The sequence below is a fragment of the Castanea sativa genome, chromosome 2 (genome assembly GCF_040712315.1).
Source record: "Castanea sativa cultivar Marrone di Chiusa Pesio chromosome 2, ASM4071231v1".
Lineage (NCBI taxonomy): Eukaryota > Viridiplantae > Streptophyta > Magnoliopsida > Fagales > Fagaceae > Castanea > Castanea sativa.
The window spans coordinates 2978412-3050500 of record NC_134014.1 but is presented as its reverse complement, the minus strand read 5'-3'; the positions used below and the strand labels follow the sequence as shown (position 1 = coordinate 3050500).

At 33.4% G+C, this 72089-nt stretch overlaps 2 protein-coding genes across 2 annotated transcripts; both read left to right on the top strand.

Annotated features, from left to right (window-relative positions):
- The first annotated feature begins 35619 nt into the window (after window positions 1–35619).
- Window positions 35620–48214, top strand: LOC142624312 (putative LRR receptor-like serine/threonine-protein kinase At3g47570). The gene is made up of 6 exons (XM_075797851.1): window positions 35620–35757; window positions 36907–36954; window positions 45975–46356; window positions 46650–47095; window positions 47647–47694; window positions 48118–48214. Exons 1-4 carry the CDS (start codon window positions 35620–35622, stop codon window positions 47093–47095), a joined length of 1014 nt encoding a protein of 337 aa, XP_075653966.1. The 3' UTR covers window positions 47647–47694; window positions 48118–48214.
- An 8023-nt stretch (window positions 48215–56237) lies between these two features.
- LOC142626156 (putative receptor-like protein kinase At3g47110) lies at window positions 56238–62859 on the top strand. Its single transcript, XM_075799943.1, has 4 exons — window positions 56238–58993; window positions 59303–59748; window positions 60563–60610; window positions 62680–62859. The coding sequence occupies exons 1-2, from the start codon at window positions 56290–56292 to the stop codon at window positions 59746–59748; spliced, it is 3150 nt and encodes a 1049-aa protein (XP_075656058.1). The 5' UTR covers window positions 56238–56289; the 3' UTR covers window positions 60563–60610; window positions 62680–62859.
- Window positions 62860–72089: the final 9230 nt, after the last annotated feature.

Genomic DNA, 72089 nt, shown 5'->3' with positions numbered 1-72089 from the left:
GCACCATTTTGCTTTTCCTGTATATGGATGATATGATCATGACTGGTGATAACCTTAGTGGCATTCAAGAACTCAAGGATTTTCTTAGTCAGCAGTTTGAGATGAAAAAGCTTGGACATCTTAGCTATTTCTTGGGTCTTGAAATCACTCATTCCACAGATGATCTTTATATTACTCAAGCCAAGTATGCTTCTGAACTTTTGTCTAAAGCTGGACTCACTAACAGCAAGACTGTTGACACTCCAGTTCAACTTAATACGCATCTAACTCCCTTGAGGGGGAAACCATTGTCTAATCCCTCTCTTTACAAACAATTGGTTGGCAACCTAATTTATCTCATTGTTACTCGTCCAAATATTTCCTATGTTGTTCATCAGGTGAGCCAGTATCTGTCTACTCCACGATTGACTCACTATGATGCTATCTGCGCATTCTTCGATACTTGAAGGGCACTCTCTTCCATGGCCTTTTCTACTTAGCTCAGTCTCCTCTTATTCTCCATACATTCTCTGATGCTGATTGGGTAGGAGATCCCACATGTCATAGGTCCACCACTGGTTATTGCTTTCTCCTTGGTTCTTCTTTGATTTCTTGGTGAAGCAAGAAACAAACTCTTGTGGTTCGCTCTAGTACTAAAACAGAATATCGTGCTCTTGCTGGTATCACATCTGAGCTCCTTTGGCTACAATAGCTTCTTAAGGACTTAAGTGTGTCCATATCCTTTACTACTCCTCTTTATTATTACAACCACAGTGCAATTCATATTGCTCACAATGATGTCTTCCATGAATGGACTAAATGCATCGAAATTGATTGTCATTTTATCCGCTATTGTCTTGTCCATGGTGCTCTCAAGCTATTCTCAGTCTCCTCCAAAGATCAATTTGTAGATATCTTCACCAAGTCACATCCTAAGAGATGCCTTCGTGCTTTGTTGACAACCTCAAGTTGGTCACACACCCACCTTGAGTTTGGGGGGGGCTATTAACGTGTATAGTATTGTGGGCTTTAGGCCCACCTAGATTACTTGTATAACACACATATTTGTATTACACTCTTACTTGTACTGCACAAATCTTCCTCCTATATAAAGGCATTCATGTATATTCTTTTACTATAAAATACAATACTATTGAATTCAGTATTTCTAACAAATATTATTTACACAAATTCTGTAAGAAGCCAATTACCACTTGCAACATGCCATTTGCATGATTTATAAATTCAATTGTTCTCCAAAATACAAGGTTTTGCTGTGAAAAGAACAAGAAATATAGAAAGTTAAAGTACATAATTTCCTCATTTGAGGGTTTTATCCCCTCTGTATCTATTTAAATAGAAAATCAAATCTAGGAAGTGACTTTTGTTGATTTAATTCTCTAAAATACAGGATTTCTAGGCTTCATAGCCATGCTGGTGTTGAATGACAGAGTGTTCACTAACTCTAGCCACATACTCCAAGATTTCAATCAAGATAATAAGAGCATCCACACCGGCTCATTTATTTTACACATCCATTTTTACACTAAAAACCTACTTTTTCTATTTTACACATACATTTTTACAAAACACCCACATCAGTTCATTTATTCTACCACCTCTTTTAATTAAATAATCAACTTTCTCAAAATTTTTATTATTTCTTTTAACTAACACTATACATACGCGCGCACGCTCTAATTCTTTCTCTCTACCCATTTTTTTTGAAATTGCTCTCTCTCTCTTTCTCTCTCTCTCTACTCATTTTCCAGATCACCCATTCTCCGATCCAAGCTCTGACCCACGATCCACACTCCGATCCACAGCTCCAAGCCACGAGCTCCGATCCACAGCTCCGATTCACGAGCTCCGATCTACCATCCACAGCTCCGATCCACAGCTCTGAGCCACGAGCTCCGATCCATTATCCACAGCTCCAATCCGAGCTCCAATCCACTATCCACAGCTCCAATCCACAGCTCCGATTCACGAGCTCCGATCCACCATCCATTTCTCTGGTCCACAGCTCTGAGCCACGAGCTCCGATCCATAATCCACAGCTCCAATCCGAGCTCCAATCCACTATCCACAGCTCCAATCCACAGCTCCGATTCACGAGCTCTGATCCACCATCCATTGCTCCGATCCACAGCTCCGAGCCACGAGCTCCGATCTGAGCTTCCATCCACGATCCACACTTTGATCCATAGCTTTGAGCCACGAGCTCCGATCCACCATCCACATCTCCGATCCTCGATCCACGAGCTCCGTGTTTTTGTATCTCTGTTTTTTTTTTTAGAAGTGTATCTGTATTGATTTCTGTGTGGATGTGTTTGTGTGTGGGTGTGTTTTTGTGCATATGAGGAAAAAGAAGAAGATGAGCAGTTAACTGGGATTGTTGAGCACGAAGAAGAGAGAGAAAAAAAGAGCGAACGGGAAATTATAAAAAAATGGGATAAACGAGCTATAGTAACCGTGTTTATTTACACGGTTATTGTAGCTCATGGACGGATTTCCACAGTTTAAAAATTTTTACATCCACTGATGTGGGTGTTTTTTTGCTCAAAATGTGTAAAATTGGTAATTTTTTTTGTTTTAGAAGTTTTTACATGAGCTGGTGTGAATGCTCTAAGGCAGTTTTCTTTTAAATATTCAAAACCATCTGTTTGCATCATAGCTAGGGAAAAAGAAAAATAGAATAAGTTGCAGCTAACATTAGCAAAAAAAAAATTCAAACACATTTTTTTAAAAAAATTCAGACAATAGAAACCCTGAGCTATTATTACAGTTTCATAGCATGCACTGTTGTGGTCACTAGTGTTAGAATTATAGTTAAATAATTAAATTCATCATTTTCTAAAAGTTAAAATTCTTGAAACAATAAGTAATTTATCTTGGTATTAAACCCAAACATCTTGAGTTCGATCCATGTTTCCACTCTTCCTCTCATTAAAATGTTAAAATTCACTCGTTTACATTTATCAAAAACCCTGAGCTATTATTACAGTTTCATAGCATGCACCATTGTGGTCACTAGTATTAAAATTAAAGTTAAATAATTAAATTCATCATTTTCTAACAATTAAAATTTTTGAAACAATAAGTAAGTTTTCTTGGTATCAAAGCTGAACATCTTGAGTTCAATCCATGTTTCCACTCTTCCTCTCATTAAAATGTTAAAATAAAAAATCTCATGTGTTGGAGCTTTTGTAACAACTAGTAATTTATCAACTAGAACACTTAATACTCTCTCCTGACTTGGTAACTTACGATTTTTTTAATTTTTGTATTTGAACCAACTCAATGAAATTTATGAAGCAGTTTACAAAAAACTCTCCCTTTTTAGTAATTGTTGTGATGGATAAGAATGTTTACTAATCTAGGTTCAAAGCCGTTTATATCAAAGATTCAAAATTCAATTAGACTTTTGACTTGATATTAAAGAATGATAATTATATAATAGATACCCTAATTTCAAATCACATCAATTTAAATAAATATAGACATAACACTCATGAGGTCTCATAAATAAATAAATAACAAAAGAAAAAACAATCATGAGGTATTATATTTGTTGGGAAATTTAGATCCCAGTTGATAGAATTAGCAAGTTTTAAACCCAAGTTGTTAATTAGATTTATTATGAATAAATCTTGTTAAAACAAAAAAATCAATGTCATGTCAATATCATGCACAGCGGAAAAGTAAATAAGACAAGATATGATGACCCAGAAAAACCAATGAAACAAACTAGTTTCACAGTAAAAAATCTAGAGGGGAAAATTTTCCTAAAAGCAATCCACTATAATAAAGAGAAGTTTCAAATCTAGTACAAAACCTTTGTCCCTAGACTCTATAATCCACGGAGATGAACTTACAGTAGAAACTTTCTACCACTTCAAAACCTCTAAACTCTTTAATATATGAACGCCACCCTTTTGCACGAATTCCAGTATGTGACTAACCAATGATGCACAGCTCCCAGTACGTGACTAATACACCAACTTGAAGAAGATTGTTGGCTATAAATTTATTCACTTCATCAACAATGAAAATCAAGAAGCACTTGGTTACAAAATCCTAAGGCGCAAAGACACAGTAGCTTTTTTTAGAGAGAATAAGGCACTCGATCACTTTTTACATGTGTTCTCCTTGTATTCTCATGTTTGACAGCCTTTAAAATAAGCCTTATATATGTCTAGGATTGTGAGAAAAGAAACCCTACCCATACATGTCAGCATGGGCTGAAAATCAGCTCTGAAAAATCTGATTTAATAATTCTCAATAGATACAGCTTCTGTTAAGAGCTATCGAGTTATCTGTCAAGCTTTAATGAACAACACTTCTTCACTTGATTCTTGGACAGATTTGCATGGTTTCAATACTTAGACTTGAACTCTTGTTCCTTGAAGTATTAAACACATCCTAGAATTACCCAATTACAAGTAAAGTGCGTTTTGTCAAAGGATTAGCCAATTCTAAATGACATATGTTCTTAACATTGAAAGCTCAAATTTGTGTTAAAACACAAGAGCTTGTTTAGACCCCAAATTAAAAAATTACGGCTCAATTAATTTTACTTTTATTTAAACTAAGTGCAAAAACAAGAGTAAATGTGCGCAATGAACCGTTACTACTCTAGTACATAAACATGGATAATAAACAATAAAAGTAAAACACAAGAGTAAGGGAAGAAAGATGCAAACACAAGAGTAAGGGAAGAAGGATGCAAACACAAGATAACATGCCGATGTGTTAACGAATAGGAAACCAAAGAACTCGACGAAAAACCTCTCCGCCGCCCTCCAAGCGGTAAATCGATCCATTAGAGAATAAAGTTGGAGTACAAGAATAACAAAAGACCCTCCAAGCCTAGTCTACCCAATGTACTTGAGCCCTCCAAGCTCTTGCTACCAACAGACTTCTCGGAGTCATTTCTCCTCTAGCTTTCCAGATCCTATAATACACCCGATTACATCCGCCAAGTCTCATCGGCTTCTTTTGGCAAATTTCCAAAACTTCCCAATCTCCAAAACACTATCTACACTTTTGAAATGTGTGGGTTGTGTTTGGGTACAAATCTCCTTTCAAGGTATGGTAATGGGAGAGGGAAGGAGAAGAGGCTAGGATGATTTCTCACTAAGGATTAGTAGCTCTCTTTCTAAAAAATGGGTGTGTGTGTTGTGAAAAACTTATCTAGGGTTTTTCTCTCTGTATGGCCTCCTTACACATTTATGGGTAATGAGGGTATATATAGTATAGGTGAAGGGTAAGAAAGTCACACTTAAAAATCCTCCAGGCAGAGAGTTTCGCGGGTATCTCGCGGGAAGGCCTTACCTACAAGACACTCGCAAAATCCTCTAGGTTGGCACGACTCTTCAAGTTCCAGCATGTGCTTCTCACGTGCCCTTTTCGCGGAATACTCTTCTCGTGAGCTACTCGTGAGCCAATCGCGAAAATGCACTGATTCTTCATTTCAAGCTTGATTCTTCACCAACTTAATACTAAACCAAATTCAATAAAATCTCACAAAATACAAGGAACAAAATAAAAGCAAATACAACACTTTTTATCATAGAATAAAGCCAACATAAAACATAGTTGTAAATCATAACTTTACAAACACGATCCACATATGTCCTAACAATCTCCCCATTTGGCAATCCGTGACAAAACCATAACAAACAAATGAAATATGAGAGAATTCATAAATCACTCAACTCATACTCACTTGTTGAATACAATAAAATCTACCCTAACACAAACTCTTGAACAAATTTGCAAGAAGAGAATTCATGGCATGATAGATTTTGACAACCTGTCTTTTTGAAACACTTTAAACAAAACTCATCAAGGCATCTTAGTGTGAAACAGAAATATAAGATTGCATACATAAAGAAACATGTATATAAAGAGAAAAAAAAACAACACATGGAGAAATAGGTGAAGAAGACATAAATCATATATATATATATATATATATATTTCTCAAAGATAAGTACAAAGTATGTCAATATGGTCACAAGACCAGTGTACAAGAAGCTAAAAGAAACTTCTAAAACAACAAGGAAGTAAACACTCCTCTTAACAAGATGAAACACATCTCCCCCTTACAAAGACATGTATTTCTCCCCGTAACATGTAAAATCTTAAAAAGAAACCACATTTTCTCTCCCTTTTGTCATAATTGACAAAGGGTACAATAAGCTATAAATCTTCACCCGAGAAACATAAAGATGATCAAAGATAATCAAGGGGGCACAAGGAATCCATATAAATGCATGAATGTAATGAAACAAGATGCTATGGATAACAAGATAATAGAAAGATGCAAAATATGTGAAAAACAATGCATGCAAAAGGGTCTTCGATAGATCGAGAAGCTGTCGAGGTGCTATTGAGCAAAAGCCAACATCGATGGATCGAGAATCTATCGAGGATTGCCAGACAAAAAGTTTCTCCATGGATCGAGAAGCTATTGAGAAGAACTCTAGATATCTCAATGGATTGAAATCGTGTTAAGATCTGTTGAGAAAAAGTAGTCTAAGGGTCTCGATAGATAGCTATCTAACGAGATCTGTCGAGAAGCGGTCGAATTTGATAAAAACAGTTTTTCAAAGAGGAGTAAAACACAAAAATGAATGCAATCAAGCAAGCTACTCAACCAAAGATCCAAGCAATATTTTAAGCTTCCAAAAACATCTCTCAACAAGAAAAATGCCAAGCATTTAGATTCAAAACACACACACACACACACATACACAAAAACTAAAAAAGTCTAACTAATTTTATATTTCAAAAATAAGTCAAGACAGTTTAGTGAGCATACATTAACATATGTATTCTTTGTGATGGCCAAATTACATTGTACTTGCACATCTATCAAAAGTAGCAAAGAGTTTTGCGTGTTGTGTGTGAAAAACACGCAAGATTGCATAATCTTCTATATGTTATGACAATTTGAGATATGAGAAAAACAATTTAACTCGCACACAACCATAACTGCTTGATGGGGACAATCATTCAAGGTACATCCTATAACTCCCACATCTCCTAGAAACATGCTTGCAATCATATATAAAGTATTTTTATTCTTTTTGCTTTTATTTTTCTTTACATATTTTTCTTTTGAGCATATCATGCTTGGGCATATATGAGAGAGAAGAAAATGCCCAATTATATTAAGCTTTTGACATTGCACTTTTGTTATGTCGGAACATACAGATGTCATTTCATGATTGACAGGTAACAGTGGTGAGATGATTATTTATGCCTTTCTCTTAGGATTTTTTAGTCCTTCCCGTCTAAAAGAGTAATATGAGTGTTAAGTATAAGAGAGTACTTAATTTTACTCATCACAAACATGAGCCACAAAGCCCACTTGCTTAGTTGAGCATAGAGATGCTCATCTAAGCTACAAAAGATAAAAAGTTTAGAAAAATTTGTTTTAATGGCCATCCAAGGTACACAAAATACACACTGTTTTTGTATTTTTCTAATTTTTTCCTTTTTTATTTTGAAAACAAAACAAAATAAAAACTAAATAACCAAACAAAAACAGACAAACAACATGAAAGCATGAAAGAAATATGCAGATGCATGAAAACATGATTCCAAAAGCAGATAAGAAATCAAGCAAAGAGAGTCCTACTTTAGATAGAAAGAATTAAAGTAGAGGACAAACAGAATAGACAATCAAGTCTTAGGCTCATTTCTCACCCACACAGCACGAGTCTTTGGCCATGATGATGAAAAGGCACATGTCCTAGTATGTCTAGTAAAGGACATAAAAGAATTAAAATTCTCTTGAAATTGAGTTAAAAAGCTCAAAGCTTTAATAACTCTCCAAACAAAGGTGTAGGTCCTTGAGAGGAATCCTGTAACCATTTGGACACTTGCTTTTGAGGATATCTCACTAAAAGGCAAGTTTTTTTGTCGCCTAGGACCTTTAGCGACCAAATCTACTAATTAGCAATGGAACTCATTTCGTCGCTGAAACCCCATCGCTAAAAGTCCTAGCGATGAAATATTTCGTCACTAAAAGTCTGATTTGTTAAAAAAAAAAAAATTTAACGACGAAAACGTTTGTGTACTTTTTAAACCCCTTAAAACAACCAGATTAACCTAGTTATTTAGCCAAGTTATTAACTTAGGTATTATGCAGGTCTAGATTAACACATATAAATCATATCATGTAAAGCAGCGGAAATATAAATAATACAATGATATGATGATCTAGGAAAATCAAACCGGTAAAAAACCTGTGGATGATTTAACCTAGCTATCCTCAAAGTAAAACTGAATCCACTATGAAAGAATTGAAGTTTACACAATAGCAACTTAGACCACTAACATCCTATCTATCTCGAGTAGGAAACTTACTACCACGACCACGTGACAGCTCCGAGTCCATGGACTACTTCTTTCTTGGATTCCCAGCAAGCACAAGCATTCCCGCTTGTATATCTTTAAGCTCTTAATGCAGCAACAGAATAATCATCAAGTTCTTGACATAGTCTTGATCCTTGATAACCCTAAGTATGTGTGAAGGCAAACACCTCTAGATCTCACAGAAGATTCACACACACAGCATTAACAACTACTACAAAACGTGGTTAGGGTTTTTCCTTTTATACCTAGGGCAAAACATAAAACCCTACATGTAAAACGGGCTTGGGTTGAGCTGGAAAATTCTATAGAAAAACAATCTGCATGACTTTTGATTGGTTGAGTCTAATTCTCGATCTATCGAGCCAGGCAAAATTACACAGTAAATTCTACAGCAACTTGATTCCAACTTTACATAAAAGGCACATACTTTGAGCAGTCTATATAAGACTAAAACATTTTGATCATGGTTTGTCAACATTACAAATTAGTGTTCTAATACATTTAAACCTAAAGGTCTTAGAACCTAACAGTTCGCTAAATGTCTTCCTCGCTAAAAATACTATTCAATGACGAAAATATTTCGTCACTAAAAACACTTTAGTTTATTAAATCATATTTAGTGACGAACAATTTTGTCAATAAATATATTTTTGGTTACATATAGTGATGAAAAAGTTCGTCACTAAAACTATTTTTAAGAAAATCAAGGCACATATAGCGACGAAATATTTCGTCACTAAAACAATTTTTTGTTGCTATATTTGTGACAGAAAAATTTGTTGCTAAAACTTATTTTCAGTTTTTATTTTTTCATGGCTTTGATAATAACCTGTAACCTGTCATTACATTATTAAAACCTCACATTTGAATAACACATCTATTTCAACAACACATTTATAAAAAAAATCCATACATTCCACAAGTAAAAAAATAAAAACAAGCATCCAATTCAAACTCCTTCTATACAATAATTGTTTGCTACACATACAATAACTCAAGATGTTTTATAACAATATAAAAAGTGTAGCATAATATAATTAGAACTAACAGAAAATATCCTCATATGTCTTCAAGTAATGCAAAAAGTAAATCCCCTAAAGCCACCAATAAGAAATCTGCACAAATATAAAAACATTACTACATTAAATCGTAAAGTAAAAGCATTAACTATGTTATAAGTAACATTTCTAACAATGCAGTAAAAGTAGCCACACCAATGAATTAAAATCACAACTCCTAATGTATAAGTTGTAGAAAGCAAATATAGATTTTCAAGTATAATATAATACAATTAGTTTCAAATAATGTATTAAAAAAAGTAGTCACACCATGTAGTGCAGGTCAATTGCTAAAATAAAGTACTAACCAATAAGTGTTTTAACTTAAAGATGAACCACCCCTATAGATAAGAGCGTCATCATAACCCTTGCTCCTCAAAAAGTTAAGAATATTCTTTTGGATATCTTCTTGCTTAGCTTGTGCCTTTTGGTCCCTAGCTCGCTCCTCTTGGTCCCTAGCTCGCTCCTCTTGGTCCCTAGCTCTTGCCTCTTTGAGCTCAATTATCTCATTTTATAGCTCTTGACTTTTGACTAAAATTACAAAGAGAATGCTACTTTAGTAAATGAGGATAACTCATGCATAATGTATTCTAACATCTAAGTCTATAAGCTACTTAGATAAAGTTCTATCACATTCATGAATGCACGAGTCTATATTAATACTTAAACAAATATACATTGCACACTCAAACACTCCCAATATGAATTTCAACTACCTTATAACACCATGCAAGCCACTCACTTGCTCCAACACAACAACCCACCACAAAACCAATCACAAAACCAATCACAAACATTACAAGTATAGAATGTTTACAAGTATTGAAATCAATTAAAGTACTATTCATCACATCTAATCAATAAGGTCCATTCACATTTGCAAGAAATTAAAAACACTTCCAATATAAATTTAAACCACCTTATAACACCATGCAAGTCATCTGCTTGCTCCAACACAACAACCCACCACAAAACCAATCACAAACATCACAAGAACAATGCTTACAAGTACTGAAATTGAATAAAGTAATATTCATTACATCTAATTATCAAGTTCTATTCACATTTGCAAGAAACTAAAAACACTCCCAATATGAATTTCAACCACCTTATAACACCATGCGAGTCACCCATTTGCTCCAACACAACAACCCACCACAAAACCAATTACAAACATCATAAGTATAGAGTGTTTACAAGTATTGAAATCAATTAAAGTACTATTCATCACATCTAATCAACAAAGTCCATTCACATTTGCAAGAAACTAAAAACACTCTCAATATGAATTTAAACCATCTTATAACACGATGCAAGCCACTCGCTTACTCCAACACAACAACCTACCACAAAACCAATCACAAATATCACAAGTACAATGCTTACAAGTATTGAAATCGAATAAAGTAATATTCATCACATCTAATTAACAAGTTCCATTCACATTTGCAAGAAACTCAAAACACTCCCAATATGAATTTCAACCACCTTATAACACCATGCAAGCCACCCACTTGCTCCAACACAACAAACCACCACAGAACCAATCACAAGTATCACAAGTAAAATACTTACAAGTATTGAAATCAAATAAAATAATATTCATCACATCTAATTAACAAGTTCCATTCACATTTGCAAGAAACTAAAAATACTCCTAGTATGAATTTCAATCACCTTATAACACCATGCAAGCCACCCGCTTGCTCCAACACAACAATCCACCACAAAACCAATCACAAACATCACAAGTATAGAGTTTTATAGGTATTTAAACAGATTTTACTTACTATGATCAAGGTAAGCGTAAAAGTCTGATTTGTTGGCTAAGCTTTGGTCTTTGACTTTCACAGATCTAAGCCTCTTTCTATTCCCCCACAGCAACCCAAACAATCACTAACATTGTCATCACATTCAACCAAAAACCATTAAATTTCTTCTACAATACATAAATAAAAAAACTCAGTCCAATTATGGCTTAATTAACACTTGGTTATGACTGCTAGAATTATTAAATATAGCATAAAGCTTCAGCCTTTTTGTTCTATCAAACACTCTAATTAGTATTTAATTTTGATTATATATATATATATATATATAGAGAGAGAGAGAGAGAGAGAGAGAGAGAGAGAGAGAGAGAGAGAGAGAGAGAGAAGTTTTGGCATTATTACACAAATGGTGTGTCCACTACACCTACCTAATGCACACTACTTAAACATATATGTTTGAAACTAATGCACACTACTTAATTCTTAAGACATATATGTTTGTTTTTTACCTGACAAAGTTGAAAGATTCACTCTTTAAACCTAACAATAAACAAATATTAAAAACAATTAAATAGTATCCATCACATATAAATCAACAATATTCACTCACAAATCAAAAAAAAAAAAAAAACACTCCTAATAATATGAATTTAAACCACCTTATAACTCCATAAAACCACCCGCTTGCTTCAACACAACAACTCACTACAAAAACAATAATCAACATCATGATATATAATGCTTACAAGTATTAAAAACAATTACATAGTATCCATCACATATACATCAACAATATTCATTCACAATTCCAAAATAAGACATTCTCTATATAAATTTAAACCACCTTATAACACCATACAAGCCACTCGCTTGCTCCAATACAACAACCCACCACAAAACCAATCATCATCACAAGTATAGTGTTTTTTAAGTATTTAAACAAATTTTACTTACTATGCTCAAGCCAAGCGTACACTTGTAAGGAAAAATCCAAAATTATCACAAATAATGAATATTTAACCTGCAAAAGAAAAGTTCAACTTATAAAGAGTTTATCAATACACTTACTAGCTATTATAGCATAATGCTCAACATCTCCAAAAAAAAAAAAAAATGCACACCCCTTTTCAACAAATAGATAACAAGTCAGTAGCTTCACTAAGAAGTTCCCATCAATGCAAATCAAATTCTGTTTCATAAATCAACCATAAAAACATATAATAATGTACACTACATGTTCAGGTAAGCCCTTCTTTCCAAACTACAAAATAAGTACTCACGCGCTAGTTCAAAATCTTCTTGGATAGTTTAACCTTTGTCTAAAATCTTTCTACAGTTAAACCCAAACTTGATATGGACTTTTTTACATCAATAATTCTCTTGATACAGTTTATTAAATGTACTATCTTACAACAATAATGTGCAGCACAATAATGTCTAATTTTGATTTATTCCTACTCTAGTCTTTTATTACTATATCAATATCTCTCCTAATCTAATACTAACCACAACCTTAATCCCAATTTTTTTTTTTCAAAATTTAAGACTTACAGTTCCATAGTGCCACCAGCGTTGGTGTGCTTAAGAGCTTCATTGTAAACACAATCCCAGCAATCAACCTCAGAATTGGGTTGCTCCCGATCGCCAGATCTGCCAACCACTCCTTCAAACTTGAGATCACTGACTCCTGATATATCAAAATTCATAAAAGATTTTTTCTTGCACTTTCAATGAGCATCAAAAAAATGTAACCAATAGAAAGGTAAAACAGTTCTTCTATAATTAGAAATTTTGTCACAACTTAATGAAGTGGTCAACTGTGAGCAGTGGACAATTACTTTTACATGAACTCACCACGTTTTTCTCCACTATTTACAAGTTACAACCAACAATTCAGAGTCATGAAAAAAGTTGTGTCTTTAAACTAAAAAGGTAAAAGCCTAAAGGGAATGGGGGTTGGAATGAATTAATGAACTTAAAATCTTATTATATTTGTCCTAAATTGTTCACAAATTTGCTTGCTAGTAAAACTGAATGAAACTTTGTTCTTCAAAAAGGAGTTTTACTAAAACCAAGACCAATCATAAAAAGAAAAATAATTTTATAAAATTCAATATACATTCCAAGATTATTTATTTAGTATAAGCCTCATTGTACTTCAATTTTCAATTTGGAATATTTATGGCAATTAAGATACCCGTACATTTTTATATATAAAAAAAATTGAATCAATTGATGCTTCTTGCGTACTTATCATAACATTCCAATCCATAAATAACAATAATAAATTGCCATAAATAATTAGTCAAATTTTTTTACTAATAAATTACACATGCACCCAATGGGTCCTGAACCCACAACCTTACCCTTCATCCAATAATTATGGAGAAGGAAGTGCCAATTGAGCTGTAGCTCATTGGCTTTATATGTTAATTAATATATGGAATATCACCAAAGAAACTTGTAGAAGTGATGGAGTATACATATAGCCCCAAGTTTTTTTTTTTTTTTATTTTTTTTTTTTATTTTATTTGATGTAAGATAGAATTTCTACTCTAGCCTAATCTAAGTGTATATGTGTGTGAAGCTTCCTTCTGAAGACTTGAACCCCAGCCCTTGCCCCCCACACCCCACAAACATTTATACTTGTGGAGTGACCATCGCACCAAGAGTGTGCAGTGGTTAGCCCCAAGTATTAAATATGAATATAATGGTGCAAAAAGTGAAGATGCCACATAACACTACTTGCATAGTCCATTTGGGTTTTCCTTAATAGCCTAGAGCTCTGATAAAAAAAAAAAAAATCTATTTAGAAAGAAAAAAATTCCTTCCAATGAGACTCTACAAAATAGCCTACCTGAAAATTGGGATTGGGGAGATGAAAAGGCTAAAATGTTTTCGTATGGGATAAACTTTTCGAATAGTGTTTCTATCATACCAAATAGTTTCTCAGAGGCAATCTTCCAAACATTGAGGAGAAAGAAAATCAACTTCTAACGTAAAATTGGTGCAAAAAGATGTCTTAGAACAAAAGTTTTTTTCTTAAACCAAACCAAGAAACAGAAACACAATGTCTGAGAGGTAGATTCAACAAGAATATGGTCTTTGAAATTAAATTGACAACTAGAACTAAGAAAGTTTGCTTCTTTTTGAAGGTATCAGCACAAACACCAAAATGCATGTTATATTGGAGCTGTTAAATCTTTAAAAATAATTAACAACTTGTTACATTGAATTGCTATTAGTTTCAATCCACCATAGCCAGTTGTTAATTGCTTAATAAATTACCATGTTAAATTACCAATTTTCTCAAAAATTTAAACTATGATGATATGTTAAATTTAATCATTTAACTACATACTTCTAACATTGCTTTTATTAGTTTTTATTCTCTCTCTCATCTCAGCCTCTCATTCTCTCTTTTGTGGGTGGATATTATATATTATTTTATTCGGTGATGTGCTAAAGTAAAATATGAGATGTTGGTTGTATCGTTAAATGTAGTGTTAAAATAGATAAAGTAGGTGTTTTTGGTACTAAAAGTTATATTTTTTAGCACCACCGATGTGAATGCTCTATAGTTTTAGCATCAACCACTAGGCTACTCCACACTATGATGATCATATTGAAAGATAATTTACTTATTCTCAAAAGGAATAGATATTTTAACATATAAAGTGTGTGTGCGTGTGCGTGTGCGTGTGTGTATATGTTTATATTAAATAAATTAATAGTTTTAACAACGGAGGATGGTGATGAATTCAAACTTTAAACATCTTTGTCGGAAACATAAAAAAAATACTAGTTATCATATATCAATAAATAAATAAAGTTCTATTTTTAATTTTAATTATAAATTAATATATTTGTAGTTTTTCATTGTATGCTTTTATTGTAATTAGTCTTCCCTCAAACTAAAATATATATATGTTTTTTGAAATTTAAATTTGTTTGTTTACAAAAGTACTTGAAGGAGACAATGCCTCAAATTTAATCGCTCAAATCAATATATTATACATACATACATACATACATACATACATGTATGTATATATATATGTGTGTGTGTGTGTGTGTGTGTGTGTGTAGTTGTTTGTTTATACAACTAGTCTCTTTCATGATTTAAAAATAATAAAACTCTTTCCAGGCAAATTATTCCTCAAGAAATAGGTTATAGCCTACCGCACTTTCACAGCACCTAATGTAACGACCACATCCCAACTATGTAGATATTGTCTGCTTTGGGGCCTATAAAAGGTCTTTACACATTTAAGGGAGGTCACTCCTTATAAGCACATCCCCATGTGCTTCCCTAGGCGATGTGGGATTCCATAGATTGCAAGGCCCCCTTTTGGGTCTCTACAATCCAACCTCCACATGCGTCCTCACATGTGGTACCCATACTTTCAACTAGAGCATGGCTCTGATGCCATCCCCCGACCCCCCTTACAAGCACAGGTGTGAGCCTACACTTTCGGCTAGGGCATGACTCTGATATTGCTCCCTTTGGGGCCCATACCCCTCACTGTTTTATTCTCCCCCAAAGCACACAACAATGGGGAAAAAGCCTCTACACATTTAAGGGAGGTCACTCCTTTTAAGCACAACCCCATGTGCTTCCCTATGTGATGTGGGATTTCATAAATTGCAAGACCCCCCTTTTGGGTCTCTACACCCAAATTTGACTTCCAATTCCTTTCTAAAAAATTAAGATTTCTAATTTGATTTTAAATTCCAATTTGTAAAGTTGTGATTTACAACTATGTTTTATGTTGGTTTTATTCCATGACAAAAAGTGTTGTATTTGCTTTAATTTGTTTCTTTGTATTTTTGTGGGATTTTATTGTATTGAGTTTAGCATTAAATTGGTGAAGAATCAAGCTTGAAATGGAGAATTAGTGCATCTTCGCGATTGGCTTGCGAGTAGCTCGCGAGAAGAGTATCCCGCGAAAAGGGCACGTGAGAAGCATATGTTGGAAGCTGAAGAGTCATGCTAGCCTGGAGGATTTCACGAATGTCTCGCGGGTAAGGCCTTCCCATGAGATACTCGCGAAACTCTCTGCCTAGAGGTTTTTTAAGTGTAACTTTCTTACCCTTCACCCATACTATATATACCCTCATTACCCATAAATGTGTAAGGAGGCTATACAAAGAGAAAAACCCTAGATAGGCTTTCTACAACACACACACCCATTGTTTAGAGAGAGAGCTACTAATCCTTAATGAGAAATCATCCTAGCCTCTTCTCCTTCCCTCTCCCATTGTCATACCTTAAGAGGAGATTTGTACCCAAACACAACCCACACCTTTTTAGAGTATAGAGAGTGTTTTGGAGATTGGGAAGTTTTGAGAATTTGCCAAAAGAAGCCGGTGAGGCTTGTCGGAAGCAATCGAGCGTATTGCGGAATTCGGAAAGCTAGACAAAACACGATTTTGAGAAGCCTTGTTGGAGTAGGAGCTTGGAGGGCTTAGGTACATTGGGTAGATTAGGCTTGGAAGGTCTCTTGCTATTCGTGTATCCCAACTTATTATCTAGTGAATCGATTTACTGCTTAGAGGGCGGCGGAGAGGTTTTTCGCCGAGTTTTTTGGTTTCCTTTTTGATAACACATTGGCGTGTTATCTTGTGTTTGCATCTCTTTTCCCCACTCTTTTAACTTTCATTTTACTGCTGGGTTTTGTTGAATATGGCTTAGAGTAGTTGTAGTGTTTGTTCGCTCGTATTTACTCTATTCTGTATTTAGTTTAAGTTAGAGTAAAATCAACCGAGCCGTAATTATTAATTTGGGGTCTAAATAGCTTTTGTGTTTTTAACATAAATCTGAGCTTTCACAATCCAACTTACTTGGTGTACCGTGTACTTGGGTCTTGAAGTTGACCACTACACACGATGCTTTCTTTGATGAACAGAAACTAAATTATTAGTTCCTGGGTAGTAAATTTCGAGTCCAAGAGGGGTTCTTTGAATCCACAAGGTGATAAAACTGGAATCCACCAGAGAAGAAAATTGACAAAAAGTTTTTGTTTATCGATAATAGTCTAATTTGCCTCTAATGGCTATAAAACATATAAATACTGAGGAAAATGTCTAAAACCCTATTTTGCACTAATTATGTGATTAGGTGACAAAATAATGAAATCTACCAAAAATGAAAAAATTGAGTTAAATACAGAATCATAAACTACTGACTTTAAAGGTCGTTCCAAAACAAGCAAAACCTTATTTTGACATTTAAGAAAAAATTTATTAAGGAAAAAAAATACTATAAATAGCAAAATTGCAGTTTTCAGGGCCTAAATGAAAGAGTTCTCCATTTTCAAGAAGTATCTTGTGGCAAAGTGACAATTATTGCTCAGAAGGTTGAAGCGACCTACCAAATTTCATGCGATTCCAACTTCGAGACCCATGATTTCTATTAGTGCTTTTTTGCCTTGCGCGATGATTTCAAGCGCGTGTGAAAGTCCAGAAAGGCCATAGTGGTCCATTCTCCATCATTTTGTCAGGCTCATAAACTATTTGGACAACAGCATCTGCATTCTATTTTCATTTGCTTCCACTTAAAATTTCCAATTAACTTATCAAACTCACAGTAAAGAACTTACAAGTGATCATTGAGGTTGTTTACAACGATCAACGAGCTTATTGGGCAGATTCGAGACAAACTCAATTCATGCATTAGTGTTAAATGTTAAAATCTTCAACATTACTCATTTTAACTGAACTAAATGAACTTTCAGTTCATTGTGAAATGACCACTTCGTTCTTATAAGCCAAAAGTCTTCTCTTCTGGGTCGTTCTTATTTGGGCTAGCTTCTGTGATGTTAACTCTTGTGATGAGTAATTTACATCTTGTAGTATAGAGCCTAGTACATTGTCTATATATGCCGTCCATGTTCTTCAAAGAAATATATTCGATACAGATCTTAAGAAAACTAAACAACTGATTTATTAGTCCAAGTAAAATTTCTATCCATGAAAGAAAATCCATGATATTATTTCATTATCAATACTTCAATAGGTGGGGCTAAATTTTGACTTCTAAAGTTCTAATTGACCTACCTTATATCATAATCAAATTAAAACTCTGGACAAAAAGTTAGATGAAATAGAGCCATTCCATTAATGTACTCTTTTGCAATAGGTACTACTTATTTTTATCAACACTAATTGAAAATTTTTGTGTTTCCACAGAAAGCAAACTTAGTTAATGGTCAATGACAATAATGATTTAAGAGACTTTTCCCAAGTTCGTGTGGTTTATAATACGGATACCCACAACCTTTCAAACTTATCTTATCATGTGGGCTGGAGAATAATTAAGAAATGAACTTGTCAAACTCATAACTGGCTGGACAACAGCATTTGGATTCTACTTCCACAGAAATTTCCAGCAATTTATCAAAAGTCACAGTACATGACACGTTTTAGCAGAATTGACAATCAGGTCATTGTGAAAATGGCCGTTTCTTATGCGCCAAAATGTTTTACAAATTTTCACTTTTTTTGGAACTTGATTAGACACTGATGATTCGATTTTTGCACTCAATATATCATTCTATTCTAACGAATTATGATTTCGTTTGAAATTAAACTTTTGTTCATCTAAAGAATTATGATATTGTTTGAAATTAAACTTTTGTTCATCTAACAGTCAAAATGAAGTTTATTATCCTTAAATTATTATTTTTTTACCTTTAAATTTTAACTTTAGGTTAAACCACGGTTGAAAAATAAAATAGGGCAGTACATTCTATATAAATTTATACGATTTTTGATTCTCAAAAAAAAAAAAAAAATTATACGATTTTTAAAATTTGGTACTTGTAAAATTCTAGCTTAGCTACATTCTAGATAAGATAATATAATATTTACACAAAATGCAAATGATATATTTTTTTTTTTTGATGAACAGAATGCAAATGATATGCTCCCATTTATACAACATCTTTCAGACACTATTTCTCCCCAGTCAAAATTGACAACCTAAAACCCTACAATCATAGATTAGCTAGTAAACCTCGACGGGAACTCTGTTCCTCTCTTGAAGCATTAAAGGATTCGTCTAGTTGCCGTTGGAGCCCCAAAGAACTATCAAAATTGATTATCTTAACCTTGAAATGAATGTAGGCAGAATTAAAAGTTTCACATTAATTACCTATTCTTGTGTCATTTTCTTTCCTTGCATGGATCATATTTCTTTTCCCTCTCACCCTCTCAACCAAATACTTCCCTCTGACCAACTCAAACACTATCCAATTTCAATCAAGCCTTCTCCTCCTCCTTTTCAGTCTTTCATTTTTCATAACTTTCAAATTCCGAGGCCATCATGGTTACTTTCATCGAAGGAAATGGACGCCCTGGAACCATCAAGAAGACCACCAAAGCCGTGAACCCTGGTGGAGGATCCATCAGGGCAAGCAGTCACGTCAACAGAATCAGCAGCACCAACATCATCAACTGCAGCACCACTAACATCATCAACAGCAGCACCAAGAGCATTAACAGAAACAGCAGCACCAACAGAAACAGCAGCAGCAGCATCAGAATCAGCAGCACCAGCATCGTCAACAGCAGCAGCATCTGAATCAGCAGCACCAACAGAAACAACAACAACATCGGCAGCCACCACCACCACTCAACCCCTACGGGCAACCGTGGGATCAAGGCCATAGGACACTCCAAGACTGTCGAGAAACACTCTCATCATCAAAGTAACAAAGTTTTTGTGACACATGTTGATCAGAAGAAGAAGACTCAGCATATCAAGAAGAAGTAAACAGAGCAGATCAAGAAGCTACAAAAGATGTAGAAATAAAACACTAAACTACAAGTAGTAGATTTGCACAAGCAACATGTCGTGTAGTGTTAGTGAGTAAATTTATGAAATTAGCTATGTGCCAAGTTGTGTGTGTATGTAAATTTATGCTTTTCCCTACTGTAAGGACTCAAATCGTTGGATTTCATTCTGTTTTATGCATTCCTCCACTCTGCGCAATTTGTTAGTGCATTTTGGAAAATTTTATAAGAAAGTATTTTATCATGTGTTATTAGTTATTATTAAAGTTAGAAATTCATCTTCAATTATATTACATGTTATTAAAAAAAGAAGAAACGAAAATAATTAAAATTAAGAATATGAAATAGGTAGAAGTAGTACACAGAACAATTTAAAGCCAGCAGCTCAACATTCATACATAGGATCTCCTATGAAACTTTTATAACCTGAAACGTTATGTGGAGTGTAGTAGGACTCATGTCTGATTTACAATTTAAAACACAAAATTTCCACACTCCAATAGATGTTATCAATTGAGTGAATGGGGATGACTTTAGGTGGGCAATCTTGTCAAGACTGGTGTTTTGGATGAAGCTAATTTTCTGGGTTTGGGGAAGGTTTCTTAATTCTGACAAAGTGCTATGTCAGAATTTTCTACAAAGTGAAGCTAAAGTGATCATTCCTTAAACGGTGAAAAATTTTCTTTTATGCCATCTCGATCTAAACCCCTTGATTTTAACTCAATAAAAAGAACATTAAGCTCTCAAGTTCCATGATGAGCTAATGTGATGTGGATTTTAACCTCAAAATCATCTATATTTATGATATTTATTGTTGGTATATTCCTATCGAGCCATATTAGAGGAGTATTTTGGTCTATCTGATCTATTCTAGTCAATTCGGACCAATTTGGTTCTTTTTGGTCCATTCAGTAAACTTCAATCCACTTTGATTCATCTGGTCCAATTTGGTCAACTTTAGTGATGCTTCAAGAGAAGAGGTATGTGTAAAAAGATGCACTACTTCATTGACCCGTATGTCACCTTCTTAGCGTAATGTTGATAGATTTTTTATATAATCACATTTTTCTTATGTTATTATAGTCTTGATTTTTTTTTCTAATATAAGTAATTGATTTAGTTATATTTACTTATTCTTTATGCAATGTAAGATGTATAGAGGATGAATCATTTGTAAGGAATACTAGGAAAAAAAATTCTAACCGCGTATTACATTATTTACAAGATATCTCACCTGATATAATAATTAAATGTAAAATACATTATGTTTCCTAGAAAAAAAAAAGCTTAAAAAATTTAAAATACTTTCAAATAACAAATATAGATAATTTAATTTAGAAAATCTAATATATTGTATTGACTATCCTTTGTTAGAAAATAATCACATCATTTTAAGAAGGATTTAAGATTAACACTTATAAGTTTCATCTACTATTTTTATTTTTCACTTAACAAAAAAAAAAAAAAGTCATCAAATTTTTTCGTGCATCACGCACTACAAGAAATCTGGGTTTAGGCGACGTTTGTAAAACGTCACTAAAAACCCAAAAAACGTCACTATAGACACAAATGGTCTATAGCGACGTTTTTTTTTGCGACGTTCAAAAACGTCGCAATAGAGCAGTCACTATAGGTTTATTGCGACGTTTCAAAAAACGTCGCCATATATTACTCTTTAGTGGCGTTCAAAAACTTTTAGTGACGTTTTCTAAAACGTCACTAAATAATATACCATTTTCGTATGTAATATAGGAAAATACATTTAGCGACGTTTCAAAAACGTCGCAAAAGCTGCTCATTATTTTAAAAAAAAAAATTAAAAATGCTATATTAACCTGCTTAAAATTCAACAATAACTAACACAAGCTTGTAATATATCAAATGTACCTACTAATCATCAATATTCCACAATAACACATTAACCATAGATATATATATATATATATATATATTTGTATAATACCAATACATGTATCACTTTAACTAAGTGGGTTGGTTGCCTAAGATTAATTGTAGCTATTAAATTAAGTTTCTTAGTTAGTTAAAAACCCATTAATATATATGTTTGGAACATAGTCTATTTTGCAATCCTATTGTTCATTCCTTGCCATTGCTAGAAAGTATAATATTGAAAAACAAATACTAACACTCTAAAGAAATACTTACAATGATTCAGCCCTTGATCCTCAAGTCCTTTTGCCCAAGAAGCCAAATCTGAATAAGAGAATTTTCTACCAATTTCCAACCAAAATAGAAAAAAGCAAAAATTAGTACAAAACTCCATGACCCATTAAAGAAAAACCAAATCAAAGCAAACCCATTAGCCAAAAAAAAAATACTTACACTCTAAAGAAACTTGAACAACAAAAACTTTAAACCAAAACTGAAAAATAGCAAAAATTAGCACAAAAGCTCCATGACCCATTAAAGAAATACTATATCAAAGCAAACCCATAAGCCAAGAACAAATACTTACACTCTAAAAAAACTTGAACAATAAAAAAGAGGGAAAAAAGTATGGTGGTGGCAGTAGGTCCTAGTGGAGGTTGATGATGGCCATGGTGGCAATGGGTGGAAGGGAAAAGATGTGTGGTGGTTTTAGAGAAAATGTATCACAAAGAAAAAACTAGGAACAAAGAACAAAGAAAAGAAAAGAAAAGAAGAGGACAATCAATAGTGAGCCTAAGAAAGAAAAGAGTGGGACACGGAGTGAGTTAATGGAAAGAAAGAAAAAAAAAAGTGTAGGCCAAAAAAAAATAAAGAGGGAAAAAAAGTGTGGGAACCTGAAATCCAAAAGTTTAGAAAATATAGCGACGTTTTCGAAACGTCGCTATAGAGTGTTTGAAAGTGTTTCCTTTAATGAATATCGCACTTTTTTTTTCCCACCAACAGGTGGAGACCATTTGCTGTAATCACTATAGCGACGTTTTAGAAACGTCGCTATAGAGTGTTTGAAAGTGTTTACTTTAGTCAATATAGCGCTTTCTTTTTTTTTCCCACCAACAGGTGGAGACCATTTGCTGTCATCACTATAGCGACGTTTCCGAAAACGTCGCTATAGAGTGTTTGAAAGTGTTCACTTTAGTCAATATAGCGCCCTTTTTTTTTTCCCCCACCAACAGGTGGAGACCATTTGCTGTAATCACTATAGCGACGTTTTAGAAACGTCGCTATAGAGTGTTTGAAAGTGTTTACTTTAGTCAATATAGCGCTTTTTTTTTTCCCACCAATAGGTGGAGACCATTTGCTGTCATCACTATAGCGACGTTTTCGAAAACGTCGCTATAGAGTCTTTCTTTTTTAGCCACATGCTCAGTACATTTTCTTTAATCACTATAGTGACGTTTTAATAAACGTCGCTATACACGAGATATGCGCTGCTAAAACTATACTTCTTGCGACGTTTTAAGAAACGTTGGTATTGTTTTGAGCTACAGCGACGTTTTTTAAAAAACGTCGCTAAAATCTCAATCTTTAGCGGCGTTCTTAGAAAACGTCACAGTATGCCACTTATAGTGGCAGATTTAAAAACGTCACTAAAAAAAACGCCGCCTAAACCCAGATTTCTTGTAGTGACGTAAGTCTGTGTCCAGTTGACAGAATTTCCAAAGCATGTAAAATGATCATTTTGCTCTTGGACATTAATTTGCTAAAAACTGGGAGGTGTCCACATGTGCCCCTCATTAGTGAACACTGGGTGAAAAAAAAAGCAACTTATTTCGTGAAGAGAGATTAATTAATCGCTCAAAATTGGTTATAGGATGGAAAGGAATTTAGAATCCTATTCATTTTTAAAATGAGAGGTTTCAATGGAATATAAAATATATGTGTTTGGCGAAATAATTAAATTATTAAAAGGACATGTTGTAAAATGGTGCAATGCCAAGTGGAAAATGAGTTTCACATGATTGCCAGGTTGAAAATAATTTACTTAGGGATTAAGGCCAAATGAATGACAAGTGACATTAATCAAGTGGAATTTACAAGCAATTACAAGGTAAGTTATCTCGAACAATTAGTGACTGGTTGCTTGGAGTTGTTAGACAATTAGACACAAACACATGCTAAGCAACCATGAGTAGAAAGGTATTGTTGCCTCAAAGCAATTGAGAGAGTTTACCGAGCTTTGTTAACAATGAGACAATTGGTAGTGTATAGACATCCAAGAAGTGGCACGTGGAAAAGGGAACTAGGCATAACCGTTAAGTTCTCAAGCATAAATAGGAGCTAATTCTACAAGAAAATGACACCACACGTAGCTAAGAACACACCAAAGAAGTTTTGAGATCATTTGTATTTAGATTCTTAGGAGATCAAGTAATTTTCTGACGAATCAAGTAGTCCTTAGGTTTGTAGAAGACTGTATTCTTGTAAGTTCATTTTCTTTGTACTCAATTAGGCTCGAACCTATTATATTCTAGCAATTTAATTTACTTTGAGATGACTTGCTCTAAATTAGTTTGTTTCGATATGATTTACTTGGATACCGTTTACTTCAAGATGATGCACCAATTCAGCTCACTTGGGCTTGATCACTTACTTTGTTTTTGTTCTTTCTTTATAAACAGGACTTTAAGCTTAAAAGTAGATGGACTCATGGAAGGTGATTTAGGAGGGGGTGGCCTATGGAGCAGAAAATGGTTGGAGGAGCCTGACATTGTGCTTTTACCCAAAGATAAAATGTTTGGATTCCTACTACCTACTACTACTATTTTTGTCATCATCCCAAAAATACAAATTTGAAAGCTGTAACATACAGACCTTAACATCCTTTTTAAAAAAAAAAAAAAAAAATTGACCAAGAAATTACCAAAATCGTATTTAATTTTTGTTATTAATCATTAATGTAATGTCTTACATATTTAAAGCATCAATGTAATTGTAAAACATTCCCCATTTAAACGGCAACTGAATGATATATTTGATGCAGAGTAAATGAGAGTTCAGATTGCCACCCCTTTCTCTAACCCAAATTTTTACCCATCTAATTCTCCATGCTCCATTCTCCATAGTCGTAATTCATCACCTTCTAAATGCTTTATAGATTGAGTTTTAACCTTGACTAAAAGGCAGATATTAGGTAATTTTGTCACTAGCCTAGTCATGGTGAGGGATATTCAGGAATCAGAATAAGTTCATGATAAATAATTCAAAGCCAAACCACACAAGTATTAAAATAACAGAGCACTTAACACTACATAATTTAGATAGTTTGTCCATTAAGCTTGCTATGGTTGAAAGTGGTACTACAATTCCCACTCACCCTCAGCTGCTTATTTCATGGTCTCGTCTCATTTTTATTCATACTACATAAATAAACTAGTGTACAAAGCTGCCTCACATTAAGCTTAACCTAGAAAGCTGTCTCACAAAGCTGCCTCACAAAGCTGCCTCACAAAGCTGCCTCACATAAACTAGTGTACAAAACTGCCTCACAAAGCTGCCTCACATTAAGCTCAATTAAAAGCCTACTTTATTATTTTATCACGTTATTTTACAATATCTCATTATGTTTTATTCTTCAATTCTATACATTAAAATAATATTTACAACACATTAAAATAATATATTAACTTCTCCCATAATCATCAACAACAACAACAACAACGGCCACCCACCACTACCGCAACAACACTGACAGCTACCACGAACACAAACCTACATCCACCAACACCACCTTAAAAAAAAAAAAAAAAAAATCCACAACAACCCAAAAAATAACTCCACCACCACCCACAATCAAATGAAACCCACAAATAAAAAAACAAAAAAACAAAACAAAACAAAACAAAAATAGGTCCAAACTTACAAGCGATCTCTACCAGTGAGGCCAAACTCCATGGCAACGGCCGATCTCAATGGCAACGGTTTAGGCGGAGAAAAAGAAGAAAGAGAGAGAGAATGACCAGAAAAAAAAAATGACAGAGAGGCGCAGAGAAAGTGATAGAGAAAAGAAAAAAGGAAAAAAAAAAAAAGAGAAAAAAAAAAAGAGAAAAAAAAAAGGAAAAAAGAGAAAAAAAAAAAAAAAAAAAAAAAGGAAAAAAGAGAGGATAAGCTTCTGGAGAAAGAAGAAGAAAAGTGGAAAAGAGAGTGACAGAGATGGAGTGGTGGAGAAAGAAAGAAGAAAAAGAAAAAGCAATAGAGAGGAGAGAAAGTCAAAAAGGATGAGAGGGAAATGAATAAAAAAACTATTTTTTTTAGCCTTTCAATCAGTACCGTTTCATCTTTGGAATGATATTGTTCACATGTAGTAAATATATTTGGCATTTAACACACCTGATAAAAATGCTCTTATAATGAGAAAGATTATCATTTACCATCCTGTGGTGGTAGAAGGTGACTCAAAACTATGCTTTGATGCCATGAACAGTGTGGAGGACTGCCATTGGAGCGTCTCAAGCATTATCTCTAATGTACAGAAAGGCTAGGAAAACTTTTTCCTCTTGCTTATTATTTACATGGGTATTTTTAATTTCTTCTTGCTTTAAAGAGGAAAATTATTGTGCTTGAGTATATATCACTACGTTAACATTATGGAGAGACACCATGGCCTTGCAAACGGTGGGTTTGATGATCTCCGATTTTTTACTAATTTGTAATAAGTCTTCGCTGACAAGAAAGATTCTGGGGTCATTTTGATTTTGTTCCTTAATATTTTAATCTATTCCCCTAAGTTAGGGTTTGTTATGATTGACAAGTCAAGTGACACTTATGCTTACCACATGTATTATTATTATTATTATTATTTTTTTTTTGATGAACCTTACCACATGTATTAGTTAATCCAATTATATAGTGTCATGTCTATTAGTTATGTCATATTACTTATATGATCTAAAAAATCTTTTAAAAATTAAAACTATTCTTTAAACAATTTTTTTTAATTTACAAAATTAAAAATATAAAATAAGATAAAATGATCCATAACATTTTCTTGAGCATTTTTCTTGGCATCCAAATGGATACCAATCCCAATTGATTACCCTGATTTGTACAAAAAATTTCTCCCAATTGATAACCCATATCCACAAAAATCCCCAATCCATCACCAATCAAAAACTTCGATAAAATCAATTTACACCATACTAGCAGTGCAATACCAAGAAAACCCTTACACAAACCTAGAAAATCCCTTCTAAAGCCCAATTTACAGAATACTAATCTAGCCTTTCCATCAATTCCCTTTGAAGTTGAAGGATGAGAGAGCAACCACTCTCTCTCTCTCTCTCTTTGAACGAACAAATTAATTATAGAGATGGATAAAACTATTATTTTTAAAATAAAATCAAAATTGATGAACCAAAATTTTTTTTTTTTAATTTTAATTCTTAAACTTAAGGTATGAAAATGAAAATAATTATAAACTATGAGTGTCAAAAGTGCAATTTTGTTTGTTTGTTATTTATTTTTGGGTAAATTGCAAAGTACACCCTTAATATTTGGGGTTGCTTGGAATTTATATCCTGAAGTTTGAAAAATTGAATTTTACACCCTGAAGTTTACTTCTGTTAGCAAAATCAGCCCCTCCGTGAGTGGATTGCTGACATATCCATTAAGTACCACATAAATTGATGAAGTGTACTAGTTGATTCAATTAAAATATGACATGTGGATATAATAAATCCATATCAGATAAATAACTTAAAATTTTGAAAATAAATAAAATAAAAACTTTTTAAAAATAATTAAATAAAAACTTTTTTTAAAATAAAATAATTAATTTCCTTAGCTACTATTGTGCTGGGTTTCTCAGGGGAATTATTCACTTTCTCAATATCTTCTTCCCTTCCATTAAACTTAAGCCTTTGCTAGTAGCTAGAGAAAATATTAGAAAATGTTCAATCAAATTTTATGAACATCAAGTACTTCTCACATCTTAACAATCAAACCAACAAAATATCAATAAACCACAAACTGATGTGTTCATCAAAGACAGAGGGAGAGAGTGAAGAGGAGATTAAGCCAGCGGCGAAGCAGATCGAGTGTTGGTGGCCAAGCTTCATGCAGCCAAACCTCAGCCGCTGCTAACGACCATCGCGAGCCACAGAAGGATGGCTCTGTCTCTCTCTCTCTCTCTCTCTCTCTTCTCGTAGGTTTCTCTCTCCTAACCCCAATTCTATCTCAAGCTCAGCCATGCCAGAACCTCAAGAGTACGACCACCATACACGGCAACACAAGTCAACGAGGTCTCCACCACTGATGGCCGCCGATCTCTTTCTCTCTTTTTTTTTTTGTTTTATCCTTTGGTTAATTTGGTGATTAGGTTATGAAAGCTTGAGAATCTCATTTGGGTTTGGGAAATGAGGGCTTGTAGATCCGTGGGTTTTGATATGTGCCCTGTTGAAATTGTTTGTGTTTTAGAATGGGTTTTTAATTTGAGTTGAATTTTTTTAGTGTTTGTTTGGATAGAAAATCTTGATTTCTTGAGAAAATTTTGAATACCCAAAATATTGTATTTTAAGTATTTTGGTTGTTGGTTTTGCTCATTAATTATTGTATTGGGTTTCTTGGGAAAATTTTCTGACTGGTTACCCACAAAATGCTGGGATTTTTTTTTTCTTGTTTGTTTATGGCTAGATTCATTTGGATTTTTTCATCGTGTTGTCATTTTTCAGTGTTTCTTTGGAAAGGGATTCTTGATTTAGTCATCAAATTATAAAATCACTGTCATTCTAGTGACCGAAAAATATCTTGTGGTGGAGTATTTCTAGCATTTTCTATTATTTTTGAACGTTGTTCATTTTCATCTGAAAGCACTAGATTTGATGCCAACTTGTGTCGAATGCGTTCCGACCAGCTCTCCTGCAAAAAGTAAACATTGTTGATGAATAAGAAGCTTAAGCAAATTATGCAAAAACTATAAAACGTACTTCCAATAAATATATTACCAACAAGAGTATATTCTGTTTGAAAATTTTTGTATACATGTGCTTGATAACATACATGCCGCAATCATACCTGAAATATTAAAATAGTTAAAACTTAAAAAACCTAAAGATTCACACAATAGTTATCTGTATGTGCAAATCTACAATTTAGTACGTACCCATTATTTTGTATGGGATTCAACGGTGGTGATTGCAATGGAAATTTGGTAATACTATTAGTATAGTTGTCTTTCTCCAAATAACTCAATAACTTATCAAGTCTTATTAACCCATTGTTTGTGTTTCTATATTTACAAAATTTACATTCCATGTACTTTGTCTTAGTCCAACTTAATTAAAAGCCTTTAGATTCTAGAGCGTCTCTCGAAATTTCTAACTTGGCATTAACTCCACTTCTAGTTTCATCCACTATAACTATATCATTTGCAAAAAACATACACCAACAACTTCCTCTTGGATCGATTTAGTGAGCTCATCCATCACTAGTGCAAAGAGATATAGACTTAATAGTGATCCTTGATGCAAACCTATAGTGATAGGATACTCACTTGTGATTTCTCCACTTGTTCTCGCATTCGTTACCAATATGTCATACATATTCTTGATCAACTTAATATACTTCAGAGGAACTCATTTCTTTTCCAAAACCCACCACATAACCTCTTTAGCGACCCTATTGTATGTTTCTCTAGATCAATGAAACTAATGAAAGAATGGTACTTTTCAACAACAAAAAAAAAGTCTGGTATTAAGTAAAGGTGCAAAATGAGAATAGATTATAAGTAGTATTCTCCTATTCGATTGGAGGTAAAGTCTAAAGAAAAGCGGGTAGATGAGAAAAACCTTGAGGCTATCAAGTTGCGGGCTCTGCTTCCCCAAAAAATTCCTCTTGGAAGAGGGTTCCAGGGGCCAGAACTGCTCACTCTGATGATGCTGTTATGAGATCTAAACCTGCCGTTGGAAAAAGGATACTGATGAAGGATGTGGAAGGTCCTTATAGCAGTTGTGACAAGGTCTAGAGGGCAGACTACTTAACAGGAGTTTTTAGATGTAACTTTGAAGCTGGGTGCAAAACTAAAGCCGAAGATAGCTAGGAAAGCAAAGGAAAATGTTGGTTATGTGGATCAGGAAGATTTAGCATGTGCTTCTCCAATTGGAGAGTGATATTTTCCTTTTCCTTGATACAAGCCAACGAAGCTTGTTATCTGGAAATTGGAATGGTGAGGTTTAAATGACCCTTTCAAACAAGAAGAGGTTAAGAATGTTAGAGGTTTAAATCCATAGGGACAACCTAGTATTTTTTAATAGAGACTAGAGTTAAGGGTGAAAATTCTATGAAAATTAAGGATTTTTTTATTCCCCAATTGGAGTTTCTTGAAAAACTATGAGAATCATGAGTTAGGCAGATATTGACTATGAAGGTGTAATGAAGCATATAACGTAAATCTGATTTAGAAATCTAACCAATTTCCTGTTGCAATACAATTTAAAAAGTGTACCACAAAGATCTTGGCTAACAGATTAAAGGCTTTTCATCATAATCTGATTAGTCCTACTCAAACTTCATTTATACCCAAAAGAAGCATCACTGAGAATGTGCATTTAGCTTAGGAATTGGTGAGGAACTACCACAGGGATCTTGGTTCACTGAGATGCACAAGAAAAGTGGATCCAATGAAGGCCCATAATAGTTTATTAGAGCTTTTTACTCGACACTTTGGCTGCTGTTGGTATTCCTCATAGATTCATTGGTTAGATTGAATCTTGTATTACTTAACCAAAGTTTTCAGTGGCAATAAATAGCCCCTTGGTGGATTGTTTTAAAGGTGGAAGGGGTCTTAGGCATGGTGATCCTTTTTTACCCAACCTGTTTGTTATAGCTATGGAGGTGTTCTTGAAAATGATGAGTAGGTTGGCAGGGACAAAGGACAGATTCAAGTATCATTCTAGGTGTGATAAGGTGGCACTCTCTCGTCAGATTCAAGTATCATTCTAGGTGTGATAAGGTGGCACTCTCTCGTCTTTGTTTTGCTGATGATTTGATGCGCTTTGCTATTGCAAAGGAAGGCTCCATTCAATCTTTCAGAATGTTACTATTCAGTTCAAACTGACTTCTGGCCTAGCTGTTAATCCATCAAAGATTGAGGTCTTTCTCTTAGCCGTTACCAAACATTTTTTTCTATGTCATTAGCAACATGATTATACTACCAACATCACTGTCAGCTGCGAAGTATCTAACAAATTATCTATGCATCAAGTGGATGACATTGTTTGGAATGGCTTGCAGTCCAAATCCACGAGAAAATGAAAGAAATTAATATAAGCTAGATCAATTCTCATTGTCCATGGAACATAACTATTTTTTTATTCAAGTATTACACAGACCCTAAAGTTGTTGTGTCATAGTGTTAGAAAGAAAATATCTTACATCGTTCATTAGTTAGGTAAAATGATTAATCTGGCATGGGATACATGAACTCCCTGTAATTTACCAGATAAATTGATTAGTCAGGCAAGTAAATAACCATCTAGGTGCTTATGGGCCATGCATACGCTACACTCATGTGACCATTTCTGTATAGTAATGATAGTCAAATATATTTCATAATTTCCTTCTAATATTTTTCTTTTAGACTAGCGCTGCACTTTAGTAGTGCTACACTCAAAATTTTGACATAGTTAGAGCAAGCTGCCAGGATCTATTTACTAAGAGATACACTATTTGGAACTAATGTTATGCACCTAAGATACACTATTTTTCACATTAGTATAAGTAATAAAAAAGGACATATCAATTAATAAAATAATAGAGCATACAACCTTTGGTAGAATAGAATTGATGAAAACAATACATGTGGTCGATCCTAACTAATTTTAAGACTAAGGCTTTGCTCACAGTTTTGACTTATTTTTCTTCTACTGTTATACTCATGAACAACCTGAAACTCATAATGTACACAATGCACCAAGTTACACATTAAAAAGTGAAAATATAAAGAAGACCAACAGCATTTACATTCGCTAATTGTGATTAATGCGACATAATAGTAACCAAACATGCTATCAGAGATATATCCTTATCTTTTTGTGTTCAAGCATAACAAACTAATTTCACAAAATTCTACATTGCTGACACAGCAAATCAGTCAATGTGGTAAAAAAATTTCCCAGACTTTTTTAATTTGATGAAATTATAAAGTGTCAAAACCCAACAAAGAATCCCTAAAATTATGGCAATAGCGATCAAACCTAAAATGCTTTCAATCAGTTACTTAAACAAAGAGAAAAACTCTTTTAGGATAAAGTGAGAAAAGACATTAAAAAAAAAAAGAAAAGAAAAAAAGAACAAAGATTCTTTAAAGGGAGAGTAAAAGGGGGAGATGAAATTTTGGTCATAAAGACACACAACATTGATTTTCAAGTGCAAAGCGTCCATACAGTGTCAAATGTAAAGCTACACAAACACTATAAAAACACCTTTTTCCCCCCATTAATCCTATTCTCCAAAACTGTTTGTTGGGCAAAATTGAGTGGACATTCACATTACTGTTTTTACAAGACCCAGATAAAGAAAAAAAACCCAACTTTAATTTTTTCGATTCCTACCTTTTTTTCTCAGCAACCAAATGTGGTATAATGAAAAACCCAATATAAACCCTAAACTTTCATAGTGATTAGTTGAACCCAGAAGAAAGAATAGTCAATAAAAGTTGGAGATTGAGATGGAAACAGAGAACCTGAAGACTGTGGGTGTCGCCGCCGATTTAGATGGAGGATTCAATCAATCATCCAAGATATCAATAATGTCATTGATGTCAATGTGATCCTAAACCCAGATTCTTCTTCCCATTGGCAGACTCAATCAATCGTCCAAGATATCAATAGCTCCAATCAGTGCGGTAAAAGAGTGCTGCTCAGTATGTTTGAAGCGGGGTCACCACTTGGACGTCGTATTGGGCAAGACCCACTTAAGCCGAATCTTGACCCTAAGGACTTGTTTAAAGGCCCATTGGGCTTTGACCTAAAGGGCCTATTCCCATCTCATTCACTCCCAACTGGGTTCTGTGTTTGGGCTTGTATCAATACAAAACTTTTAATCATTTAAAAAAAAAAAATATCTTAATCATTTTTTAATATATAAAAGAAGTAGACTTATTGTACAACCGTTCGTGTAGATGTAGACTTGTTGTCAAACATTTAACATCGTACAGGCAAGGCCGCAAGGTATAAAATAAACAAATAAATAAGAATGATATATATATATATATATATATATATATATATATATATATATATATATATATATATATAGAGAGAGAGAGAGAGAGAGAGAGAGAGCCGGTTTGGGTAGTGCAGAGGAAACTCTAAACCAATTGAGATATTATCATGTATTAAATATTTGTCAAATGTCAACATCTCAATGAATCCAGTGCTTCTATACACTGGATCCAATCCTTACTCCACACACACACACACACACACACACACACACACACACATATATATATATATATATATATATATAATACTTATACAAAAAGAAGTGTGCCCATGAAATGAGGATGTATCTCAAGAAGCAAGTTCCATTAACCATACTCTTAGGGTGTGTGAGTCTCATTGTTTTTTAGGGTGGGTTTGAGTAGTAAACATGAAAGCTATTTTAAATCATTTCGGCTCAAGCCTATATAATGAACATGTTAAGAGTCCCTATCTCCCACATAAAAGAAGTGCATACATGGGTTAGGTTTGGCATTTTTTGCTGAATATGTTGGATTATAGATTGATCCTAATTAATTAATTCAATTATCCAAATTGATTAATTAGGTCAAATTACATCCAAATTGTGGAGGCATCAACAAATTATCAAATAAACTAAGTGCAGCGGAAATTTAATTGACATGGCGATTTATTGATGAATGGAAAAAACCACTCGCAAGACAAAAACTCCACCAAGTGAATTTTAGGTCACCACTCCCAAGAATCCACCAATCAAGAAAAAATGGTTACAAAAATAAGGAATCTTACCACTACCAGGCCTATCCCAAAATACCAACCTACAGTTGAACCTTTACTCCAATCTTCAGTTGGACTTGATCTTGTAGAGACTTCTTCCTTTGCACAGATCCTAGTACGTGACTACCACCTTTGCACGAATCCAAGTACATAACTAACTCCATAACAACCCTTTGATTGTTATAGTTGATTTGCAACAGCTTCACATAGAAACACTAATAAGATCTTTAATGTTGGTGCTAGAGATTTTGCTTGGTTATAGAACCCAAAGATGCACAAGAAACACAACAATATCTCTTTTTTCTGTAGGAGGAGGGTAGAGTTTCAAAAAGAAAACCTTATGAAGCTTTCTAGGGTTAGGGTTTCCTTTCTCCACCTCTTTATTTAAATAAGAACTTAATGGGCATTTTAAATGGGCTCTTCTATTCCAATTAAGTTTACACAAACCTTAGGCTTTCTTGATCCTATTAGGATTATACAAAACAAATAGCCTTTTAAAATAAAACATTGCTGGCTATATTCTGCAATCTATCAGTTTGATAGATCGAGAGGTGTCAAGCATGTGTCAAAAATTCTTCATTAAGTCTCAATAGATGCTAGTGTCAAGATAGCGTTGAGACTAGTGTCCAGCTTCACTAAATTAACTTCTTTTTTTTTCACTTGTCTTCATGTCTTTAATGATGCCACTTATAAAGTAAACTTCACATACTTTTTCATACATTAAACCCAACTTAGAGCTATCTAATTACAAGTAAAGTGTATTTTGTTAAAGAATATGTCAATACATAGAAAATATGACCCTAACAGAATAGCATAATTTTAGGAAATATTTAGGAAAACTGCATCGGGTCAAACTTATTTAGTTATGTAGTATTTTTTTTTATTGAACTCAAGTTTGTCAAACTAGAGTTCCAAGTGAAACTCAAGTTTCAAAAAAAAGTACCATATAACTAAAAAAGTTTGGTCAAATATTATTTAGCAAAATTTTTCCAAAAATTACGTTATTTAGCAAATTTTTCCAATTAAGTTTGAACGGAGCGAGCCCATAGCAACGCAAGCCACGATCTTTAGGTCCTGTGGGCTTGCCCAAATTTGATTGACACGGTGATGAAGCCTACAAATTGATGACCCATGCACATGAGGACAAGATTTGGTGTTTCAGCTTGATTAGGTTATTATGGTGCACGCATGCTGCAAGCAGTCCAAGATCTACAAAAGCTTGCATGAATTATTATGGAAATGCTAGCCGTTAAGTGATGCTAGTATATAGTAGCATATGCAAGTTTTACAAATTTCACTCTAATTTTTTCATTTGAAACTCGACTTGGCACCGATGGACGTTTGATATTTGCACTCAATATATCATTCTAATAGTTAGGAATTAAAATTTCGTTTGAAATTAAACTTTTATTCATCTTACAGTCAAAATAATGTTTTTATCCTTAAATTCTAAGATTATCTTTTTACCTTTAAGTTTTACTATTAGGTTAAACGATGGTTGAAAAATAAAATAAGTTAGTACATAGATAGAAAGAAATTTATACAATTTTTATAATTTGGTACTTGTAAAATTCTAACTTAACTGTATTCTAGTGAATATAATATTTGCACAAATTGCAAATGATATGCTCCCATTTATATAACATCTTGCCAGAGATGTTCACTGCGAAAAAACCTATCAATGAAATGTTCATAGATGGTTTGAGCATTCATAGATTCACTTCAATGGCTTTGCTTGAACATGTAATGGATATAGTGGACCCATTAATGTTTTTTGAGGAGGATGAAGAAGATATTGATGATAAGAGAAACGAAGATGACATTGAAGACAGAGAAACAATTGAAGAAGAGCATCATCTCAATGTTAGTAGTAGAATAAAAGATGGCTTGATATCAGTGTTCAAAATTGAATTGTCGTGTTCTACAACATCACCTGATGAGCGGATGCCAACAATGTTGTTGTCAATGAAATGAATGCAATTAGAGGCACATATCTTAAATTGAAGAAATGAACTAGGTATGTTAACTCATTTTATTTTCTTCTCAACAAAAACTCATTTGATTTGATTAATGGGCATACATATTTTTCACTTCTTTGTAAAAGAACAATAATAATATAAAATAACAACATAAATGAGAAAAAAATTGAAAAATTGGAAAGAATATCAATCTTCTTAGTATTACAACAAAATGTCATAATATTTTTATAACAAGCGAGATATCATTCCACCATAATTCGAAATGAATTGAAATAAAATAAAATAAAGCTTTTAAAGGGACCTATCACAACTCAAAACAAAAGTATTGTGAAAATATTGTGAGATTTTGTTGTCTCAATCTCTAGTCCTTAATACTTTTCTATACTTTTATTTAACACCAATGGAATAAAAGGAATAGAATTATTGTTCATTTTTTTGCAAGAAAGTAATTACAGTTCTTTCATTCTTCACTATTTCTATCAGTGACGTAGCTGTTCCGTTATTAATTCATTTATGTCATTGTTTTGTAGAATGACGTAGCTGTTCTTTTATTGTTTTTTAGCTGTTCCGTTATAGGCTCGTGATGGCTGTATATTAGAGCATCCACAGCAGTGGAGCTAAAAAATTAGTTTTTTAGCTCCACCAAAAGTTACTTTATCTATTTTACCTATACATATCTACACACATGTTGCAGCAGTGGATCTATGTTAGCTTTCAACACAATAAAATAATATAAACATCACAATAAAATAATATATCTTCTACAATAAAATAATATATCCCACAACTCAAAAAACATTCACAGCACCAACTACAATAAAATAATATTTTTTTTTGTTTAGCTCTCATGAACAGTGCACATCTATCTATAGATGTTCACTGTTCATTAGAGCTAAAAAAAAATAGATTTAGCTCCACTGCTGGAGCATACTTTTTGGTGTTTGAAGAGCTAAAAAATACCAATATACCAATATACCACCACTGCTGTGAGTGCTCTTATTAGGCTTGTGACATTCTATTGTGTTATTTACAGTGTACACATATGCTGCCTCAGCCATTGTCATTGCTTTCCAAGTCAAAGGTAATTTAGATCAATGGCTCCTTGTTATTTGTCAATGACATTTCTTAAACCATAGTACTATATTTATTGTTTTTATAATGGATTGTATGATTGCTCCTTTAATTGCAATATTTGTTTCATACTTTATTCCTTACTGTTCTTCTTAACTTAGAAATGTTTGAGGGCAGGTTAGCAGGTAATAACAGTTTATGAAACCTATTTTTTAGTGATTTTCTTTTCTGGATTCTTTTTCTTAATTTGCTTTCCATCTTAATATAGCTTTTTAATCACTAAAAAGTTACCATTTTTTTAGAGCCATCCATAATATATAACCATCTTTTGATTTAAGTCCTCAATCTCTCATGCCCTTTGTACTCGCATAGACTTATCAATCCTTTGCGTCTCGAGTCAGCCCACCGCAATGCAAGCCAGGATCATCAGGTCCTTTGGGCTCGCACAAATTTGATTGACAAGGAGATGGAGGCTATAAACTTATGACCCGTTCACATGAGGTCAAGATTTGGTATACTCCTGCTAAGCCATATCAACATAGCATTTTAGTCTAGTTCAGTCCAATTCACTTCACTTTGGTCTAGATTCAGTTTGGTCTAATTTGGTCATTCGGTCTAGTTCAGTCTACTTTGGTCTATTTGGTCGACTTTGCTCCATTCGGCTCATTTCAGTCTATTTGATCTATTTTGGTCCTTTAAGTCCGTTTTAGTTCATTTTGGTCCACTTAGTTCCATTCGGGGATAAACATTTGTATCCATTTAATCTGTGATATATAACTATAAGATATCTCTTTGATATTGATTCACAACCTTTTCTTTTTTCTAATCTTTTGGATCGAAGCTTAACCCCTTCCCTTCAAGTTCATTTCCATAGTTCCAAAGATCCATCAATAGAGTTGTCACTCACAGAGCATTTTCCTACCACCATTTTTTTGTTGTTGATACAAGATAGAATTTCTACTCTAGTTTAATCTAAGTATAAATGTGTGTAAAACTCCCTCCTGGAGATTTAAACCCCAACCCTTGCCCCCCACACTTCACAAATATTTTCAAATAAGTCTGGCATTTGTGCTCTTTTCTTCTAATTAATATGTAACAGTTTCTCCTTTTTCTGCGTTGCTAGAGCTTAATGAGTTTTGACCATAAATTGGTGAAATTTACCATTCTGAAATCCCATTGAACTAATCAAGTTCGGTTAAAGCTCGTCAAACCTCAACAAGAAGTTGGGTATATGACAATACTAGTGAATTTGTCCCCAGTAATAGGTTTTTATTTTTTTGGCAAACCAGAACCTTCATTCAATGATAGCAAAAATAGCAACAATTAAATACAAGCGACACATTTTCTCAAAAAAAAAAAAAAAAAACAAGCGACACATGACACATCAGTGACACATTGGGCTAGATGTTGGTGTCGGTACATTCAATGTGGAAAAAGGCAAAAATGCAAAGTGACAAACAGAGCGGAAAATAAAAAATATTGGAGAGTGTTAAACACGCTGGAAAATTGATCATGGTCCAAAGTTCATCGAATATGGAAAAGAAAAGATGGCAAACAAGGCAGAAAATATCTGGCAAAGTGTCTAACACGGTGGAAAATGATCTGGTCCAAAATATTTGATTTGAAGAAAGAGGTATTTGCATGTCAGACAGTAGCATTTATCAAGAAATACTTAGCTATTGCTGCCTATTTCTTGAACCCCACCTCTCACAAATTACAATTCCTATTGAACTAGGATATCCTTTTTGTCAATGCATGACATGATTGAGTAAGAGTCTTTTCTGACAAATAACATTTGCCATGGAGACTCGTTCAGTTCAGTCAATACAATAGCATCTAAATTCTATGTCCACATAAATTTCCAATGACTTATCATAGTCACAGTAGTATTGAACACGTTTTAGCAGAATTGACAATCCAATCGTTGTGAAAATGGCCGTTTCATGTGTCAAAATGTCTTACAAATTTTCACTTCAATTTTGTCTTTTGAAACTTGATTTGGTACCGATGATGGTTCGATTTTTGCACTTAGTATATCATTCTAATAGTAAGGAATTATGATGATTTTGTTTGAAATTAAACTTTTGTTCATCTAACCGTCAAAATGATGCTTTTATTTTTAAATTCTATAATTATCTTTTTAGCTTTAAATTTTACTGTTTGGTTAAACTACGGTTGAAAAATTAAATAGGATAGTACATAAATATAGGGGATTCTAGCATTTTGCCCTTATTTTTTTTTTTTAAAATTTAATAATATATCCCTGTTTTGAAACTATTTACGTCCATGCCCTTGTTTTGAAACTTGATTTTCTCAAAATCGAGTTTCAATGTAAAACTTGATTTGTAGAAAATCGAGCATAGGTAATCAAACTTTAAAAAAAAAGAAAAAAAATTGCACGGAACTCGAGTTTGTGAAGCTCAAGTTGCATTTAAAAATCCGCTATAGGTCCACTTGAACGCAGCTATAGGTATGGCCTTAGGTATGGGGTGATCAAACTTTAAAAAAAAAAATGCATGGAACTCGAGTTCATGGTGGTTGAGTTCCATGTAAAACGCCGCTATATCTCCACCTGAACGCAGCTATAGGAATGGTCTTAGGTATAGGGTGATCAAACTTATAAAATATATATATATATATATATATATATATATATATATATATATATATATATATATATATATTTGCATGGAACTCGAGTTCATGGAGCTCGAGTTCCATTTAAAACGCCGCTATAGGTCCTGATAAATGCATCTATAGGTATGGAACTCGAGCTCTATGAACTCGAGTTCCATGCAATTTTTTTTTCTTTAAGTTTGATTTGACATAACTCGATTTTAAAACAATCGAGTTTTTTTATTGAAACTCAATTTTATTAAAATCGAGTTTCAAAATAGGGACACGAACCTTAATAGTTTCAAAACAGGGACATATTACTAAATTTTTTAAAAAATAAGGGCAAAATGCTAGAATCCCCCATAAATATAAAGAAATTTATACGATTGTTAAAATTTGGTACTAGTAAAATTCTAACTTAAAATGTATTCTAGCTTAAATTTATAAGATTTTTAATTGTATTCTAGAGAATATAATATTTGAACAAATTGCATATGATATGCTCCCATTTATATAAAATCTTTCCAACACTATTTCAGTATTTCTCCCTTAGTCAAACGTTGTCGTCAATGAAATTAATGCAATTAGAAACACAATTCTTAAATTTAAGAAGGAAAACAGAACAAGAATGAGCTAGATATGTTAAGTCATTTTATTTGATTAATGTACCCACATATTGTCACTTCCCTGTATTGGGGAAAAAAACATAAGCATATAAATTAAGGAAAAAAAAAATGTAGAAGTAAAAAGAAAAGAATATCAATAGCTTCTATTAGGATTGTAAAGTCCGCATGTTACTGTTTATTGACGCTAATGGAATAAAATGAATACAGATTACAATTGTTGTCTGTTCATGTTGTTTCAAGAAGTTAGCCACTTGGGCTTGGCCTTACTCTTCCTTACTTAGAAATGTTTGTGGGCAGATATTCTGTAGTTTTACGTACCCTAATTCCTGGAGTCTTTTTGGCTAAATATTGTAAAAATGTAAGCTTATTGGCATTATGAAGAGGGAAGCAGAATTTGGCAACTTGTGTGCTGAATTCGCTTGAATATTTGTGAGGAGAGGAGAGAGAATCTGACACCAAATTTGGCACTTGAATTGCTGAATTTGATGTCAAATTTTCTCCCTCTTGCCCACCAGTGTTGATACTCATTGGTTTGTTTAGAAAATTAATGCAACTAAGGCTTGAATCCGCCGCCTTTAGAAAGAGGGGTTAGCATTCATATTACTGGTGTTAAAATAGCTAAAAAGTAATTTTTAGTAGCACAAACACCAAAATGCAGGTTATATTGGAGCTGTTAAATCTTTAAAAATAATTAACAACTTATTACATTAAACTACCATTAGTTTCAATCCACCGTAGCAAGTTGCTAATTGCTTATTAAATTACCATGTTAAATTACCAATTTTTTCAAAAGTTTAAACTATTATGATATGTTAAATTTAATCATTTAACTATATACTTCTAACATTGCTTTTATTGGTTTTTATTCTCTCTCTCATCTCAGCTTCTCATTCTCTCTTTTGTGGGTGGATATTTTATATTATTGTAATTGGTGATGTGCTAAAGTAAAAGATGAGATATTGGATGTATTGTTAAATGTGATGTTAAAATAGATAAAGTAAGTGTTTAAGGTACTAAAAGTTATATTTTTAAGCACCACCGATGTGAATGCTCTATAGTTTTAGCATCAACCACTAGGCTACTCCACACGTTGATGATCATATTGAAAGATAATTTACTTATTCTCAAAATGAATAGATATTTTAACAAATAAAGTGTGTGTGTGTGCGCATATATATATATATATATTAAATAAACTGATAGTTTTAAAAAAGGAGGATGGTGATGAATTCGAACCTTAAACATCTTTGTCGGAAACATTAAAAAAAATACCAGTTATCATATATCAATAAATAAATAAAGTTTTGTTTTTAATTTTAATTATAAATTAGTATATTTGTAGTTTCTCATTGTATGCTTTTGTTGTAATTATTCTTCCCTCAAACTAAAATATATGTTTTTCGAAATTTAAATTTGTTTGTTTATACAAGTACTTGAAGGAGACAACGCCCCCAATTTAATCGCTCAAAATAATATATATCCTACCGCACTTTCACAGCACTTTCACAGCATATATATATATATATATATATATATATATATATATATATATATATATATATATATATATATATAGTTTGTTTATACAACTAGTCTCTTTCGTGGTTCAAAATATTAAGACTCTTCCCAGGCAAATTACTCCTCAAGAAATGGGTTATCTCCTACCGCACTTTCACAGCACCTGAATTTGACTTCCAATTCCTTTCTAAAAAATTGACAATTCTAATTTAATTTTCAATTCCAATCCAACTTAGTTGGTGTACCGTGTAATTGGGTCTTGAAGTTACAGGAACTATTCCAGCTTTGATACCAAACATTTCTTTTCTCTAAATTGTAAATGTTCTTTTTTTTTTTTCCTTAAAAAAATTGTAATGTTCTCAATTTAGTTTCTCCTGGACAATTGATGAGGAAGCTCACCTAGTTAGCTAGGAAGCATCCTGGAACTTCTAAAATGATAATTTTGTCCTCGGGTACAATTTTGTTCAAGAATGAGATTTTGATTTCATAGTTGTGAAATCAGAAATAGAGTGTCTACAATGTCCCAACTTGTATTTCTAAATAATTCCTTTGTAATACAGTGACCGAAAATTTTATCTCATCCATCAATTTATAACAATTCTTCTCTCTTTTTTTGACTTCAGACCAACAGTATACCAACCTTTGTCGCCTTTCCCCTCAAAAAAAAAAAAAAATTTGTTGCCTTAACTTAATAAAACATATTGCCAGATGGAAATTATTCCTTAAGGCTCAAGAAATGGGACGTCACCTAACGCACTTAATTACAGTATCTAGAAATTCTACTTCCAATTCCACATCAATTCAGTTGGTGGACCTGGGTCTTGATAGAGACAACCTTACGGCAACTATCCCAGCTTTGATGGTACCCTTTTCTTCTGTAGAAATTGTAATGTTCTTTAGCTTCTCCTGTACAATTTACAAGGGAGCTCTCCTCCATTCCTCCAATCTCTTTCTATCAATTCTCATTTTACTTTCAATTCCTCACCAACTCAATAGTGCACTTTTCTTCTTTATAAATTGTAATGTTCTTTAGCTTCTCCTGGACAACTCACAAGGAATCTCTCCTAGTCCTAGTTAGCAAACATGGTCATCATCAGTGTTGGGACTTGTAACTTCTTCAACTAGTCTAAGCCAATACTGTCTGTTCGGTACGCATCATACCTCCTTTGCTTTATAATACATATATCAATGTATCTTCCATACATAGCATGAATTTCGGATACGTAATAAATTTTCTCATATTCCAGGGGTTAACAGCATACTGCATTTAATGTCTACATTTTACTAAAATGATCTTAGTCAAAAATCAAAATGATGTTTTTATCCGTAAATTCTAAAATGATCTTTTTACATTTAAATGTTGATGTTGAGTTAAATGACAATTAAAAAAAGATAAATTTAACTACAAAATTAGTTGTACTTTAAAGATAAAGTTTAGCTACAAAATAGGCTGTAGTCTAAAGTTACAATCTAACTCAATATCTTTTTATTGGAGATGAATCTTGACAAATCTATCATTGGATTATATATTCTTCTTATATCCTCCATGCTTGCAAAATTTCTAAAAAATTAATGATCAGTAGTTATGCCATCAATAAAATTGTTTAAATTGCAAGTTTTTGAAATTTAAAATTATGCATAAGATATAAGCTTATAGATGTTATAGTAAATAATATCGGATTGATACAAAATTTGACATGTGTATTAAGAACATAAAGAACATATAATTCAACGGTTAGATTTTCAAAATATGTAGTTACATTTATTTTATTGAGTAAGGTTGTAGCCTTAAGTTATAACCAATTTTATAGCTAAATTTTGTCCATTAAAAATTTGGGTACTACATATACAAAGAAAGAAATTCATACGATTTTTAAAAATTTGTTACTTGTAAAATTGTGGCTTAACTATATTCTAGTACGAGCAAATATTGTGTTAACAAAACAATCATATCATGTCTTTAAGCCTACTTCAATTGTCTATTTTCCGAAGATTTTGTCCTAATTTGTCAACAAGCATGGAGCAGCTATAAATGAACCAACTATATTACGTTTACTTACTAGCATGAACCAAAAACTTAAATGCTTTACCTCTCCTGACATGGAGAATAAACAAAAAGACAACTCCCATTTACCAATGTAAACCAACAAACCAGCCATTGATAGTGTATAAAAACTAACTTGAGGGGTTGGCTGAGTTGGTTGGGCTCTCGGTCTCAAGGTGCTTGTACTGGACTCGACTGGGTGTGTTCCCTAGTTCTACTACCTGCACTTTGAAAAGAATTTCTTGAGCCAGCGCTTTACCCCTTCGTGGGTCCATCTGGCACGAACAATGATTAGTTTCTGGTTGAAAACTTTGAGGAACACTGTGGGAAACCAAAAAAAAAAGAAAAAAGACAATGTATAAAAACCAAAAAGCATATCTATTTTAAATGAGAGTTATTTTAATTATGTACACAAAAAATTTTCACAACATCTATATCTAACTATATCTAAAAACTAAAGTGTAATATTTATTATTGCTACGCTTCTGTTGAACTACATCAGCAGTCACATCATCCACCTATTTCTATCTCTCTCTCTCTCTCTCTCTCTCTCTCTCTCTCTCTCTCTCTCTCTCTCTCTCTTATTTTTAACTCCTTTTCTTATTAATTCACAACTTATTGTTACACTTTCTCCAACATTTTCCCTCTCTTCTATCTTTTCATCTCCCCACTAGTTACCAGCTACCTTAATATCACTTTTTCTTTATATTTTTATCTTCCTTTATTTCTGGATTTTCTTATTCTTCTTTTCTTACTATAAGTTTGCAATTCTCTCTCATTCTATACATAGTTTTCCTACATAAACAACTTACCCCCCATCCCCTCTCTCTCTCTCTCTCTCTCTCTCTCAATTTTTTTTTTCATTTTTTGGTGGATTTTTTTTTTCCTTACATCTATACTTTAGGTTGATTAATTTTTGTGTTCTTAAGAACTCTACTTTGGGTTGATGTGATTTAGTTAATACCTAGTTATTTTGGAAGTGATGAGAATTTGAATTTATATCAAAACACAATTTTGGTTATGCACTCGAATGTTCCTATCAATTATTTGAGTAATATTAAAAAGTAATTTTGATATGAGATTTGATTAAGATTATAATTTCCTTTAAGATAATAAGGAATTTGAATAATTTATTTGAAACTTAAAAGGTTTAATTGTATAGAAAAAAATACCACACTATAATATAATTTCAAAGAATATGGACCGCCTCATAGAGGAATAATATCAATCAACCACACCCAAAATAATAGAATGATATATTGGTACAGATAGAAATATGAAAAATAATTTTAGATATTTTTTAATTTTTAGGGAGAACAAATTATCTTTAACAAACTTTAGAGTACAAATTATACATTATATGTACCACAATTACAAGATAAATATTCATTCCCACGCATCGCATGGGTTTGCAACTAGTTTTCATAACAATTGAGACTTCAATCTCCTATAGATAAAAATAAATAAATAAATAAAATAATGAAATATTAGAATAGGACCTACAACAACTATTGATAAGAGTTTTGTGAAAATATTATGACATTTTGTTGTTTTCCTAATTTTTCTCTCTAAAGATAAACAAACTAATCTACTACCGAAATAAAAAGGAAAAGAATCTCTGACACACAAATCTCTCATTTTTTTTTTCTTTTTTTAAGCTAACTCTATCTTAATTTTCACTTTTCAGCAATATTCAGTATTCACGACACTTTTTTGAGTTATGCTACCCTGCTATCCGAAAAGTTTCCTTTTTCTAACAGCAATACATTCCACATTTTATAGACAAAAAAATACATAATGTCCTCATAATGTATTATAACCCTAAAGCCTCCACTATTTTTTTTTTCATCCAGCTTTTGACTTTATCACAATTTTAAAGTGTAGATTTTATTATATTTTATTTTATTTTTGGTAAACACCCCTTTTTTTTGCCATTTAAGAAATTAGAAAATTAGAGAAAGAAATGTTGAATTCTACATATATTTTTTTAAAAGTGATCAAGATAGTGAAACTATACAACTTTGCATATTTAGCTCAAATTATTTTGAGCAACAAATTAGATGTCTAAGATTTATGTATTTAGATAATTGCTTACTTTGTTTATTACTAACTATGAACTAGTTATTTGTGTTTATTTTAATTATATGAAATATACACTTATAGTTAACTAAACAAAGTATAAAAAAGTAAATTACAATTTACATTTATATTAGATTTGGATTGAAGATTATCTCTGCTTGCTCTAGCATTGATCATAAAGGGAATGACTTTAAGAGCTTAATTTTTGAGTTCATGTGCAATGGAAGTCTGGACCTGTGGTTGCATCCTAAAAGTGATGAGCAATATCAAAGAAAAAAATTAAGCTTTGTTCAGAGACTGAACATAGCCATTGATGTTGCTTATGCATTAGAATATCTTCATCAACATTGCCAAACACCAATTGTTCACTGTGATCTTAAACCAAGCAATATACTCCTTGATGAAGATATGGTAGCCCATGTTGGTGATTTCGGATTGGTGAAGTTCCTCTTTGAAGCATCTGACAATCCCTCCAAAACTCAAACCTTGTCAATTGGACTAAGGGGTTCCATTGGGTACATTCCTCCAGGTAATTTTTCAACTAGATGAAGCAGAACTCATTTCTTGTTTAATAATTTTTTTTTTTTCATATTAAATGAAAGTAGAGATTCTTTCAAAAAACAACTCTATGCTCAAGTTTAAGACCACTTTTTTAAGTAGGGAAAAATGTTTAACACCATTGTCCACTTGAAAAAAAAAACGCACATTTCCCCAAAATTGTATGTTAGGATGTATGTGCTAACAATGCATAATGCATTAGTGAATAAATTCTATGCTCATAAGAGTATTTTTTGTTACTAAAAATGTTTTAATGACTTATAGAGTATGGGATGGGTGGCGAAATTTCAACATTGGGAGACATTTTCAGTTATGACATACTCTTGCTTGAGATGTTCACTGGGAAAAAACCTATCGATGAAATGTTCATAGATGGTTTGAGCATTCACAAGTTCACTTCAATGGCTTTGCCTGAACATGTAACGGATATAGTTGACCCATCAATGTTTTTTGAGGAGGATGAAGAAGATGTCAATGATGAGAGAAACGAAGATGACATTGAAGACAAAGCAATAATTGAAGAAAAGCCCCATCTCAATGTTAGTAGCAGAATAAAAGATTGCTTGATATCAGTGTTTGAAATTGGATTGTCATGTTCTACAACATCACCTAATGAGCGGATGCCAACAAATGTTGTTGTCAATGAAATGAATGCTATTAAAGACACATATCTTAAATTCAAGAAGGGAAACAGAAGAAGAATGAACTAGGTATGTTAACTCATTTTATTTTATTAATAGACACACACATTTTTCACTTGTTTGTAAAATAACAATAAAAATATAAAATAAAAACATAAATGAGAAAAAAAATTGAAAAGAATATCAATCTCTCTGTTAGAATTGTTTAGTTAGCATGTTATTGTTATGAGTTCTTCTAGAACTACAACAAAATGTCAAAACATTTTCATAACAAGTGAGATATCATTCCACCATAATTCGAAATGAATTGAAATAAAATAAAATAAATATTTTAAAGGGACCTATCACAACTCAAAACAAAGATATTGCGAAAATATTGTGAGATTTTTTTATCTCAATCTCTAGTCCTTAATACTTTTCTGTAGTTTTATTTAACACCAATGGAATAAAAGGAATAGAATTACTGTTTGTTCATGTTTTTGCAAGAAAGCAATTACAGTTCTTTCATTCTTCACTTTGACGTAGCTGTTCTGTTCTTCTATTGTTTTTTAGCTGTTCCGTTATAGGCTCGTGATGGCTGTATATTATAGGCTTCTGACATTCTACTGTGTTCTTTACAGTGTACACATATGCGGCCTCAGCCATTGTCATTGCTTTCCAAGTCAAAGGTAATTTAGATCAATGGCTCCTCTGTGAAAGAAAAAAAAAGAAAGATCAATGGCTCCCTGTTATTTGTCAATGACATTTCTTAAACCATATTACTATATTTATTGTTTGTATAATGGATTGTACGATTCCTTTTATTGTAATATTTGTTTCATACTTTATTCCTTACTGTTCTTCTTATCTTAGAAATGTTGAGGGCAGGTTAGCAGGCAATAACAGTTTAAGAAAACTATTTTTTAGTGATTTTCTTTTCTGGATTGTTTTTCTTAATTTGCTTTCCATCTTAATATAGCTTTTTAATCACTAAAAAGTTACCATTTTTATAGAGCCATCCATAATGTATAACTATCTTTTGATTTAAGTCCTCAATCTCTCATGCCCTTTGTACTCGCGTAGACTTATCAGTCCTTTGTGTCTCGAGTCAGCCCGCCGCAATGCAAGCCAGGATCATCGGGTCCTTTGGTCTCGCACAAATTTGATTGACAAGGAGATGGGGGCCATAAATTGGTGAAATTTACCATTCTGAAATCTAATTGAACTAATTGAGTTCTGTTAAACCTCGTCAAACCTCAACAACAATTTGGGTATATGACAATACTAGTGAATTTGTCCCCAGTAGTAGGTTTTTTTTTTTTTGAAAATCAGAACCTTCATTCAATGATAGCAAAAATAGCAACAATTAAATACAAGCGACACATTTTCTCAACAAAAAAAAAAAAAAAAAACAAGCGACACATCGGTGACACATTGGGCTAGATGTTGGTGTTGGTACATTCAATGTGAAAAAAGGCAAAAATGCAAAGTGACAAACAGAGCGGAAAAAAAAAATTATTGAAGAGTGTTAAACACGCTGGAAAATTGATCATGGTCCACAGTTCATCGAATATGGAAAAGAAAAGATGGCAAACAAGGCAGAAAATATCTGGCAAAGTGTCTAACACGGTGGAAAATGATCTGGTCCAAAATATTTGATTTGAAGAAAGAGGTATTTGCATGTCAGACAGTAGCATTTATCAAGAAATACTTAGCTATTGCTGCCTATTTCTTGAACCCCACCTCTCACAAATTACAATTCCTATTGAACTAGGATATCCTTTTTGTCAATGCATGACATAATTGATTAGGAGTCTTTTCTGACAAATAACATTTGCCGTGGAGACTCGTTCAGTTCAGTCAAGACTAAATTTCCAATGACTCATCAAAGTCCACGTAAATTTCCAGTGACTCATCTAAATTCTATGTCCGCGTAAATTTCCAATGACTTATCAAAGTCACAGTAGTATTGGACACGTTTTAGCAGAATTGACAATCCAATCGTTGTGGAAATGGCCGTTTCATATGTGTCAAAAAGTATTACAAATTTTCATTTCAATTTTGTCTTTTGAAACTTGATTTGGTACCGATGATGGTTCGATTTTTGCACTTAGTATATCATTCTAATAGTAAGGAATTATGATTTTGTTTGAAATTAAACTTTTGTTCATCTAACCGTCAAAATGATGCTTTTATTTTTAAATTCTATATTTATCTTTTTAGCTTTAAATTTTACTGTTTGGTTAAACTACGGTTGAACAATTAAATAGGATAGTACATAAATATAGGGGATTCTAGCATTTTGCCCTTATTTTTTAAAAAATTTAATAATATATTCCTGCTTTGAAATTATTTAAGTCCATGCCCTTGTTTTGAAACTTGATTTTCTTAAAATCGAGTTTCAATGTAAAACTTGATTTGTCGAAAATCGAGCATAGGTGATCAAACTTAAAAAAAAAAAAAATTGCATGGAACTCGAGTTCATGAAGCTCAACTTGCATTTAAAAAACCACTATAGGTCCACTTGAATGCAGCTATAGGTATGGCCTTAGGTATGGGGTGATCAAACTTAAAAAAAAAAAAAAAATTCATGGAACTCGAGTTCATGGTGGTCGAGTTTTTTTTAAAATGCTGCTATATCTCCACCTGAATGCAGCTATAGGTATGGTCTTAGGTATAGGGTGATCAAACTTATAAAAAAAAAAAATTGCATGGAACTCGAGTTCATGGAGCTCGAGTTCCATTTAAAACGCCGCTATAGGTCTAGATAAACGCATCTATAGGTGTTGAACTCGAGCTCTATGAACTTGAGTTCCACGCATTTTTTTTTTAAAGTTTCATTTAGCATAACTTGATTTTAAACCAATCGAGTTTTTGATTGAAACTCGATTTTATTAAAATCGAGTTTCAAAATAAGGGCACGAACCTAAATAGTTTCAAAATAGGGACATATTGCTAAATTTTTTAAAAAATAAGGGCAAAATGCTAGAATCCCCCATAAATATAAAGAAATTTATACGATTGTTAAAATTTGGTACTAGTAAAATTCTAACTTAAATTGTATTCTAGCTTAAATTTATACGATTTTTAATTGTATTCTAGAGAATATAATATTTGAACAAATTGCAAATGATATGCTCCCATTTATATAAAATCTTTCCAACACTATTTCAGTATTTCTCCCTTAGTCAAACCTTGTCGTCAATGAAATTAATGCAATTAGAAACACAATTCTTAAATTTAAGAAGGAAAACAGAACAAGAATGAGCTAGGTATGTTAAGTCATTTTATTTGATTAATGTACACACATATTGTCACTTCCCTGTATTGGGGAAAAAAACATAAGCATATAAATTAAGAAAAAAAATGTAGAAGTAAAAAGAAAAGAATATCAATAGCTTCTATTAGGATTGTCAAGTCCGCATGTTACTGTTTATTGACGCTAATGGAATAAAATGAATACAGATTACAATTGTTGTCTATTCATGTTGTTTCAAGAAGTTAGCCACTTGGGCTTGGCCTTACTCTTCCTTACTTAGAAATGTTTGTGGGCAGGTATTCTGTAGTTTTACGTACCCTAATTCCTAGAGTCTTTTTGGCTAAATATTGTAAAAATGTAAGCTTATTGGCATTATGAAGAGAGAAGCAGAATTTGGCAACTTGTGTGCTAAGTTCGGTTGAAAATTTGTGAGGAGAGGAGAGATAATCTGACACCAAATTTGGCACTTGAATTGCTGAATTTGATGTCAAATTTTCTCCCTCTTGCCCACCAGTGTTGATACTCATTGGTTTCTTTAGAAAATTAATGCAACTAAGGCTTGAATCCGCCTCCTTTAGAAAGAGGGGTTAGCATTCATATTACTGGTGTTAAAATAGCTAAAAAGTAATTTTTAGTAGCACAAACACCAAAATGCAGGTTATATTGGAGCTGTTAAATCTTTAAAAATAATTAACAACTTATTACATTGAACTGCTATTAGTTTCAATCCACCGTAGCAAGTTGCTAATTGCTTATTAAATTACCATGTTAAATTATCAATTTTTCCAAAAGTTTAAACTATTATGATATGTTAAATTTAATCATTTAACTATATACTTCTAACATTGCTTTTATTGGTTTTTATTCTCTCTCTCATCTCAGCCTCTCATTCTCTCTTTTGTGGGTGGATATTTTATATTATTTTAATCGGTGATGTGCTAAAGTAAAAGATGAGATATTGGATGTATTGTTAAATCTGATGTTAAAATAGATAAAGTAGGTGTTTGAGGTACTAAAAGTTATATTTTTAAGCACCACCGATGTGAATGCTCTATAGTTTTAGCATCAACCACTAGGCTACTCCACACGTTGATGATCATATTGAAAGATAATTTACTTATTCTCAAAAGGAATAGATATTTTAACAAATAAAGTGTGTGTGCATATATATATATATATATATATATATATATATATATATATATTAACTAAATTGATAGTTTTAACAATGGAGGATGGTGATGAATTCGAACCTTAAACATCTTTGTCAGAAACATAAAAAAAAATACCAGTTATCATATATCGATAAATAAATAAAGTTTTGTTTTTAATTTTAATTATAAATTAATATATTTGTAGTTTTTCATTGTATGCTTTTGTTGTAATTATTCTTTCCTCAAACTAAAATATATGTTTATCGAAATTTAAATTTGTTTGTTTATACAAGTACTTGAACGAGACAACGCCCCCAATTTAATCGCTCAAAATAATATGTATATATATATATATATATATATATATATTTAGTTTGTTTATACAACTAGTCTCGCTCTTTCGTGGTTCAAAATATTAAAACTCTTCCCAGGCAAATTACTCCTCAAGAAATGGGTAATCTCCTACCGCACTTTCACAGCACCTGAATTTGACTTCCAATTCCTTTCTAAAAAATTGACAATTCTAATTTAATTTTCAATTCCAATCCAACTTAGTTGGTGTACCGTGTAATTGGGTCTTGAAGTTACTGGAACTATTCCAGCTTTGATACGAAACATTTCTTTTCTCTAAATTGTAAATGTTCTTTTTTTTTTTTTTTCCTTAAAAAAATTGTAATGTTCTCGATTTAGTTTCTCCTGGACAATTCATGAGGAAGCTCACCTAGTTTGCTAGGAAGCATCCTGGAACTTCTAAAATGATAATTTTGTCCTCGGGTACAATTTTGTTCAAGAATGAGATCGATTTTGATTTCATAGTTGTGAAATCAGAAATAGAGTGTCTACAATGACCCAACTTGTATTTCTAAATAATTCCTTTGTAATACAGTGACTAAAAATTTTATCTCATCCGTTAATTTATAGCAATTCTTCTCTCTTTTTTTGACTTCAGACCAACCGTATACCAACCTTTAATTTGTCGCCTTCCCCCTCAAAAAAAAAAAAACCTTTGTTGCCTTAACTCAATAAAACATATTGCCTGATGGAAATTATTCCTCAAGGCTCAAGAAATGTGTCGTCACTTACTGCACTTAATTACAGCATCTAGAAATTTTACTTCCAATTCCACACCAACTCAGTTGGTGGACCTGGGTCTTGATAGAGACAACCTTACGGCAACTATCCCAGCTTTGATGGTACCCTTTTCTTCTGTATAAATTGTAATGTTCTTTAGCTTCTCCTGGACAATTCACAAGGGAGCTCTCCTCCAGTCCTCCAATTTCTTTCTATCAATTCTCATTTTACTTTCAATTCCTCATCAACTCAATAGTGCACTTTTCTTCTTTAAAAATTGTAATGTTCTTTAGCTTCTCCTGGACAATTCACAAGGAATCTCTCCTAGTCCTAGTTAGCAAACATGGCCATCATCGATCAGTGTTGGGACTTGTAACTTCTTCAACTAGTCTAAGCCAATACTGTTTGTTCGGTACGCATCATCCCTCCTTTGCTTTATAATACATATATCATTATATCTTCCATACATAGTATATATGAATATCGGATACATGATAAATTTTCTCATATTCCAGTGGTTAATAGCATACCGCATTTAATGTCTACATTTTACTAAAATGATCTTAGTCAAAAATCAAAATGATGTTTTTATCCTTAAATTCTAAAATGATCTTTTTACATTTAAATGTTAATATTGAGTTAAATGACAATTAAAAAAGGACAAAATTTATCTATAAAATAAGTTGTACTATAAGAACAAAGTTTGGTTACAAAATAGGTTGTAACTTAAAAGTTACAATTTTACTTAATATCTTTTTATTGGAGGTAAATCTTGATAAATCCATCATTGGATTATATCTTCTTCTTATATTCTCCATACTCGCAAAATTTCTAAAAAATTAATAATTAGTAGTTATGTCATCAATAAAATTGTTTAAATTACAAGTTTTTGTAATTTAAAATTATGCACAAGATATAAGCTTATAGATGATATAGTAAATAATATCGGATTGATACAAAATTTGACACGTGTATTAAGAACATAAGAAAACAATATTATAGTAACATTTATTTTATTGAGTAAGGTTGTAGCCTTAAGTTATAACCAATTTATAGCTAAACTTTTTCCATTAGAAAATGGAGTACTATATATACAAAGAAAGAAATTCATACGATTTTTAAAAATTTGTTACTTGTAAAATTGTGGCTTAACTGTATTCTAGTACGAGCAAATATTGTGTTAACAAAACAATCATATTATGTCTTTAAGCCTACTTCAATTGTCTATTTTCCGACGATTTTGTCCTAATTTCTCAACAAGCATGGAGCAGCTATAAATGGACCAACTATACTACGTTTACTTACTAGCCTGAGCCAAAAACTTAAACGCTTTGCCTCTCCTGACATGGAGAATAAACAAAAAGACAACTCCCATTTACCAATGTAAACCAACAAACCAACCATTGACAGTGAATAAAAACCAAAAAGCATATCTATTTTAAATGAGAGTTATTTTAATTTATGTACACAATTTTTTCACATCTATATTTATCTATATCTAAAAACTAAAGTGTAGTATTTATTATTGCTACCCTTCTGTTGAATTATATTAGCAATCACATCATCCACTTATTTCCAACTCTCTCTCTCTCTCTTATTTTTAACTCTTTTTCTTATTAATTCACAATTTATTGTTACACTTTCTCCAACCTTTGCCCTCTCTTCTATTTTTTCATCTCCCCACTAGCTACCAGCTACCTTAATATCACTTTTTCCTTATCTTTTTATCTTTCTTTATTTCTGGATTTTCTTATTCTTCTTTTCTTACTATAAATTTGCAATTCTCTCTCATTCTATACATAGTTTTCCTACATAAAAAAGTTACCCCCCACCCCCCCCCCTCTCTCTCTCTCTCTCAATTTTTTTTTTCATTTTTGGTGGATTTTTTTTCTTGCATCTTAACTTTAGGTTTATGAATTTTGTGTTCTTTAGATATCTACTTTAGATTGATGTGATTTAGTTAATACCTAGTTATTTTGGAAGTGATGAGAATTTGAATTTATATCAAAACACAATTTTGGTTATGCACTCAAATGTTCCTTACAAATTATACATTATACTACAATTACAAGATAAATATTAATTCCCACGCATTGCGTGGATTTGTGACTAGTTTTCATAACAATTGAGACTTCAATCTCCCATAGATAAAAATAAATAAAATAATGAAATATTAGAATAGGACCTACCACAACTATTGATAAGAGTTTTGCAAAAATATTATGACATTTTGTTGTTTTCCTAATTTTTCTCTCTAAAGATAAACAAACTAGTCTACTACTGAAATAACAAGTAAAAGAATCCTTGACACACCAATCTCTCTTCATCTTCTTCTTTTTTCTCCTTTTTTTAAGCTAACTCTATCTTAATTTTCACTTTTCAGCAATATTCAGTATTCACGACACTTTTTGAGTTCTTCTCCCCTACTGTCCCAAAAGTTTCCTTTTTCTAACAGCAATACATTCCACATTTTATAGAAAAAAAAACATACTCAATGTCCTCATAATGTATTATAACCCTATAGCCTCCACTATTTTTTTTTTCATCCAACTTTTGACTTTATCACAATTTTAAAGTGTAGATTTTATTTTATTTTATTTTATTTTTGGTAAACACCCCTTTTTTTTCCATTTAAGAAATTAAAAAATTAGAGAAAGAAATGTTGAATTCTACATATTTTTTAAAAGCGATCAAGATAGTGAGACTATACAACTTTGCACATTTAGATTGATTTATTTTCTCAATTTATTTTGAGCAACAAATTAGATGTCTAAGATTTATGTATTTAGAAAATTGCTTACTTTGATTATTACTAACTATGAATTAGTTACTTGTATTTCTTTATTTTAATTATATGAAATATACGCTAATAGTTAACTAAACAAAGTATAAAAAGGTAAATTACAGTTTACATTTAAATTAGATTTTGATTGATGATTAGAAATATTTATCTACTTTATTATTAGTATAGGCTAATATTTTAATTAAGCAAAATGTTAATATTTATTTGGTTATCGTTTTGATGTTTTTGTAATCTTGCCCCCTAAATTAAAATTTTGGCTCCGCCACTGTTTTAGGCACATTTTCTCCCTCAGTCAGAATTGACTACCTAAAAGCCTACAATCATGGATTAGCTAGTAAACTTCAATGGGAACGCTGTTCCTATCTTGAAGCATTAACAGTTTCATCTAGTTGCCATTGCAGCCCCAAAGAACTATCAAAATTGATTATGTTAACCTTCAAATGATTGTGGGCAGAATTTAAGTTTCACATTACCTATTCTTGTGTAGTTCTTTCCTTGCATGGGTCATCTTTCTTGATTTGCTTTCCCACTAACGGAGCTTATTTTTTAAATATGTATTTCTATTGCATTCGATAATAACTAGTATCTTCCGATTTAATTGGTCGATATTTTACTATCTGTATTCTACTTTCAATTCTTTCCACGGAAATTTCCGATCAACTTATCAAAGTCACAATACCGGGCACATTTTAATAGGATTGACAGTTAGATCCTAGTTAAAATGGCCGTTTCTTATAAACCAAAACCAAAAGTCTTCTCTTCTGGGTCATTCTTATCTACATAAAGTTTACGCTTGTGATGAGCAAAAGAAAAATCCATGCTATTATTTCATTATCTATATATAGGTGCCGCTAAAGTTTTGCATTTCCACAGAAAGCTTTGTCCATGCATTTCCACATAAAATTCTGTTATCTCTAATTGAATTTTTTGTATTCCACAGAAAGTACACGTTGTTAACAGATTCTGCCCCTCGCTTCAAACTTACAACCCCAACAGAATGAAACACTCTTGTCTTAGATACGAGTGGGTTTTGTTAATATTCTTTCATGGGATTCTTCTGATGTCCATGAGCTCATGTTTGAAATCTAAGTCAGTTCCTGCTCTTGCAAATGAGACTGATCGCCTGGCTTTACTTGACTTCAAGAATCAGATCACTCAAGACCCACTTCAAATCATGAACTCATGGAATAACTCTGTTCATTTCTGCAACTGGATAGGTGTTACGTGTAGCCCCTCTAGTAAACGAGTCACTGTTTTGGATCTGGAAGCTAAGAGATTACTTGGCACCATACCACCCTCTATAGGAAATCTTACTTACCTCACAGGAATCAACCTAGGAAGCAATAGCTTCAACGGTGAAATTCCTCAAGAAGTGGGACGTCTACAATTCCTGCATCATCTCAATTTGAGCGAGAATTCCTTTGGTGGTAAACTTCCTGCTAATCTGAGCTACTGTACACAACTTAGAGTGCTCGATGTTTCTTACAACGATCTTGTTGGGCAGATTCCAGACGACCTTAGCTCATTATCAAAGTTGGTGAATCTAAGTCTTGGCGTGAACAACCTAACAGGAACTATCCCAGCTTGGATAGGAAACTTTTCTTCTTTGTATGTCCTCAGTCTTTATCGGAACTATTTTCAAGGAAGCATACCTGGTGGACTTGGCCGTCTATCAAGGTTGGGATTTTTCCGCCTTTCTGGGAATAATCTGTCTGGTACCATCCCTCATCAGATCTATAATATTTCTTCCATTTACCTTTTCGCTGTAGCTGCCAACCAGCTACATGGAAGCCTCCCAACAGATGTTGGTTTTACTCTTCCTAAACTTCATAGATTTTTTGGCGGTTTAAACTATTTCACGGGACCTATTCCCGAGTCATTTTCAAATGCTTCTCAACTTCAGGGCCTTGACCTTTTGAGCAATGGTCTGTCTGGGACAGTGCCTCAAAATCTAGCAAGCTTGAAAGGCTTGCTTTGGCTTAATCTTGGATACAATAGCCTTGGAAAGGGGAAGGATGGTGACTTGAGTTTTCTCAATTTCTTGGTCAATTGTTCTAGTTTGGGGTATTTGGTTCTTGACAGTAATAATTTTGGAGGAGTATTGCCCAGCTCTATAGCCAACCTTTCCATTCAACTAAACATTTTTTCTGTGAGTGAAAATAAGATTCACGGTAACATCCCTACTGGGATCGGGAATCTTGTTAACTTATATAGTCTTGGATTAGAAAATAACTATTTGGGAGGTACTCTCCCTCGTGTTCTTGGGAAGCTTCAAAAATTAAATGTATTATTTTTGCAAAATAACAAATTTTTTGGGCCAATCCCTTCCACCTTGGGTAACTTAACTACACTGACAAAACTTGATATGCAGGGGAACAGATTTGAGGGAAGGATACCCGCAAGCCTAGGAAACTACCAAAATTTGCTTTTACTGAACCTTTCTCGTAACAATCTCTCTGGAACAATACCAAAACAGGTTATGGGTCTTTCATCCCTTTCAATTTTTTTGGACTTGTCTTATAATTTTTTAATAGGAGCACTACCGTTTGAAGTGGGCAAATTAAAACAACTTTCCAAGTTAGATCTCTCAAAGAATAGATTATCAGGAAAAATTCCCACCACCCTTGAGACTTGTACTAGTTTGGAGCACTTATATTTGGACGGCAATTCATTTGAGGGAGAAATTCCACAATCCTTGAAGAACTTAAGAGGTTTAGAAGATATAGATCTTTCTCATAACAAATTGTCTGGGCATATTCCTGAATTTCTTAGCAAGCTTTTGGCACTTAAGTATCTCAATATTTCTTATAATGATTTTGAGGGTGAAGTGCCAAGTGAAGGAATTTTTGCAAATGCAAGCGCAATTTCAATCTTTGGAAATGAAAAGCTATGCGGTGGTGTCCAAGAATTACATTTATCTTCATGCTCAAGCAAACATCCTAAATTGTATGGGAAGCTTCTTGCACTCAGAATAATAATTCCTCTCACTTGTATAATTATATTTGTACTTCTTCTATTGTATTTTTTCCCTACATGTTCTATTTTGAAAAAATCAAGGGAGGGGGCCTTAACTACATCTTCTTTTGAAGATTGGCAATTACCTTTCACTTATACTGAACTCTTAGAATCAACAAACGGGTTTTCTGAGAACAACTTGATTGGTTCGGGTAGCTTTGGCTTTGTATACAAAGGAGTTCTTTCTAGAAATGGAGCAGTTGTTGCAATCAAAGTATTGAACCTTCAACAGCAAGAAGCTTCCACAAGCTTCATTAATGAATGCAATGCTTTGAGAAGTATACGTCACCGCAATCTCCTCAAGATTATCTCTGCTTGCTCTAGCATTGATCATAAAGGGAATGACTTTAAGAGCTTAATTTTTGAGTTCATGTGCAATGGAAGTCTGGACCTATGGTTGCATCCTAAAAGTGATGAGCAATATCAAAGAAAAAAATTGAGCTTTATTCAGAGACTGAACATAGCCATTGATGTTGCTTATGCATTAGAATATCTTCATCAACATTGCCAAACACCAATTGTTCACTGTGATCTTAAACCAAGCAATATACTCCTTGATGAAGATATGGTAGCCCATGTTGGTGATTTCGGATTGGTGAAGTTCCTCTTTGAAGCATCTGACAACCCCTCCAAAACTCAAACCTTGTCAATTGGACTAAGGGGTTCCATTGGGTACATTCCTCCAGGTAATTTTTCAACTAGATGAAGCAGAACTCATTTCTTGTTTAATAATTTTTTTTTTCATATTAAATGAAAGAAGAGATTCTTTCAAAAAGTAACTATATGCTCAAGTTTGAGACCACTTTTTTGAGTAGGGAAAAATGTTTAACACCATTGTCCACTTGAAAAAGAAAACACACACACACACACACACACACATATCCCCAAAATTGCATGTTGGGATGTATGTGCTAACAATGCATAATGCATTAGTGATTAAATTCTATGCTCATAAGAGTATTGTTTGTTACTAAAAATGTATTAATGACTTATAGAGTATGGGATGGGTGGCGAAATTTCAACATTGGGAGACATTTTCAGTTATGGGATACTCTTGCTTGAGATGTTCACTGGGAAAAAGCCTATCGATGAAATGTTCATAGATGGTTTGAGCATTCACAAGTTCACTTCAATGGCTTTGCCTGAACATGTAATGGATATAGTTGACCCATCAATGTTTTGTGAGGAGGATGAAGAAGATGTCAATGATGAGAGAAATGAAGATGACATTGAAGACAAAGCAATAATTGAAGAAGAGCCCCACCTCAATGTTAGTAGCAGAATAAAAGATTGCTTGATATTAGTGTTCGAAATTGGATTGTCATGTTCTACAACATCACCTAATGAGCGGATGCCAACAAATGTTGTTGTCAATGAAATGAATGCTATTAAAGACACATATCTTAAATTTAAGAGGGGAAACAGAAGAAGAATGAACTAGGTATGTTAACTCATTTTATTTTATTAATGGACATATATACACATTTTTCACTTGTTTGTAAAATAACAAAAATAATATAAAATATAAATATAAATGAGAAAATGAGAAAAAAATTGAAAAGAATACCAATCTCTCTATTAAAATTGTTTAGTTAGCATGTTATTTCTATGAGTTCTTCTAGAACTACAACAAAATGTCAAAACATTTTCATAACAAGTGAAATACCATTCCATCATAATTGAAAATAAATTGAAATAATATAAGATTTTAGTGGGACCTAGCACAACTCAAAACAAAAATATTGTGAGATTTTGTTGTTTTCCTAGTTGCTAAACTTTTCTGTGCTGTTATCTAACACCAATGGAATAAAAGGAATAGAATTACTATTTGTCCATGTTGTTGCAAGAAAGTAACTGCAGTTCTTTCATTCTTCACTATTTCTATCAGTGACGTAGCTGATAGAAATAGTGAAGAATGAAAGAACTGCAATTACTTTTAAGCAAAACGTCACTGATCATAGAAATAGTGAAGAATGAAAGAACTGCAATTACTAAACTTTTCTGTGAATGACAGAAATCCGGATTGAATCCCATAAATCCGGATTGAAAGAACTTTTCTGTAAATTAATTAATAACGGATTGAATCCCATAAATCCGGTCATTCAATCCGTTATTAATTAATTTATGTGATTGTTTTGTAGCATGACCGGATTGAATGGAATTGAAGTAATGAACACCCTTGATTGAGTAATATTTCTGAGGCTCGTGATGGCTATAAATTATAGGCTTGTGACATTCTATTGTGTTCTTTACAGTATACACATATGCTGCCTCAGCCATTGTCATTGCTATCCATGTCAAAGGTAATTTAGATCAATGGTTCCCTGTTATTTGTCAATGACATTTCTTAAACCTTATTTTATATATATATTATCATGGATTATACAATCGCTCCTTTAATTGTAATATGTGTTTCATACACTATTCCTTACTGTTCTTCTTGACTTACTTTGAGGGCAGGTTAGCCGGTAATAACAATTCATGGGGCCTATTTTTGTGTCATTTTCTTTTCTGGATTGTTTTTCTTAATTTAATATCCCTCTTAATATAGCTTTTTAATTACTAAAAAAATACCATTTTTATAGAGCCATCCATAATGTATAACTATCTTTTGATTTAATTCCTCGATCTCTCGTGCCCGTTGTACTTGCATAGACTTACCAATCCTTTGCATCTCGAGTCAGCCCATTGCAATGCAAGCCAGGATCATCAGGTCCTGTGGGCTCGCACAAATTTGATTGACATGGAGATGGAGGCTATAAACTTATGACACTTGCACTTGAGGTCAAGATTTGGTATTTCAACTAAATCTGGTTATTATGCATGGTGCAGGCATGCATGCATGCGATATATTGAGATAGTTACTTAATCTTTATTTGTTGTAATTTAGTTCTAGTGGAAGTCATAAGGGGTGGCCCTTATGCCAAATTTAAACACAAGGTAGTTTCAATGAATTATCACTCACACTAATCGGTTGAATGTTGTATTTATTAGATTTCTAATTGAGTATACAAGGTGAGATATAAAACAGATAAAGATGACAATAATTCAAAATTGCCAACAGATGTAAATAACAAGAGAATAAGTCTGGTCTGGAGCTGGCGTAATTATAACCCAACTAAAACCCCGCAAATATTCTTCAAACCTTCTTCTCCAAACGGCAAACCAAAGGCAGACTCTTTTTCTCCTCCTCACACCGGAGCTTCATTCCACCACAGTCATCACCAGAGTTGTTTTTAGGGCCCGAAAAAGATGCCGAATCCGCCATTAGTCTAGTGTCACAATCTCAAGTTTTGTTTTCTCATGATTTGGTTGTTTTCTCCAATTTTTAATTTCAAAATATCAATTGGTTTGAGTTTTTTTGGATGTCAATCACTTGATTTTGTATGGGTTTTGTTGATTTGGTATGAGTTTTGCTGCTTTTCTTATTGGATTCTTAAATCATAAGTGGTAGGTTCAATGGGAGGGAGATGGATTGAATATGAACGTGGTCAATTTTTCTTCATTTTTTCAGAAAAATTGTAAAACTCAAGTAGGTTTTAATTGGATTCTTAAATCTTAAATGGTAGGTTCAAACCCATCTGATTGTGGTTCTTCAATGATATGAAGGAGAATAGGATTTTTCGGAGTAAAAGAACAAGAACTGGAACGATGAGAATAAGATTCAGATATAGGACTTCTCTCTACTTTTTATAAAAAAATTTAAATAATTACTTCCTTATTTATACTACTAATTTAGAAAATTCAAAGAGAACTTAGAGATTTTTGTTTGGAGTAGTATTTTTAAGAAGCAATTAGAGTGAGGGTTGTATATAATAGAAGTGCATAAGGATTAAAATGATGTTACTAATTTTCCCTATAAGGTAGAAAAAAATTAAAGAAATTAACCAATTGCTAATTCTTGTTTAATTTCAAAGCAATAAACTTATGGTCAATCCCATTGTGCTCAAATTTCAGATCAGTCAAAAGATATGCTAATAAAAAAATTACAATTTTTACAAGCTAAAGTGAAGTACATTGGCAAATGCTGATGACATACTTGATACCACTTGGACTACATAGTTTACTTTAAAATTAAAAAAAAAAAAAATGGTTAATCTTTCTAGATGTTCCAGATCTGTTGGTGACAATTTCAAACTAGGCCTGATGAAAAAAAAAAAAAATCAGACTAGATAGATGACAGCAACCATTATGACTTAATGTTCACCATGAGGTTTGATATTTCTATTGCTTTGCTGTGTAGTTGTACCCTTCGTTTTATATTGGCTTCTCAAGATTCAAGTGTTTTTATTGTCTAGATTTTTCTGCTAATGTTGGCTGCAGCTTATTCTCAATTTTTTTCCCAGCTGTGACTATTTTTCTTTTTTCCCAGTTGTAATGCAAAATTGCAGATAGATGGATTTGAATACTAAAAAGAAAACTTCCATACTGGCTTGACTGAATTCTTGGAGTATATGGCAAGAGTTGGTGAAAAATCTGTCATAACGTGGATATGAAGCTTAAAAATCCTGTATTTTGGAGGAACAATTGAATCATCAAAACTTTCGGAAACTTTCATATGAATATATTGTGAATTAGAAACTTTTAGAAAGAATTGTGATAGGTTTTACTTAAATATATTTCCAATCCTATGATCCTCATGTATTTCCAATCCTATGATCCTCTTTTTCTACAATATATCGTGACAGGTTTTATTTCAAATATATGTATTTTGAATTAGAGACCTTTTTAAATAGAATTGTAACTTGTTCTATTTTCTAATATATTCCCAAATCTATGTGATAGGTTTTATTTCAGATTAAATAATGGAATTAAAAACTTTTCTATTATTGTATTGAGTTTTTACCAATCTCATGTTCCTTTAAATAATTGAGTTGTGTCGGGTTTTATATTACATGGAAGAAATGATTAAAAGTTTTTTGATATGTGTTGATAAAATTTTCAAGTTTTATTCACCTTCTTGTAAACTAGCTGGTTCCTTCAACAATTTAACATTCTAATTATTGGAAGTCTATCTTAGTGACGTCTTAAGATTCAATAGAGAAATAATTTCCACTAGAAAGATCTCTAAAAGATTAGATTGATGCCAAAGGTATAGGTATTGTTAACGTGTATAGTGTTGTGGGCTTTAGGCCCACCTAGATTACTTGTATAGCACACATATTTGTACTACACTCTTACTTGTACTGCATACATCTGCCTCCTATATAAAGGCAATCATGTATATTCTTTTACTATGAAATACAATACTATTGAATTCAGTATTTCTAACATGGTATCAGAGTCACTGCTCTAACCTTTTCTTAACAGTCTTGGCGTTATTGGTGTTACTCCATTCTCAACATCGCTTCCGCCGTCACAACAGCTGCTGCAGCCTCTCACCGTTGAACCTTTGACGTCTTCCAACCGTCGTCCTTGGGTTCCGAACCTGCAGCCGCCGCCATTGAGGAGTCCCACACTACAAAGACCATTGCACTTTTCATCACCGTCGCAAATATTGCTTCGATTAATTTTCTGCAAGTACCACTGAGATCGTCTTGCGCCGATCTACACACTCGTGGAAGCCTCACAGTCATTAGAGACCGCACGTGCCCTCATGGGCCGCTCAAAGGTTCTACGCCGAAGCCCACGCACCCCACACGCCGTCAACAACTCCGAGCTAACATCACCCGTAACATCAGCAATGCCACGTCAGCCCTAGCTTATGTCAGCATCCAATCATTTGCTAATGTCAACACCACGTCATCTTGATGACGTCATCTCCACTGATCGATGGCCACTTTGACTGTGCCGTTGACTTTGACCATTGACTTTTCTCCAGGGTTGACTTTTGCAATCCAGGTTCTCCTTACCCAGTTTTTCACATAGATTTCATTTTTGCAGTCTGTTTTTGCATATTGTGTCTCTAAATGGATAAAAATGATATTTTTTTTCCTCGCCCCATCAATACTATATTGGAAGGGAATAAGAATTACTTATCTTGGTCTCAAGCTATGTGCAGTTTTCTTAAGAGTCGCATGTTCTGGCAATATTGTACTATTGTAATCACTATTCCTGTCAAGGGGGCAAGTGAAGAAGATGCTGCCTTTCTTAGTCGCATGATTGAATGGGATAGTCACAACCACATGATCCTCACATGGATTCAGAACACTTTCATTTCCTCCATCTCCAATCTGTTGGGCAACTTTGATGATGCTAAATCAGCATGGGACATGTTGGCCAAAAGATACTCCACTACTCATGGATCCATGAAATATTAGTTAGGGGTTGAATTGCATCAACTCAGGCAAGAACCAGGGCAATCCATCAATGACTACTATGATCAGCTTCGCTTCATTTAGGACCAAATTGACCTTTCTGATCCAACTTGGGCATGCTCAAAGGATGCTCAGCAATATGCTACCGTTAGAGATGAATTTCGTCTCTATGAATTCCTGATGTCACTTCACAAGGACTATGAGCCCATCCAAGGTCAGTTTCTTAATCGCAGTCCTCCTCCCTCTCTTGATACCGCTGTAAACGAGTTGGTTAGAGAAAAAGCTCGTCTTGCAACCCTTCAAGCCCAGAATAAGCTTAATGTTCTGGCTATTACTCCTTTTGCTCCACCCACAGAGCAACCTCTGCAACCAGGGTTTGATTCCTCTGGCTTTAGCAATCATCGCAAGCAGACCAACAAAAAGTTCCGCAACTATTGCAAGCGTCCTGCCCACACTATTGAGACTTGTTACTGAAACAACAAATCTACTACTGTTGTTGCTAATACTGAGTCTATTCGCTGATGCCTTCCATTTCAGCTGAGTCCCAATCTTCTGGATCCTCTATTAACCTCTACTCCACTAAACTACAAGACCTCATAGATCAGGTTGTTCGTATGGCTGGTAATGCATCTCTTTCCACTGCTCTCTCAGTTTTACCCAATAAGTCTCACACTTTGCTTTATGATTCTACGTGTTGCAATCACATGACACCTCATTCGTCCTTATTCTCCAAACTTGACACTGCACCACATCTTCTTAATATTCATATAGCTGATGGTTCCACCATGCATGGAAATAGTCTAGGTTTTGTTTCGACCTCCAACCTCTCTATTCCTGGGGTCTTCCATGTACCTGGCCTATCCTATAATTTATGCTCTGTGGGACAATTAGTTGAACTAGGATATCAGCTTATTTTTTACTATTTTGGGTGTATTGTGCACGATCCGAGGACAGGACAGGAGATTGGGACTGGTCCTAGAGTTGGTCGTATGTTTCACGTGGACAATCTTCATCTTCCACCAGTTGCTCCTGTTTCCGTTGCTACTGTAGCAGCTGCAGTTTCTTCCTTACCTTCTCTCACACTTTGACATTCTCATCTTGGTCATGCACCCTCTTCTCGGGTACAACAATGAGCTTCTAAATGTCTGTTAGTTTCTATGTCCAAAGACAATTTTGATTGTACTTCATGTCAGTAAGGAAAATAGCCAGCTTTGCCTTTCAATAATAGTGAATCTATCTCTAATAGTATTTTTGAGTTAATTCATTCTGATGTTTGGGGACCTTCTCCTATTACTAGTATTGGTGGATCTCGATATTTTGTTATTTTTATTGATGATTATTCTCGTTATAGTTGGATTTTTCCTATGAAATCTCGTTCTAAAATTTTAGCAATCTACAGTAACTTTGCAAAAATGGTTGAAACACAATTCTCCAAACGTATCAAAATTTTTCGATTTGATAATTATTTTGAATATACTTAATATTCTTTTCAAGCTCTGTTACTTTCCTATGGCACTGTACATCATCTAACTTGTTCATGTATTACTCAGCAAAATGGTTGCGCCAAATGAAAACTTCGTCAACGAAAACTTTGTCATATTCTTGACACTGTTCATGCTCTTCTTCTTTCTGCCAAATTTCTTGCCCTATTTTAGGGTGAAGCTACTCTTCATGCTGTTCACGCTATTAATCGCATTCCAAGCACTGTCATCCATAATCAAACTCCATATGAGTGTCTTTTTGGGTCACCCTCTGACTATCATCACCTTCGCTCCTTCAGATTTGCTTGTTTTGTTCTTCTTTAGCCTCATAAGCACAACAAACTTGAGCCTCGATCTAGACTTTGTTGTTTCCTTGGCTATGATGAAACTCAAAAGCGGTATCGGTGTTATGATCATGTCTCTCATCGTCTTCGTATTTTCCAAAAAGTTGTCTTCTGGGAACACCACTTGTTTGTTGAACTCTCTCACTTTCGTTCTTCCTTGACTACCTCCTCCGTTTTAGAAGACGAGTCTCATGTTCCTTATACAAATACTCTTGATCCTCCTTTGGACTTTTCTATCCAACCTCCAGATATTTTTATGCTTCTCCTAAACAAGTGGAAGATTAACAGGTTGATGACGAGCTACCCCACTTTGAGCCTAGGTCCCCTGGCTTTGCTTCGCCTGAAGATCTTCCACAGGACATTCCACTTCGTCACTTAACCCAGGTAAGATCCATTCCTGCACATTTACTTGACTATCATTGTTACACTACCCTTACTACACTCCACGAGTCTCACACCTATCGTGAGGCCTCCACTGACCCTTTATGGCAGATTGCGATAAAAGAGGAACTTGATGCATTATCCACTGATCCTTTGGGCGATACTCAGCAAGTTTGCTTTCAACCCTTTGATGTAAAGAACATCGCTCAACCAAAAAAGTCCTGGAATATCAATAGTTCCCTTTCCGAGGACTTATGATTGGTTACCATCTCCAAACATCACATAATCATCCTCCTTCTCCTTGAGACTTTTAAAGAGTGATTTATCTCCGGTCATGTGCCTTGAACACCCACTATCAAGATAACATAAACACGAATTAAACACTTTCAATGCACTCAATGCGCACATCACCAATTCCCACAATTTTTGAGTAACTAGAATTACCCATCTTCACTGTACCAAAATCTCCTGCTTTGTACATGGTAAACAACCCCTTTGTAGGGATAATATGGTGAAAGATTGCAGAATCAACAACCCACTCATCATTATTAGCAACATGCTCACACTTTTGCTCTTTAATAAAGAGCACCATAACATCCTCAGCAATCACAACAATTGTAGTATTTTTCTCACTTTCATTCTTTTCATATTTTCCTTTATTTTGTTCCCTATTCCAACGCCAACAATCTCTTCTTAAGTGGCCATTTTTCCCACAATAGAAGCATTCTCTAGTTTCCTTGAACTGAAATCTATCTCTTGATTGTGACCTACCATTGAATTTTCAATCATTAGGTCCTCTGCTTCTACCTTTGCTCTTGTTCTCCATGACAAAAGCTTGATCTTGTGCATTGTCTATATTCGCATCTCTCCTGCGAACCTCTTCACTTAAAATCAAATCTCGAATATCATCATATTTGAGTTTGCTTTTCCCTACAAAATTACTCACTGTCATTCTCATGGCTTCCAACTGTTTGGTAAAGAAGCCAAAAAAATCAATGCACGAATCTCGTCATCAAATTCAATTTCTACAGTGGATAATTGATTTGTGATTATATTAAACTCATTCAGATGCTATGCTACAAGAGTGCCTTCTGCCTTCTTCAGATTAAATAACTTCTTCATTAGATACCCTTTGTTGTTAGCCGATGGCTTTTCATACATGCTAGACAAGGCCTTCATCAAATCCACTATGGTCTTTTCTTTCACAACATTATGTGCAATTGATCTTGACAAAGTTAATCAAATAACTCCCAATACTTGTCTATCAAGAAGGTTCTAGTCTTCATCCTTCATAGTTTCAGGTTTCATTCCTAAAAAAGGCATGTGCAATTTCTTCCTATAGAGATAATCTTCAATCTGCATCCTCCAATATGCGAAGTCTGTTCCATCAAATTTCTCAATTCCTGAACTCTTGCCTTCTTCTCCAGCCATCGTTTCCACTCTAACCTGGCTCTGATACCACTTGTTGGGCCCCAAATAATATTATCAACAATATTAGCAATCCAAAATAACAATCACACACAAGAACACAAAATTTATGTGAAAAACCCTTTCTTCTTTAAGGGAAAAATCACGGGACAAACTCTAAATAATTTCACTATTATCAAATCAATTACAATAATTTTTGTGTATGTCTCACGGCTAAAGAAAAAATTTCTCTTGTTTTCTTTACTCTCACACACACTAATTATCTTTCTCAAAGGTGACAACACGCTCTCTCCTTTTTATTTTTCTTCTCCACGCAAGGTGACAACACACTCTTTCCTTTTTATTTTTCTTCTCCATGCATAGCTTTCTCTCTTGGCTATCTTCTTTCTCTAAGTGGCTTCCTCTTGGCCACTCTCTCAATTCACTTGTGTTCTCTTTTTGGCACACCTCTATGCGGCACCCACTTCTTACTTTATATAATAAGTCTGCTGCCTCACACCTTTTCCTAGGAATATTCGGAATCCTAACTCAACTTTAATTATAATTCTTGAAGAGCACTACTATTTCATAATTCTAATTGAAGTAGGAGAGTTCAACTTCACGTGGCTTGAAAGTCACACAAACATAAGCTCATTAAATGAGCACTCCTTCGGTGTGGGCTGGACATTTGCAGCAGACCGTTCTTGAAGGTTCAGTAAAGGGAAGCCAATGCCATTATAAATGTGCTGCGAAATGATTGAACCATGGGATAAACTTACGACAAATTCGTAGGATTTTTCATAAGCTCGTGCAATAACAAAAGCTTGACGAGGTGGGGGTTCCTTGGTGGGGTTTGAAAGCATGAAAGAATGGTTGATTTGCTTGGCTCATCTAAGCCTACATATTGAAAAATAAGGTTTGCCAACGAGCCCGCCCTAGCTCTTTTGATAATTTTGGTTACTTGTTTTTATTTCTAAGGGGGTGAGAGGGTCCAAGGGGTGAGAGAGAATGCTTGGGATGGAGAGGAGGAAAAGAAGTGAAAACAATACAGTGAAGGCTGAAACCATGAGTGTCACTGAAACAGAGCTTTGTTTTTGCTGTGTGAGATATAATAGTTTGGACTTTGGAGTGGAGTTTATAACAGGAGTGCATGTTCTGTCTGGATACCAATAATGCATCTTCACATCAGCATTTTATTACGAAGTGAATATAATATCTTATTTAATCCCATATTTTATTACACCTCTGTTACACGTGAGCTGCTCTTACCAGTGAAAAAATGAAACAGCAGTCTCGTCAACAGAATCAGCAGCACCAATATAATCAACAGCAGCACCAACAGAATCATCAACATCAGCAGTCACCACTCAACCACTACAGGTTACACTAACCGCGAGATCAAGGCCACAGGTAGGAACGGAGTCAAAACTTTGAGTTAGAAAAATGGTTTTATTAATAACTATGTGAGACGGTTTCAACTTTTGATTCTACTACTTAGCTTGCAGAGATTTTATTTTATTTTATTTTAATTTTTTTTTTTTGGATAAGAACAAAATTATTTTTGTTTAAAATTTTTTAAAGGTTAAGGTTATTTATTTTGGATAAAATTAGTGAATTGAGCTTAATTTTTTTGTTTTTAGTTTTACTAGTAATTTTTGTTGTTGAACTTTTTTTTTTTTGGCTTGTATATTTTATTTTAGATTTTAGATTTATAAATTTTTTTTATGGTCACTAATATGAGGAAAATGCTAGAGCGACAAGTTTTTTTTAATTATAAATTATTGATGTGATAAGTGGTTATTGGAAAGCAAAAAATGATGTGAGTGTTGTGCCTATATGCGAACCAATAAGAATTTGCTACCAAAACATTTTGTAAAAAGTTTGTGAGTATAGCATTACTCTTAAGGTCTCATTTGGAAGGAGGGAATGGAATGGAATTGAAAGGAATGAAAAGAATAATTTTAGAATATTCTTCTCTTCTCTTGTTTAGGAGTTTTAATAGAGGGAATGGAAAACTCATTCCCTTATTTGGGAGTTTAAATAGGAGGGAATGGAATGAGTAAGAGGAAACACTCATTCCTCTCTACTCGTCTAAAACCTCAAATTTTCATTCCCCCCGAAATTAGGAGAAATAAGAGGGAATGAAATTAGATTTAATGATTTTTTTACTAAAACTTCCAAAATACCCCTATATAGTCAACCTTTTATTTTAAAATAGGGGTCTAATAGTAATATTGTTATAAAATAATTTCATTTCATTCCATTCCCTCCATATTGCTTCCAAACAAAATTACTTACATTCCATTCATTTTCATTCCTTTCGATTCCTTTATTTTAAAACATCCAATCAAGATTACTTAATTCCATTCAATTTCATTCTTTTTCATTCATTTATCCTTACTTAAATACATTCCATTCATTTCTATTCCCTTATAATCAGTCCATTCCATTTCCTTATGAACTCCAAAATGGAGCCTAAAAGAATCAATGATATTGTTAAAGGGAAACAATATATAATACACACACACATATAATAATTTTTTTTAATTAGGAGGGGTCATTGCCAACCCTACTCCAAGGGTATTTCCGTCCTTGGCCACAGGACACTTCAAGATTGTCGAGAAACTCAGAAACACCCTCATCATAGTAACAAAGTTGTTGCGGCTGATGTTGATCAGAAAGGAAGACTCAGCAGAACAAGAAGAAGAAAACAGAGCAGATCAAGAAGCTACAAAAGAAGAAGGAATAAAACACTAAACTACAAGTAGTAGATTTCACAAGCAACATGTCGTATAGTGCTAACGCATATAGTCATAAATTAGCACGTGCCAAGTAGTGTGAGTGTGTGTGTGTGTGTAAATTTATGTTTTTCCCTACTTTAAGGACTACAATCGTTATATTTCATTCTGTTTTATGCATTCCTCTATTCTGCGCAATGTGTTGTGCATTTTGGAATATCTTCTAAGAAATTATTTTAAAAACCATTTATAATATTTATTATGTATTATTAGTTATTATTAAATTTAGAAATTCATTTGTCATTATATTACATGTCATTGAAAAAGAAGAAATGAAAATAATTAAAACTAAGAATACGAAATAGGTCAAAGTAGTACACAAAACAATTTAAAGCCAGCAGCTCAACATTCATAGGGATCATCTCCTCAGTGTAATGTTGGTAGATTTTTTTATAAAATTACATTTTTCTTATATTATTAAAATTTTAAATTTTTTCTTCTAATATAAGTGATGCTGCCTAAGAAATCACCAGTAAGCTGCGAGTACTCCTCCGATTGAAGCAACACCTGCGAAGAGAAAGTAGATGATCGACAGAGAGCACCGGTGTGGTGCCGGCCAAAGACCCTCCGACGATCAAGTTAGAATCTTTGAAACAACCCTAGAGTGCCAGAGTTGAGGTAATTGTGCGTACCTTTTGTCATGAGGGTTTCTGGGGTTTATATAGTGGAGTAGAGCCGAAATAAACGCCTTGGCGAGGAAATACTTTCCTTTTAGGAGAGCAATTCACGGATCTTTGCATATCGTATGGAGCTCTTTTCCTTATAGGGATCCTTTTGACTAAGACCAAATGTGTAGCGAAAGAACTTTCCTTATATTCACGTATGCAGAAGTCAAGATAGATTAAGAATGGAGGTTGGATTACCCCTTCAGCCTTTTTTCTGCCTAGGTCGTCAACCAATGTGCACCTCCTATACCGCCGTCAGCCTAGGTACATCTCCAAAGATATCGTCAGCTAAGGACCTTCTCACCTAGGCCGTCAATCTTGACTTCGCTATCTTGATCCCTTTAGCTTAACGTCGTCACGTAAGGGGTGTGGCCTTGAATGTCAAAGAGGTGTCAATGACAGTAGTTGACGGATAGCGTATTGTCGTCAGCTTCTTAACGTGCATTCAG

Excerpts from the sequence above, each read along its gene's own strand:
- LOC142626156 (XM_075799943.1), top strand. The coding sequence starts at position 56,290 with ATGAAACACTCTTGTCTTAGATACGAGTGGGTTTTGTTAATATTCTTT. Across the intron at positions 58,994-59,302 it reads CATTGGGTACATTCCTCCAG|AGTATGGGATGGGTGGCGAA; the intron begins GTAATTTTTCAA and ends AATGACTTATAG.
- LOC142624312 (XM_075797851.1), top strand. The coding sequence starts at position 35,620 with ATGGCTTTGCTTGAACATGTAATGGATATAGTGGACCCATTAATGTTT. Across the intron at positions 36,955-45,974 it reads CATTGCTTTCCAAGTCAAAG|ATTATCTCTGCTTGCTCTAG; the intron begins GTAATTTAGATC and ends TTTGGATTGAAG. Across the intron at positions 46,357-46,649 it reads CATTGGGTACATTCCTCCAG|AGTATGGGATGGGTGGCGAA; the intron begins GTAATTTTTCAA and ends AATGACTTATAG.